The sequence below is a fragment of the Plecotus auritus genome (genome assembly GCF_963455305.1).
Source record: "Plecotus auritus genome assembly, chromosome: 3".
NCBI classification, from domain to species: Eukaryota; Metazoa; Chordata; class Mammalia; order Chiroptera; family Vespertilionidae; genus Plecotus; species Plecotus auritus.
The window spans coordinates 224,155,977-224,222,641 of NC_137772.1; the positions used below are offsets into that span (position 1 = coordinate 224,155,977).

The window sequence follows — 66,665 nt, forward strand, 5'->3', positions numbered from 1 at the left end:
TTATCTAATAAAGATATAGTAATATGCAAATGGTCGTTACGCCGTGAAGCATAGGGGGCAGGGCAGCAAGCTATGGAGGGGGGCGAGCTACAGGAGGGCAGGGCAGTGGGCGGAGAGCTACTGGTTTGCTGACACGTGGCAAGGCTGGGCTTGAGGAGGCAGAGGGGGTCTGCACTCCAAGGAGGGGCCGGCTGTTAGTGTCCCAGTGTGTGTGTGTGTGTGTGTGTGTGTCTGTGTGTGTGTGTGTGTCTGTGTCTGTGTCTGTGTGTGTGCGCGCGCATGCGGGGTACAGCCTGTGAACCTGTAGCCTGTTGGAAGGAGCATCTGCCTCCCTCCACTGACCTCCCTGTGACCCATCTGGTCCCTTCCGCCCTCTGACCTTGGCCTGCCACTTTTGAAATTGAAATTGTCAGAGTCCTGCCTGGGTCTGTGGGTCCCCCACCAGGAGGTTGACATCCCTCCCCCACTTCTGCAACCCTGGCCTCTCTGTCTTTTGCAGAACACCTACTGTGTGCTGCACCGGAACTCTGCTCACTCAGCTTTCACGCAACCCTGGGAGGGAGACGGCATGTCCCCATTTCCCAGGCTTGGAAACTGAGGCCAGGCCAGGAGCTGGTGGCTGAGGGCAGAGCTGTTGACCCAAAGCAGGCCCGCTGTGTCCTCCGGCCTGCAGGTGTCCTCATGCCGCGGGGGCGGCTGTCCTCTGCACAGGGGCGGCCTCTGTGGGCCAAACAGGGTTCCCGGCTGTGTTTTCCACTGAGTCTGTAGGAGGGTGAGGTGTGGGCTGTCTGGGTGGGTGGGGACGCACGGCTAGGTGTGCCTTCCTTTCACCCAAGAAGGGTTTGAAACCACCTATTTGCAAATCTGTTGGGAAAAAATAGATGCTGACAGCCAGGCCCGGCTCCCAGATCTGCAGCTGCCGCGGCCGCCGCGCGGACCTTCGCTTAGTCCTGCCACAAGCGCTGCTCTGCTCCCGGCTGGAGTCCGGGCAGATGGCGCCGAGTCTGGCACATGAGCACGGATTTCGCCCTTCGTCCCCACCGCAGCCCGAGAGGCAGCATTGCTAGTGTCGGAGGCGGGAGGACACCCCGCAGCCTGGCTCTGAGTGCCCGCTCTAAGTCACAGACGCGGGACCCGCAACGCCAGTGCGGTTGGCTAGAGACAGAAGGGGGCAGACGGCTGTGGGAGCCCCTTGGTGCCCCCACCTGGCTCTAGGATCTGGGGAGGGGACGCTAGAGCCGAGTTCTTTAGGGAGTTCTTTAGGAGTGAGCCAAGCCGAGGAGACAGGATGGTGGCCAGCGGGCACTGCCCATGACACAGCGGGCACAGTTACAGCCGTCTTCAGTGTGGCAGGGACAGGGCCCAAGATGAGGGTGGCGGGCGGAGCTGGCGAGGCGGCCTGGGTGAGGACAGGGCCCTGGTCGCGGGTTGGCATGGCTCCTGTGGGGACGAGGAGCCGAGTGGGCCCGTGACAGGGTCAGGTCGTGGACTGCTGTCTAGGAATCAGGTCGGAGAGAGCCCAGCTGCAGCTGGGAGACAAGCAAGGCAGGCAGCGGGGCGGGCGGAGGCGCCCAGACCAGCACGGGCCTGTGCCAGGCGCTGGGGCCGCCGTGAGGGGCCAGGGCTGGAGGCTGCGGGGGGACCCTGCCCCAGTTCCCAGCCACACTCTGTTCTCCCGCCCAGAGCTAGAGCCCAGGCCAGCCCTGGCTGGGGAGCAGTAATGGGTCCATACCCAGGGCTGAGGTCAGGCCTGGACAGTGGTGGATGCTGGGACACCTGCCAGGATTGGAACGGTGCTGCTGGCTCCTGCCCGGAACAGGAGCCCGGTCTGGGGGAGCGTTTTCCCTGTTTTACAGAGAAGGACACAGTGCCTCCACCAGCTCACACTGCGAGTGACCGGCTGGGTGAGGATGTTAACCAGGGCCCCCCCCCCCCCGCCCCCCCCCGCTTCTGGAGTGTCCGCAGTGGGACTCAGACGGGAGGAAGGCGGGGGCCCACATGAAGGTGTAGACTCAGGCCCTGCCCGGAAACAGTTCAGTCCATGGGGAGGGGGGCACCCCACTGCTCACCCACCCTGGCGCTGCTCAGACCATGCAGGCCTCAGCCCCAGCCTGGCCAAGCTGCCCGCGGTCACTGTCCCTGGTCAGGCACCTGCCCTGTAGGACTGGTGGGGTGGTGCCGCCCCATTTGTTGCCAGAGGTTTCCGGGGGTGGGGCGGAGGGGGGGCAGGATTGTCGGGGTGGGGGTGAGAGGAGGCGAGGGATGTGGGGACAGTGGGTCAAGGTGAGGCTCTGAGACCCCAGGCCCAGTGAAGTCCCCTCGAGGCCCCCGCAGGGAGGGGTTTCCAGGGGAGCCCCCAGCAGCCTCAGCCTGCAGAGTGGGGTGGGGTGGAGGGAGGGGGAACCCGGAGGCCGATGCAAATGAGGGCTGGGACTGCTTTCCCAGGGAAATGGTCATTTTCATAGACGCCAGCCCCCTGGGGCCTGGGCGCAGGCAGCGCTCCTGGCCACATCCCTCAACCACCCCGTACCAGCTCCAGTGCCTGTGCGCACACACACCGCCTGCAGCCCGTGCAGGGCTCCCTCCCCGGGCAGCTGCCTCCGTTCATCCGGGTCTTTCTCGTCTTTGACGAAGCGTTACATTTTTCTTTCTTTCTTTTTAAGATATGTTTGTGTTGATTTCAGAGAAAGGAAGGGAAAGAGAGAGAAAGAAACATCAATGATGAGAGGCAATCATCCATCGGCTGCCTCCTGCATGCCCCACACTGGGAATCGAGCCGTGACCTCTTGGTCATAGGTCAACGCTCAGCGCTCCACCCCTGAGCCACACTGGCTGTTCCGTGTTTCTCCGGAGATTTTTTTTAAAAAATATATTTTATTGATATTTTACAGAGAGGAAGGGAGAGGGATAGAGAGCTAGAAACATCGATGAGAGAGAAACATCGATCAGCTGCCTCCTGCACACCTCCCACTGGGGATGTGCCGGCAACCAAGGTACATGCCCTTGACCGGAATCGAACCCGGGACCCTTCAGTCCGCAGGCCGACGCTCTATCCACTGAGCCAAACCGGTTTCGGCTCTCCGGAGATTTTAAGCGTGTTTTGTGAGCTTCATTCCTGATCAAAACCTGTGACGATGTATTTCTTTTCTCCTGGTGCCTTCTGGGTGCCTGTAGGGATGCGGTGGGTTTTTGTATGTTGATCTTGGATGTGGAGCCTTGAAACGCCTGCCTTTTACGAAAAGGACCCCTTTCCTCCTGCCGCCTGGGACGGTGCCCGTGCCCGGTTCTCTCCGCGGCGTCCTTCATTCCCACTTCTCTCTGTTGGAGTCTAGCTCGACCCTCCTCCCTTTGGTACTACTGCCCCCTCCCCCGAGTTCTCCTTTCTCTGTTCAAAGGGGCAAAGTTGCCGAAAGAGGGGTGAAGTGAGTCAGGGCTGGGGGTCAGCGCCCTGGCTGCCTGGGATCAGGGCTGGTCACTTTGAGCAGCCAACCTCCCCTCCCCCCAATAATAAGGCTAAGAAGTCAACTCTGGCTACAGCAGTGGCTTCAGACCATACTGGTTACGCGTCGTGAACAACTGCGCTGGGGCCCGGATGCACTGCCCCCAGCATCCCCCCCGGGCGCTGATGAGGGAAGGCTGTACACCCAGCGCTGGGCGTTTAAATTGCTGACAGCACTTAGGGCTCTTAGAAAGGTCACCGTGCCCTTCCCGGTACAAGTGTGCCGGCCCGGTGGTTTGGGGGAGTCCCTGCGTCCTGGCCCTACATGCCTTTCACACTTTGCCTGCAGGCCCCTCCCCGCTTGGGTGCGGATGCTGGGCCTGACCTGCCAGCTCCTCTGGGGCAGGGGCTGTCCTGACAGGTGCGCCGGCATATGCCAGGCCGTGGGCTCGCCGAGCCATTGTGCCTGTGTTTACGCGTCTGATTTCTCCCGCTCCCTCAGCTGCCTTTCCGTGGGGCTCCCATCTGCAACAGACGGAAAACTGCCGCTTCCCGCTTAGGAAACGCAAACAGCCGTCCCTCTTTGAGTGAGAAACGCTGCGAGCAGTTCTTCTAGAACAATGCTGTCCTTGTGCGCCCCTTCCCTCCTCAGAGGCCAGCCCCTCTGCCTGTCTGCGCCCTCGCTGATGCCCCGGCTCGGCCATCGCTTTGCCTGCCTTTCGGGTGCATTGTTGAGACTCACCTGTCTAGACTCGCCCGGACACCTGGGGGCCCACAGCTTCCCTCTGTGTTCCCGTGAGCCCTGCCCCGCCTTCGCCTTCTGCACCCCCATCCTTTCATGCTGGAGCAAGTGGGGGCGAACTCTTGTCCAGCCTCTGTCCCCGGAGGTGGGTGCCTGTGCATGTGGTGCCTGCAGACATCGCTCTAGGAGCGGGGCGGGGTGGGTCTGGGGCTCTGCTCCTTCTTTGTTCAGGGCAGGCATATGTGCGGAGTTCGACCTGTTTCAAAACCCAGGACGCTATTGTAAAAAGATAATAAGGAAACGCAAAGGAAAGGCCTTGATGGTTGGCGCCCGCTCCCTCAGTGCTCCAGGCTCTGCTCGAGGCACTAGCAGCAGGAGACCCCTCCCCTCCAACCCCCGAGTGAGGGGCTGCGGGTGCCGTACAGATGAGAGAACGGGGAGTCACACAGCTGAGTGGCAGAGCGGGGACTTGAACTCTGACTCTTTGGTTCCATTCGTCCTCCTCCTCTGGACCTAGGGCAGTCTGGTACAGCGTGGGGTGAACGATGTTCAGCCAGGGCAGTCTCACCCAGCGATCACGTGATGACGTGAGCAGTTATTGGTGTGGGAGTTCACAGTGAAACAGGCGGACCTTTGGCTGCAGGAATGGGAAAGTTAATGAAGGGCGATTGAACAAACTGGGTTTTTACCTTCTTGCACACAGGCAGTCAGTGCGTGTATTTTCTGTTGTTCTAGTAGTGCCACCCGAGAGCCAGCTCTTCCCCTGGGCTGTGTCCTTAGCCTGGTAGTTATTGTAACTCAGCACCTCCGTGTCCTGAAAGGCTGCTGCAGCTCCAGCCTTCCCTCTGTTGCAGGCAGCAGGGAGGGAGAAGAGCTACTGAGTCTGCTCCCTCTCAGCCCCACATCAGACTTCTGAGACGGCATGGGCCAGGACCGGGTCACATGGCCATCCCTTAGCTGCAAGGCATGCTGGGAAAGTGAGAGCCAGAGTGTCGTGATGGGCTTAGATGCACAAGGATTCAGGGCCACCCTGAAGAAACTTAGTTGTTAGGGGGGGGGCGGGAGGGGGGTGAATAAGAGCCTTGCTGAGACGGTGGAGGAAGGAGGCCATCACACACTCTGTGAGGAGGGATGCCATGTCTGAAACTGTGTGAAGTGTGAATGTGCTTAGAAACAAAGACTGGGCGGTCGGCAGGGTCCCCGTGGAACTGGGACTGCCCATGACTGTTCCTCACTCCGCTTACTTGCTTTTCCGCTCGAGGGAAACGGCAGTGCCAAGGAGCCGTGCTCCAGGTGGAGCCAGCCTCCGTCACGACTGCGACAACAGACACCTGGGTTTGTAGTTTGCCAGCCGCCTCCGCCTCCTGGGGCCAGTATTGGAGCCTTCCTTATATCGGTGCGCTGATTCCCTTTTTCTTTTCACAAAGAGAAAAGACAAGAGCCCTTGTGAGTCGTTTTCAGACCCCCGACTTTAGAGATGTGTGACGGAGAACAGAGAGGTGCGGTGGCTTGCCCAGAGGCACACAGCCAGCCCGCGGGTGGCGGGATTCATGCTGGGGGAGCGGGGCGGGAGGAGGCCGATGACGGCTTTAGCAGAGGAAGCGTGGGCGAGGGCAGAGGTAAGGTCGCATCGTTTGGGCGTCCGTCAGCCTGTGTCTGTCTCTTCTCCCAGGGAAGACATGTCTCAAGCAGGACACCTCTCCAGGAGCCTCGTCCTGTTCACCTTCCTTCAGGAGCACGGCCTGCACGCGGCGGGGGACCCCGGCGTGACCAGTCTCCTCCAGTACTATCCGGAGCCCCTCGGGTAGGTCCCACTAGCTGTCTGTGGGCCCCGCCCACCCCATTCCTGGCCCGTGAGCTTTGGGGGCGTGGTTAGAAGAGCAGGCCTTCTGGGCTCTGGGCAGGGCTCCAGACTGGAAATTCCCCGGGTGTGGTCGTGGAGGCCAGTGCCCCGGGCAGGAAACTGTGTTCTGATACCATTTCACGAGGGCACCTTAGAGCATCCCTGGACCTTAGGCGCCAGCCATCCAATGACTCAAGCTGTGGCCTTAGGACGGAGTGCCTCCCGGCCCCCATGACCGCGACCACTTCATCAAGGCCTCTTAAGAGCCTGGCCAGGTCCGAGCCGGTTTGGATCAGTGGATAGAGCGTCGGCCTGTGGACTGAAGGGTCCCAGGTTCGATTCCGGTCAAGGGCATGTACCTTGGTTGCGGGCACATCCCCGGTGGGGGTGTGCAGGAGGCAGCTGATCGATGTTTCTCTCTCATCAATGTTTCTAACTCTCTATCCCTTTCCCTTCCTCTCTGTAAAAAATTATTAAAAAAAAAAAAAAAAAAAGCCTGGCCAGGTGTGGCTCAGTGGTTGAGCATCAACCTTGAATCAGGAGGTCACTCTTCAATTCCTGGTTAGGGCACATGCCTGGGTTGCAGGCTCAATCCCCAGTGTGGGGAGTGCAGAAGGCAGCTGATCAATGATTCTCTCTCATCATGGATGTTTCTCTCTCTCTCTCTCCCTCTCCCTTCCTCTCTGAAATCAATTAAAAAAAAAAAAAAATAGCCCTGACCGGTTTGGCTCAGTGGTAGAGCGTCGGCCTGCAGACTGAAGGGTCCCAGGTTCGATTTCAGTCAAGGGCATGTACCTTGGTTGCGGGCACATCCCCAGTAGGGGGTGTGCAGGAGGCAGCTGATCGATGTTTCTCTCTCATCGATGTTTCTAACTCTCTATCCCTCTCCCTTCCTCTCTGTAAAAAATCAATAAAATATATTTAAAAAATATATATATATATATACACACATATTTCAAAAGGCCGCTTAAGAGATGGATCGAAGTAGCCCAGGATCAGTTCAGGGTCCCGGATACTCGCCGCTGCTCTAGGCCTCAGGACTCTTAGTCATTAGATCTTAGACTTGGGGTTGGGGCTGGTTGGGCTGTGAGGGCGGGAGGGACCCACAATGCACCTTTTGCCTCCACCCTGCCCCGTTTGTAGATGGCAGCAGGGGACGTCCAGCTGGCACAGTGTTTTCCTGAGGCCCCACAGGGTATCGGGTATCGGCATGCAGGTGGGACCTCAGCCCACTCCCTGGTGCCAGCCAGCCCTCCCCACCCTCCCCGCCCCCCATTGCTCCTGGAGCAGAGAGCATGGCCCGAGACTGGGCAGGTGGCCGGGGCCTGCTGTGCTGGGAGGGCTCTGGTCTGGGGATTCCCGGGCAGTGGCCTAGTCACTGGGATGGAATGTGTGGGCAAACCCTGAGCAGGGCTGTGACCCGCCCAGGCACACGAAGGGGAGGGGAGCACGTCAGGCCGGGAAACTGGGGGGAGTGTAGGCGCCACTTCCATGAAGGAGGCCATTCAGTGAGAGTGGGCCCCCGATGGGCTGGTCAGCCCCTCCTTTCTCAGGGGTGATGACATAGAGGAGGTTTCAGGATTGGGGGCCAGGGAACGGGTCCCCGAGCACCTCCCCATGAGGAAGAGGGTAAGTTGAGGCCCCTGTGGGAAGCCAGCCTGTGATCCGGGGGGGCTCAGCCCCCCACCGGCCCAGCTCCAATGCCCAAAATGCCTCCATGTCCTCCTACCCTGGCTGAGGGCTCAGACCAGAAGCCCCTGCCCCCACTTCGGGAGTCCCCCGGTGGACAGACCTCGATGGCTGGCTGCCGCACGGTGGGAGCCAGAGGCGGCCTGAAGGTTCCCTGCCCTGCGCCCCGCTCTGCGCCCCATGAACCTGTGGCCCGGTTGGCTGGGTGGGTCTAGGTATGAGTCACTGACACAACCCACCCTGCTTTCCTGCCCCCCCGCCCCACAGAGCCCTCCCTCACGAGGTGGCCATGCGGCTGGCCTTCATCGGGGATGAGTTGGAAGTGAGATGGATGCTGCCCCGCTTTGCCCACCTGCCCTGGATGGCCATGTACAGGTACCAGCCCCCACCCAGCGTCGCCTTTTGTCCTTCCTGCCTTGGCTGCCGGCAGCAGGACCTCGAGTGACAGGACATGCTGAGTGGGCTCCGATGGTGGTGCCCGTGAGTCCCCGGCAGACGCTCAGGATTTGCCGGCCTCCCTGAGGGTTCTCAGACCTCGTGGAATTGCTCAGGGTGGGGACCCAGAACCCTTACTTGAGACCAGGCCCCAAGTGGGTGCGGTCCCTTGGTCACAGGGAGGCAGCCTTCTTTTGGGGAGCCCAGGCTGTATCCAAACATAGCTTCTCTGGAGGGAGGACCTGCTCCCCTGGGACCCGCTTCTTTGGGCTGTGGACAGCGGAGGGTTTCCCATGTGGCCAGGTCCAGAGTGCAAGGCCAGACACCCGGGTGGGGGTGGGGGTCGGGGGGGAGACAGAGAGACAGGAAGTCAGGTGAACTGAAGACCAGAAACAGCCATGGAGCATGGAGAGGCCCTCATTGCGGAGCCACCCAGGGAGGAGGGCGAGGGTGGGCGTGGTGGCCGGGGAGAGGGGGACGTGCTCACGTCTCCCCACAGCTGTCACTGGAAGTCAAGGCCATCGGCCCTGTCCGCGCAGTAACGGCCCACGCCCTCTCCTATCTGTCTTACAGCTTCGCTCACACCTACAACCAGACCGGCCTGAGGGTTGTCCTTACAAGTGTTATGGGTGGTCTCACTTACCTCCGGGGGAACAGAAGGTTCTGGAGCTTCCTGATCCTCAGGGACTGGGTAAGCCTGGGCAGGCAGCTGCTCCATAAAGCATTGCCCGGTCCCCGCCACTCCCTACTGCTTGTCTCGCCTGCTCCACCCACTCCTCTGCCTGGGCCCAAAGCCTCTGGGGTTGAGACTGGCATTGTTGACTGCACAGACCCTGGCGTGCCTTGCCTGCTGCACACCTGTGCCCACACCTTTCCTTCTGGTTCCTCACTCACCTGCCCAGGGCAGGGGGCTCTTGTCCTGAGCCGCTTTCCTACCCGCCCCCCGCCCCCCGGCCCTGTTCCTCCCACCAGCACAGTGGATTGTCCCCTGCCCCTCCGCCTGTCCTCAGGGGCACTTGCCCGTCCTACCCTCCTGCCTCCTCCTCTCTGGACCAGGCCCCAGAGCCGTTCCTGCGGGACATGCCCTTGTTCTCCCGCCTTACCGACTTCCTCCTCACACCCTGCTCACACCCACAGGGCTGACCACCAGCCCCCAGGTGGTCCTCACTCTCCGCTTCCTCTCACAGGTGTCCCCCCGCCAGGGCCAGGGACGGGGGCGCAAGCTGTCCGGGCTGCTGCTGCTGGCGCTGCTGCTAGACTGGGGCCTGCACCTCCTCCAGTGACGCGCTGCTGGCCAGTGCGGGGCGGGCTGGCCCCTCCCCCCCACCACCCTGGAGGTGGCCTTGTTGGTTTTGTCTTTTTAACTGTTTTCTTATGATCCCTTTTTTATATTTAATTCTGAGTGCTGGGACACTCCTGAGGTTTCACACGTGTTTTTTGGTTTTGTGTTTTGTAAGAGAAATGAATTATACCTCCGGGATCTTCATGGCTGACTGCCCTCCTGGCCCCAGAGCCTTCCTCTCCTGTGGGCCAGGCAGCAGGCGCGGGGGGAGTGCTGGTCACACCCGTGTCTGCGATGCCCGCGGCAGAGAATCTGCTGGAGTAGATGTTGAGGGCTGAGGAGAGCTCAATAAAATGTTGGTTTCCATTCGTCTCTGGTCCTCTCTGGTTTGCAGTGTGGGCTCCATCTTGCCCCTTGGAGGGAGATGATGGTGGGGGGAATGCCCAGCCACTCGCCTGCGTCACAGCCTCGGGCTCCCCCCCACACCCGAGGGCTGCTTGGGCCCCCAGCACCGGTTCACTCTGCCCTTCATGTCTTGATGCCTGAAATGGACCATTAGGGATTCTGTCCTTGGGGCGGCCTGCCCTCCCGCGTGTGCTCATCCAGCCCTGCCTGCGGGCGCGGTGCAGCCTCTGAGCGGGCGCACAGGAGGGGGAGGCTGGCAGGGCACCAGGATTCCCACAGGGGCAGAAGGGCGCCCCCTCCCAGTTAAAACCAGCTTCAGTCCGAGTCCATGGTGATCTAAGAAGTCTCTTCAACCCCAAAAGGCAGGACCAGTGGCTGTTCCTCGCAGGCGGGCTCGGGATTCCTAAAGAATCTCCACAATGCTCCCCCCGCATCACCCCGCAGCAGCTCTCCATCAGGCTGGGCTCGCCCAGGGGGACACAACCCCACACCCCGGGGACCTGAGGCGGAGGCTGTGGGGCCAGGAGGGGTCCCGTCATCTTCCATTTCGGGGCCTTTGAACATGGCCCCTGGTCTGGTCAGGATTTCTGGAGATGAGGTGAGATGGAGGCTCAGAAGGGTGCCCGGGGCACCCTACTCCTGCCAGGGCAGGAGGGCAGCGCCCAATCCAGGGAGCCAGGAGACCCAAAGATGGAGGGACACCCCACACAAAGATGGTGTTGGTGTCCCCAGGGCGGGGGGACTGGCTGCCAGCCCTCCAAGGGGAGTACATGGGCTCCCCCGAGACTCGGCTCCCCCACAGCTCCCCACTCGCTGTCTCCTCCAGATTCAGTTGGCAGGGGCAGGGCGAGGGCCCAACCACCCCAACCCAGGACTCCGGGTGGAGGTTCTCGCCACACCCTCGGGGTCCCTCCTGTGCCACTGCCTCTCGCTGGCTGTTCGGCTCCTCCAGTGGCTTGGAGCACGCGCAGACCCAGGGCACCCTCCCGGAGGAGCAGCAGGCAGCAGGCCTGCCACATCCGCTGCTTCCATGCACCCCGCTCCCTCTCGCGGGACTTCCTGGGGCTGAAGGGACCTCGGACACCTCCCTGCCTGCAGCGCAGCCTGCCCAGGAGCTGGTCGCCTGACCGCGTTGCTCAGCACTCCGCGAAGGGGATTCCAGCAGAACTGGCCATTACTTAAAAATAATAACAAAGTTCTTCGTGAATGTTTGAGAATTTCTACACATTTTAAGAAACAGTTCTTGCCGGGCTGGCGTGGCTCAGTGGTTGAGCGTCGACCTATGAACCAGGAGGTCATGGTTCGATTCCCGGTCAGGGCACATGCCCGGGTTGCAGGCTCGATCCCCAGTGTGGATTGTGCAGGAGGCAGCCGATCCATGATTCTCTCTCATCATTGATGTTTCTCTCCCTCTCCCTTCCTCTCTGAAATCAATAAAAAGGTATTAAAAAAACCCAACCAGTTCTTTAAAGAATGTCTGGACAGTCGGCATATCCGCAGTGGCTCTCGGCCAGGGCTGTGGAGACGGTGTATTTGGGGGTCACAGTGGCCAGGAGCCGGCACAGCTGCCCACAAGCTGGGGTTCCTATGGGGGGGCTGGTTCTACCTGCAGGCCAGCAGGGCCCTGCTGGGAAACACTGGGATTAGAAGCCCCATCCAGGATTTGAAGAGCCAGCACATCAGCAACATCAGAAGACAAACGGGTTTCATTCCCAGGAAAGCTTGCCCACTGTCTCTGATCGGTGAAAACCTCCCAAGGACAGAACTGAGATGGCAGCGTAGGTAAACGCCTGCCCGCCGGTACTCCCCGCCTCCCACAACCACATCAGCACTACAACTAAACCAGGACCCCCACCATCTGGAACCACCTGAAAGCTGGCTGAACGGAAGTCCTACAAGAAAGCACACGGTAGGAGGGGCGGAGGCACCGAACGGGCTGGACCGGCACCCACATATGCCTCTTCTTTAATCAGGAGGGAGACTGTCTCTGCGGAGGCCCCCCCGTGAGGAGCAGGGGGTCCCAGCCCCACACCAGACCCCCCAGCCCAGGCTCCCAGAGCTGGGAAGCTAAGTCCCCGTAACCACAGGCTGTGAAAACCAGCAGGGATTGGGGCTCAGCGACACAGGCTGCTGGAGAACCAGCTGTTCCTCTTAAAGGGCCAGCGCATGAACTGAACTTACAAGGTCCTGCTTCCTCTGAGCTCCAGCACCGGGGGTAAGGCTCTGGGGGACCCAGACATACGAGGAGGAACTGGATTGTCTGGCATTGGGGCAGAAACTAGAACCAGTAGACAGCTTCAGATCTACCACATGACAACTCTACACATCCACAAGCAACACACTCAAAGAGCAGACACAGTGAGCACCAAAGCCCCACGGGAGCAAGTCCTGTTCCATAGGGGTGTCTCCTGCACAGCAGCTCTCCCACTGTAGGGCGGCTGGTCCTCACAGCCCATTGGCCTGGAGGTCAGTTCCCCCCAGTGACACCAACAGCAATCAAGGCTCCACTGCAACAAGGCTCAGCAGTCCCTTCACATAAGCAGCACAGCTGCCCCTCCCCCAGCACCCAAACACGTTTGGAGGAGAAATGGCCTGTGTTGTATAAATACTCACTTTATGTGCTTTATGTGACGTCACACAGTCCCTCCCCATCACTGGCAGGCGGAGACTGGACAGGAAGCAGCAGGAACAGCCGCCTCTGGGGAGGCCAGGCTGGCTCAGCCCCCGCCGCCCCCACCCCACCCTGATGTCGTCGGAGACCCTACAGGTCCTCGGCGGCGGCCTCCTCGGCCTCGAGCACTTCCACGTGGCTGTAGGACTTCCAGGCCTGCAGGTTGCAGCTCCTCAGGATGGCGCCCAGCTGCTTCCCGGGCCCCACCTCGAAGGTCCTGGGGAAGTCGGAGCCTTTCCTCCTCTCGTACAAGGCGTGCATCGTCTGCTCCCACTTCACCGGGGAGACCACCTGCTTCACCAGCAGCTGCCGGATGTGCTCAGGGTGCGTGTACCTGCTCCCGCTGACGTTGGCGTGCACGGAGACCAGGGGCATCTTCACATCGATGGCCTTGAGGACCTGCGCCAGGGGCTCCACGGCGGGCTCCATGAGGCGGGTGTGGAAGGCCCCGCTGACCGGCAGCATCTTGGTGCGTCTGAAGTGGTACTTGGAGGAATTCTTCTGGAGAAACTGCAGAGCCTGCGAGGAAAAGGGAGGAGGGTCAAGCCGAGCAAAGCTCAGGAAGACACAGCAGCCAGCACGGCTCCATCACAGCCCCGTGTCCAGAACATGCTCATCCGCACCTCCTCCCGCACCTCCTCCTGCAACCACAGGCGGTGACGGACTCTAGTCACCTCATTTGTGAGAGCGGCTCCGGAGTCAGAGCCCCAGCAGGCCTCCTCCAGGACTGGACCATTCACCGGTCCCCCAGGCAGGCGACCACAGTGTGGCTGAGAGACCTGAGGCGGGAACGGAGGGATCTGGATCCCATCTCAACACTGTCCTTCACTAGGTTGGTGGCCCCAGGCAAACCACTCAATCTCTGACCTTCTCATTCCGTCCCTAAAAAAGCACAATTTCATCTCTTTAAAGCAGGCGTCCTCAAACTATGGCCCGCGGGCCACATGCGGCCCGCCGAGGACATTTACCCGGCCCGCTGGGTGCCGCTGCCTGTCCTGCTTAGCAGCCGACTCGTCCCGGGCCGCAGTGCGCATAGGAATTTGTTCATAGTTTTTTTTTTTTAAACTATAGTCCGGCCCTCCAACGGTCTGAGGGACAGTGAACTGGCCCCCTGTTTAAAAAGTTTGAGGACCCCTGCTTTAAAGGTTGCTGGGAAGTGATCAGATCGGAGGGGTGTGACAGTCTGATTACAAAAGGGAACTAGCTTGCCCTGGCCGGAGTGGCTTAGTTGGTTGAGCATAGCCCTGTGCCCCCGAAAGGTTGCCAGTTCAATTCCCGGTCAGGGCACGTGCTCAGGTTGTGGGCTCCATCCCCAGTGTGGGGCGTGCAGGAGGCAGCCAATCAATGATTCTCTCTCATCACTGATGTTTCTCTCTCTCTCTCCTTCTCCCTCTGAAATCAATGAAAATATTTAAAAATAAAAATCAACATAAAATCTTTAAGAGAAAGAACTTTAAAAAGCACTGTCTATTCCAGCCGTCGTCAACCTTTCGGACCTCACGGACCATGGGCTGGCGACCGCTGGTCTAATGTGTTCATTTTCCATCCAGTTCCGCCACCCCTCGTCATGTTTACTAGGGCTGTTTTCATGTTACTACGTAACCTCCAACGTGAAAACCCAGGAGGCTCCCAGCTCGTTCCCAGCACAGGGTCTTCCCTGGGCCCCCTCCGGAAGCCCATCCCGATCTCCGGGGCCAACAGGCCTAAACCAGGAGCTGCTTGCAAACAACTTGCAAATGTCTTTAACAACAGATATTCTTAAGAGACGCTTTGCTCTCAGGACACAGCCCAGGGCCGGCCTCCACTGGGACCTGTGCACTAAACAGTCTGCCGTTCCCTCCAAACCCAACACCGTCCACAGCCTGCTCCCCCAAACCCAACACCACCCACAGCCTGCTCCCCCAAACCCAACACCGTCCACAGCCTGCTCCCCCAAACCCAACACCACCCACAGCCTGCTCCCCCAAACCCAACACCGTCCACAGCCTGCTCCCCCAAACCCAACACCGTCCACAGCCTGCTCCCCCAAACCCAACACCGTCCACAGCCTGCTCCCCCAAACCCAACACCGTCCACAGCCTGCTCCCCCAAACCCAACACCGTCCACAGCCTGCTCCCCCAAACCCAACACCATCCACAGCCTGCTCCCCCAAACCCAACACCGTCCACAGCCTGCTCCCCCAAACCCAACATCGTCAGGGCCTGCTCAGAGCCTGGGCCAGCTGCTCCCTGAAGGCTAAGTTAAGCCTTAAAAGGTCATGGCAGTTGCATGATCTCGGGTGACTTTACTTTTCCTCCTGTCCTCAGTTTCCTCCTCCATAAAACCGGGCAATGGCAGTATTCACAGGGCTAGTTAAGGAGAGCTATGCTTGGCAAACAAGTGCTATTGAAGGGTTAGCAGTCATTCTCTGGAATACCAGGCCCATCATGTCCCCCGGGAACTCTGTAACAGGGTACCTAGTCTGTGTCCCCACAGGAGGGTTAGTTTTGGGTGGCCCGGCACCTCTGGGGGCCCCTCCCTGCAGGGGTGTATCCTGCCCGCCCAGGCATGGCCAGGGCCGCCCTTGGCCCTCCTGTCACTCTCCTGTGCTGTTTGCAGCTTGAACCCTGGGGCAAGTGTGAAGTAGAGCCCAGTCCAGCACCACCCAGCACCCCTTACCCGGCGTGGGGACCTCACCTGTGGGAACACCTGTGGGGACCACACCTGCGGGGACCATGGAGGGGTTCGGGCCGTCACTGCGGCAGAATCCAGCCTGCCCTGCCTGCCCTGGTGCCTCACATCTGTGGCCACCCTCCCCCCAACCCCACCGCAGCTCACGGAGGGCCGTGCCCCAGCAGCCTCTGCACAGAGGCCTGTGACACAGCATCCTGGTGGACCCGGCATCGTCTCAGTGGGTCCCACAGTGCTTTCCATGGGGACTCCGACTCCTCCAACTCGAGTCCCAGGTGGGTCACAGCCGTGGGCCCAGCAGGCTCCCCTGTGGCTGGCGCTCAGGTCAGCGCTGGTCCGGCAGAGGCGCCGAGGGTTTTACATCCTGGGTTGAAGACCCGGCACTTCCAACAGAACCGAAAGGCCACACCTGGGACTCTGGGGGCCACCGGACGATGCCCACCTGCCCGGGAGCCTGCGAGGGGGAGGCCTCCCGGGGTGGGTCTGCCTGGCCCCTCTGCACTTCGTTCCAAGGCTGTGAAAGGGAACGAGAAGCCAGCTTCATGACGACGTGGAGGCCACTGTACCTGGTCTCCGGTCTCCTCACCATCTTGTCACAAGAGGGACCTGCTGGCTCTCGCTGCCTCAGGAGACACAGGACACCTGGCTGCTGGCATGGCCTGAGAGGAAGCCCTGAGCAGTCAAGCGCAGGAAAGCACTCGAGTGAGACCGGCTTCAGCCCCAGTGCCGCCTCCCTCACCTCCAAGCACTTGCCCTCTGCCTCCACTTCCTCGTGTGTGAGGTTGAGCCCAGACTCCCTGCCGCAGAGCAAGGACTGGCTGGGAGGCCCAGACAAGGCATGTGAACAGCGCCCTGCGCCCGCAGCCCTCCCTCAGGGTCCTGTCTGCACTCAGCCTGAGGCGGGCGGGCACCCTCGCCCTGGCATCCATCTCCTCCAGGCACTGCCGTCTGGCGTCACCTCCGCAGGCCCACTGGCGGACAGCCTGGCCCTTGCTGTGCCCTGAACCTGGCTCACCCGCTCCCAGCGGCCTTCCTTCGATGGCAGGAACCTGGCTCATCAGCCACGGGGCCCTCGGCGCCTGTTACAGAGGGGCTGCTCGGAAGTGCCCTCGGGGGAAGCGGCGAACGGAGGGACGTGCAGGAGGGTTAAGTCGGAGGGACGTGCAGGAGGGTTAAGTCGGTGCAGAAACAGACATCTGAGAGCAAGCAGGGCGGGCGGAGCAGCCCAGCAGGAGACGGCTCTCCCCTCTCTAAGGAAGCAGCACAGCAAGGCTGTGAGAAGCCCAGAATGTTCCGCAGGGAGGCCCTGGAGGCCATCTGGCCAGCTCTTTACTACTCAGGTGGGCTGGCTGTTTGCCCAAGGTCCCCGCCTGTACGTGTGAAGCGGGGATGGCACCCAGCCTTCGGCCTCCTCTGCATCGCTCACTGCCCACGCTCCCGGCCCTCACCTACTTCCCGAGACCACGGCTGGGCAGAGCACCCGCCACGCTGCTGGGGCTCATGGCGTGGAGGATCCCAACCTCCCCACGGGACTAGGGTCTGTGAGGCTTCCCGTCAACACCAACCTCCAGGTGTCCCGAGATCACCCTGCAGTCCGGGAAGAGGTAGTTGGCCACCTCACACACGGGGTTCTCTATGCCCAGAGTCTTGCAGTGCTCCCGGGCTTCCTGACAGGCGAACGTGAACTTGGTCTGGGGCCGGCCGAGGACGGACAGCATCCCGCTGGGGACGGCTTCCGAGGCTTCCTGCATCGCCTCAGCCCGGATTTTCACTGCATACAGACCTGGCCGGAGAGAAGTGCGTTGGAAATCAGTGTACGTGAGGAGGAGGGACGCTCAGACTGTGGGCCACGGCACCAGCTCCACATGGCGTGCCGAGGTACTGATGTCGGCATTTGTCACCAGCCACACGGCCGTCGTTCTGTCTGCGCCTATCACTCAGAGATGTACCACTGTCACCAGGAAGCGGTGCTGTCCTCGGCCGGCACGGATGGACCCACGGAGCTCCAGCCTGGAGGCTGGCTTGGTGTAGGGTCTGACCAGGGGTGACCTTGCCCCCAGGGCAGTGTCTGCGGGCATTTTTTCATTGTCACAACTGGGGGGGAAAGGGGTGCTACTGGCAACTGGTGGGTAGAGGCCAGGGATGCTACTCGACATGCAAAGCACCCCCAAAGCAAAGAATGATCTGTCCAAAAGGCCAACAGTGCCACCGCTGAGACCCTGGTGTGCGGCGAGACGCAGGTGTTCGGGCCACGTTGCTTTGGGCAAGTCGTGGTCTCCTCCCAGGTCAAACTTTCAGTCAGTACAAGGAGGATAAGAGTATGCATCTGCTGGACTGTCGTGAAAAGTCAGGAGTATTATTAGTTAGTTTGTTATGTAAGAGAAATCTTGAAGAGGAAAGACAAGAGCCAGCAGGTATTTGGAATAACGTACCAACTACAAACAATTACACGAGTTTCAATAACGTAATTATTCTAAACCCGCCACTGTTGCCGAAACCGGTTTGGCTCAGTGGATAGAGCGTCGGCCTGCAGACTGGGAGGTCCCAGGTTCGATTCCGGTCAAGGGCACGTACCTTGGTTGCGGGCACATCCCCGGTAGGAGGTGTGCAGGAGGCAGCTGATCGATGTTTCTCTCTCAGTGATGTTTCTGACTCTCTATCCCCCTCCCTTCCTCTCTGTAAAATATCAATAAAATATATTTTTTTAAAAAAATAAATAAACCCGCCACTGCCGCCCTCACTCGGCAGCTCTGCCAAGGCAGACGACCGAGAGCACAGGCTCCTGTTCCGTGGCTCAGGATAGGGGAGAGGACAGGGCTGGACCCAGCTGGGCAGCGCAATGGTCGTGACCCAGGAATGACCTGTATCCCCTGTCCCTGACCAGACCCAGCGGCCAGTCCTGGGTTTGATGGGACAGCAGAGAAGGTCTGCGGAGGGAGTCCTGCACTGTCTAACGCCCTCAGTCACGTGGTGCCGACGTGTTTGTACTGAGCTCTTAGCCCCCTTACTGGCAGCGAATGCGTAAGAGCCCGTGGGGGGAAGTAGCAGCGAACACGCAGGGGAGAGAACATGGGAAATCCTCCCACACAGGCATTCAGGAAGTAGCTATGCAAAACGTCAAGCGAGAAAACTGAACTCAGAATGTACACCTGCCGTAACTCTGAAAATTATACACGGAAAACTATGTACATGTAAAAGAGTTTTATTAGCAAGTAGGAAATATGAAACCTTTTCATTTCCTTAATAAGGCTATATATTTTTAAAAACACCGAGGTGAATTCACAAAAAATATAAGCAGTTTCAAGTGTACAAGGCAGTGGTACTTGTTGCATTCATGCTGTGCAACCATCAGCTCTCGTTTCAAAACTCTCCACCATCCCATAAAACACCCACCTGCTCCGGGTCGTCACTCCGTTTCTCCTTCCCTCCGCCCCCAGTAACCACTGATCTGTTGTCGCTGGACCTTTCCCACGCAAGGACACACAGTCTGTGACCGCTGTGTCTCCTCACTGAGCATCTGTTTGAGGTTCATCCACGTTGCAGCCTGGGTGGGTGCTGCACTCCTGACTAATATTCCAGCATAGATACACGATTAGCTTGTCCGCTCATCGGAGGATGGACATTTGTACTGCTTCCGCCTTTTGGCTATTAGACACATCTGTGTACATGTTTTCCTGGGTGGACACGTTTTCGTCTTAGGTACAGACCTCCGGGAACGACTCCTGGCTCACACGGTGATTCTATGTTTTGCTTTTTGAGGAAGCACCACGCTTCTCCACAACGGCTGCACCATTTTACAGTTACCAGCACCGCGGAAGGCTCCTATTTTCACACCCTTGCCAACACTTATTCTTTTCCTTCTTGTCACTGATGTTGTTGTAATTTAAAGCCATCCTAGTGGAGCCCTGGCCGGTTCGGCTCAGTGGATAGAGCGTCAGCCTGCAGACTGAAGACTCCCAGATCTGATTTCAGTCAAGGGCACATGCCCAGGCTGCAGGCTCGATCCCCTAGTAGGGGGCGTGCAGGAGGCAGCCGTTCAGTGATTCTCTCTCATCACTGATGTTTCTATCTCTCTCTCCCTTCCTTTCTGAAATCAATAAAAATATATTAAAACAAAATAAATGAAAAATAAAAATAAATTTTAAAAAAGCCATCCTAGTGGATGTGAAGTATCTCACTGTGGTCTGTTGCTTTGTTAAAATATGCTTTTATTGATTTCAGAGAGGAAGGGAGAAGGAGAGATAGAGACATCAACGATGAGAGAGAATCATTGATTGGCTGCCTCCTGCACGCACCCTAATGGGGATCGAGCCCGAAAACCAAGCACGTGCCCTGACTCGGAATCAAACTGTGAACTCCTGGTTCATGGGTCGATGCTCAGCAGCCGAGCCACACCAGCCGGGCTCACTGTGGTTTTGATGTGCATTTCCCCAGTGATTAGCAACGCGGCACATCTCCTCATGTGCGCATTGGCCATTTGTGTATCTTCTTTGGAGAAATGTCTATTCAAGTCCTTTGCCACGGCTCTTCACTCAGATTCCTGTCTGCACTCAGCATGCCCCAAGCCAGGTACCGAGGCCAGAGTGGCCAACTGTAAACAAAAATGTCTAACTTTTCACTAGATGCAAAACTCTCAGGAAGTGAAACTCAAGACCAAACATCCATTTCCTCCTTTTCAATCAATGAACTGTACTGAGTGTCTACCATGTGACAAACACTGAAGGTGTGTGATGGACCGAGAAGGCACAGGACAGCGGGGAAGATGGTCAAGCACGCAGATCCCATGAGGTTACAGAAAGAAAGGAAAACCCTGATGAACTCTCCCAGCTTCAACGAGAATCAAGGTGTGGTCTGGCCCTCGGTTCCAATGTCACCCCTATCTATATGCGCCTCTATCGCCCTCCTGGTGCACCGTTATTTTTGGCAATGTCCCTTCTCTCTAGTGAGCCCAGCAAGACAACACCCCTGCGCCACACCAAAGCCCTCTCTGTGTACCTTCAGAGAATTCCATGGCTCCGGCAAACACTAGGGCTGCGAACTCTCCCACACTGAAGCCAGCAGCGGCGACGCAGTTCTCAATAACCTGCAGTGACAGATGCAGAACGTGAGGCCTGTTCTGGGGGTGCGGTCGGGCTCTGCTCTGGAGAGCTGGCGGCGGCTCCGGGAGCCAGGCTGGGCGGGCCTGGGGCTCCCGCTCTAAGACGACACTCGCTGACCCAGGCCCTTTCCTGGTGAGGAACTTCCCTGGCAGGTGAAGGCCCCTGGCTGACCCCACGGCAAAGCTCCGCCTCCAACTCTTGCCCCTGCCCTGGACCGCCTCCCAGGCCGGAGGGAGCCAAGCATAGAAGGGAAAAGTAGGACTTCAGCGTCACACAGGGTTGGATTTGATTCTTAGCTTGGGATAGTTCCCTAACCTTTCTGAGCCTGTTATCTCATCCGTGAAATGAGGAAGGAGCGGACCCGGCCCCAGGCCGCTGAGAGAAGTACGTGAATTAACGGGTAAGCGCTCCGTGAATGTTATCATCACAGCTCCACAAGGCCACCCAGCTGCTTCCTTTCGCTTCTGAGTGTCCTTTCCTCGCCCACAAACGGACAGTATTTTCCTCACAAGGCTGTGAGGATGAAATGGAGTGAAGGGTTTCAAGTACTAGCTTTACATTTACTGTCTTGTTGGGCTTTTTGTTGTTGTTAATCCTCATCCAAGCATACTTTTCCATTGGTTTTTAGAGGGAGTGAGAGAGAGAGAAAGTGAGAAAATCAATGTGAGAGACCCATCGATTGGTTGCCTCCCGCACACACCCCGACCGAGTTCCATGCCCTTGACCGGAATCAAACCCGCGACCTTTCCATCTGCAGGCCGAAACTCTATCCAAGGTCCCAAACCAGCTAGGGCCGTGGTCGGCAAACCATGGCTTGCGAGCCACATGCGGCTCTTTGGCCCCTTGAGTGTGGCTCTTCCACAAAATACCACGGCCTGGGCGAGTCTATTTTGAAGAAGTGGCGTTAGAAGAAGTTTCTAAGTTTAAAAAATTTGGCTCTCAGAAGAAATTTCAATCGTTGTCCTGTTGATATTTGGCTCTGTGGACTAAATGAGTTTGCCGACCACTGAGCTAGGGGAACACTTACTGTCTTGATAGAGTTAAATAATAACAGCAATCAATTCACACCTGCAAGTGAAGTGACACCCTCAGACATATTCTCAATGATCTTTAGGGATGATGGTCCACCCTCCCAAATTCACTTAGTCCTCAAACTGTTCGGGATCATTTAAAACAGCAACCCGGCCCTTGACCCCCCCAGCCCCTGCTCTATTTTCCTTCCTGCAACACTTGTCTTAAAGACACTATGGAATGTACATAGTGCATTGTTCCTATCACCTGTCTCCCTCCCCTACATGCAAGCTCGCTCAGGGCAGGGGTCCTTGGTGTTTGTTTATGGCTGTATCTCCGGCGCCTAGAACAGCGCCTGGCACGGAAGGGGCCCTCAGACCCAGCCCAGCGTGTCCCCGTGGGAGCGCCCGGCCTGGCGGTGCGAGCGCGGGCCTCACCGCGGGCTGCAGGTGCTGCAGTTTCTCCACGGCGGCCAGCGAGGCCACGAAGACGGCGGGCTGGCAGTGCACGGTGCGGTCCAGGTCCTCCTGCGGCCCGCGCAGGCTCAGCTCCAGCAGGTCGTAGCCCAGCACTCGGTGGGCGGCGTCGTAGAGCTCGCGGACGCGCGGGTAGCGCAGCAGCCCGCGGCCCATGCCCACCACCTGGCTGCCCTGGCCCGGGAAGAGCAGCACCGAGCACTGGCCGGGCAGCCGCCGCGCCGCCGGCTCCCGGGGCCCCTCCTCCGCCGTGGTCGCATCTCGCAGCAGCTCGGCCACGTCCACGGCGCCCAGCGGAGGCGGCCGGAAGTTCGAGGCGCCGCGGCGGCCGCCCGCGCCCCAGCCCCAGGCCCCCAGGGCCCGCGCCACGCGGACGCTCATGCTGAGGAACCGGCCCCACGCGCGTTACCCGGGCGACCAATGTACGACTGCGGCGGCGCGGCGCGGCGCGGTCCCTGTCGCATTTCCTCCCGGGCGGACCGGGCACCCGGGGCGGGAAGAAAGGTTCCGCAGTTCCTGGTTCCGGCCCCGCTCGCCACCCTTCTCTGCTGCGTGCGGACGTCTGGAGTGACCGGTGCGCTGACTTCAACCCGCACGGAAAAGACTAAAACGCGACCCTGCACCACCCTGAGCCCTCAAAAGTATTTATTGAGTAAACAACACTAGCAAAGCAATAATCACGCTTTCTACCCAGCACCTGAAAGTGCTCGAAACGCCTCCACCTTCTTGGTCTCAGTATTTACTTGATTCTCCCAGCTACACTGGACGATAAGCAAGCTAACAGCTCTCTTGTATAATGTTTCCTACAAACCAGACCCGGTGCATAGCCCATAATAAACACCCAATAAATATTTGCTCCACCGAAAAAGCCCTGGATATTGTTCAGACATTCGCTTATTTAATTTCTCACAGCTACACTGTGATGAATAGGTACTGTTATCCTCCATTTATGGGTGAGTAGACAAAGGCTCTAAGAGTGGGTGACAGAAGAGGAATGGAAATTGGGGTTCCCTGGCTTCTGAGTGCTGGTGTGAGGCTGGGTCAAAGAGTGTCTATCTCTTGACCTCACCCTAATCACATACATACACCTCCCCCTTTGCTTCTCCCTCATTTCCTGCCCACCTCTTCTTAGGAGCCCAGGACACACACACACACACACACACACACACACGCACACACACACACACACACACACTCACACTCACTCACTACACACCTCATAATGAGGAAGATCGAGGTAGAATGAGTCAGCAAATCTTCAGTGAGTTTGTCCTGAGAATTAAAGCCCTAACTCTTGGGACATTGCGGCAGCCTTGCTTTTGACAAGGAAAAAGTGGGGATAAGCTGCATGCCCAACGAGAGGAGATTAGTTAAGCGAGTGACGGCGAATCTAATACAATGCTGTGATCATAAAAGACATGTCTCAGGTTGAGACAGGAATGGAGCCTCCAGAAGCCCATAAACCCCCAGCAAAGGGAGCCCGTAAAGACATCAATCCCCAGGGACAGGGAGAACAGGAAAGGGGCCCAAGCGTGTCTGGAAGCCGGAAAGCGGGCAGACCAGTGTGACCTGGCTTAGCGGCCCCCAGGCAGCCAAATCCCTCCGGCAGCGGAGCTGAGGACCAACCCTTACTCATACAACAGCAAAGGGCGGGAGCTGGTAGCACCGGCTGCTTCTAGATCTGAGGTGAAAGGCTAAAGGAAAGAGAACCATTCGGAGGTGTCTCTGAGGGACAGTTAGGTTTTCGGATCCCCTCCTTCTCCAGCCGTGGGCAAACTACGGCCCGCGGGCCGGATCCGGCCCGTTCGGCTGTTCTATCCGGCCCACGGAGCCGAAAGAGCGGAGGGTTCTCTTGCTCTCCCCTCCGCTCCTTTACTTTGAATTTATATTCGTTCACACAAACACTCCATCCATGCTTTTGTTCCGGCCCTCCGGTCCAGTTTAAGAACCCATTGTGGCCCTCGAGTCAAAAAGTTTGCCCACCCCTGCTAGCCACTGAGTGATGCCCCTCCCGCATTCTAGCAAATATCCAGAGATGAGCTCTGGGAAGGGCGGGGCATGCCAGGGACAGCGGTGGATGTGGGTACTCCGCGGAAACAGGGGGCGCTGAATGCTGAATGAGAGACGGCCTCCAGCGTTCTCCCCCTGGAGCCCTGGAACCCTGGAGCCAGACCCCTCCCCTCCAGCAGGGCCTGGAGGACCTTGGGGAATCTGACCAGTCCAAGATGAAAATCCTGAAGGTATTGACAGTCCAGGAAGTTCCCAAATGGCTCACCAAGTTCAACTTAAAGTGAAGCTAAACCAACAAATACCCTCCACTGACGTATTCTCCTCCTTTTTTCCCCCTAATCGTGAGCAGCCATCTAAGACTCCCGGGCATCTGAGGAAATCCTCTTACAAACAGAAAACAAAAACCACATAGGGTTCAGAGTCGAAAGAAAACTACCATGGAAGTCAGAGAAGACACTGCCTCCATGAAAAAGGAACAGGAAGTTACATTAAAAAATAGCATTCAGCCAAAACCGGTTTGGCTCAGTGGATAGAGCATCGGCCTGCGGACTCAAGGGTCCCAGGTTCGATTCCGATCAAGGGCATGTACCTTGGTTGCGGGCACATCCCCAGTAGGAGGTGTGCAAGAGGCAGCTGATCGATGGATGTTTCTCTCTCATCGATGTTTCTAACTCTCTATCCCTCTCCCTTCCTCTGTAAAAAATCAATAAAATATATTTTTTAAAAAAAGAAAAAAAATAGCATTCAGAAAACAAAAGGGAACCCCTGGGAATGAAAATCAAGAGAGCGGAACTGAAGAACTCGAGAGCAGGCCAGGAAGAGAGCTGAGGAGACCTCAGAAGGTAAAGCCAGGAAAGAGCCGAGCGAGAGAAGCAGGAGAGGAAGAGAAGTGAGAAGACCAGCCGGGGGATCCAGGGCACCGAGCCACCGGGGTTCCGGAAAGGGAAGTGAGAAATGGAGGGAAGGAAATCAGTGTTTTTATTTCATTTCTGGAAAATAAAGGGCATGAGTTTCCTGGGTGAATGGGCCCCTGCGTGCTGGCACGATGGATGGAATTAGACGCACAGAGAGGAACATCAGTGTGAAATGTCAGGACTTTGGAGGCAAACATCTTAAAACCTCCCAGGAAGAACAAAACGGGTTGCATACAAAGGCTTGAAACACAGAATAGCCTCAGCCTTCTCATCAGCTCTGGACAAATATCTCCACCTTTGAATTCTTAGCCAAGTGTCAATCAGCCAGGTGCTCAATATATATGTTCCTTGAGGCTGGCACATGACAAGTGCCCAAGGACGCTCCCATGCTCAGTGCTGTGGAGTTCAGAGGTCACGGCCCACTTGGAGGCGGGGGGTGCACAGAGTTGGGGTTCTGGAAGAGCTTCCTGGGGTGACACTGGAGAGCCGTCGGCCTTGGACACGTGGAGACACCCAGGGGGAGGGGAGGGGGGGAATGGCGCTCGGGCAGTGGAACAGCGGGTGCAAAGGCAGGGAGGCGGGAAGGGGTGGGTAGCCAGCTTGACCCCAGCTTGGCAGGGCTGTGAGTACCGGGCACAAGGCTTGGGCTGAGTCCTGAGGCAGTGGGAGCCACGGAGGGTTCTGAGCGGAGGAAGGGCATGGAAGGGAGCTGGGGGCCAGCGAGGCTGTGGCTGCTGCCAGGTGCAGGAGGGGTTGGAGAGGAGGGAGGCGGAAGTCACGGAGGCATGCAGGCACGATGATGGACATGCACAGCCGTGCCCAGACCTCGGTGAGTCCTCGGAGCTGCAGGCTCCCACCTGAGAAAGGCTGGTAACTCCAGGAGGGCAGGGCCCTGGGGTTTGTGCCCAGCCCTCCCTCTGGCCTGCCTGCAGCAAGTAGTGGGGACAGCAGTCTCTGCCTCCCGGGTTGCCCCGTGGGCCTGGCACTGCACACAGCAGGGGCGAGGCTGGAGGGAAGCCACACGCTTTCTCCCACAGGTCTTCTGGGGGAGGAAAGTGTGTCACTGGGCCAAGCCACGGGCACTCTGCACAGGAGGAGGGCCAGGCTGGCGGCTCTGGGAGGCGTGGCCAGGCCGCCTTCGCTGGTAGCGGGAGCGGAGGCGCAGTGCCTGGGGCAAATACCTTAATTTCCTTTAAAACCCAAAGGAAGAGGTGGGTGGAGTCCAGCCTGGATTAGACTTGTCATTATGCCAGTGCAGTCAAAGGTGGAAGGGCCCGCCGGACAAAAATGCCAGGGCCCGGGAAGTCGGACCTGGGCCCGGGAGGCCCCCTGCTGAGCCCCTGAGCCCGGGGAGAGGGGTGTGACTCACCTTCCCCCAGGATAGTATGGGCGGCTGGGAGCCTGCAGGCTCCCGGCTCTGCCAACCAGGTCAGCCCACGCCGGACAGGCCGGGCTGCAGTGATAATGCGGCGTGAGATGGGGAGGGGTGCCCACGCCCGGGGCTGGACCTGTGGGTCCCATCGGGGTAACCCTGGCAAACTGGAGGCACCTCTGGGCTGGGAGCCTGCAGCCTCCACTCACCGAGCACCACGGCTCTGCAGGGCCTGCGTTCTAGGCTCTTTAGTCCCACCGCCTGCGCCCACCTTACAGACGAGGACATGGGGACCGAGCACCCGGCCAGAGGGCTGTGCCAGGAGAAGGGTGAGGCTGCCTCCCGCCCTGGGCAACAGCTAAAGGCGGGGGCTCCTCCGCAGACGGCGGGCCAGGCTGCTGTGTAGGTGGGGGTTCAGGTTTTGCCACGGAGCGATGCAATTCCCCTCTCTGAGCGCCATCTCTGTTGACCCATTTTACAGATGGGAAAGGTGAGACTCAAGAGAAGCGACCTGCCTGCGGACTCAGTCGGGTCGCGGCTGGGACCTGTGGGGAGGAGGAGCCGAGAGACCTGCTCTGGCGGGTGAGCAGAGCGCGTCTGGCTGGCACCGCCGCTGAGAGGAGGGAGCTCCCGTCCCGTCCCGTCCGGTCCCGCGGGCAAGCCAGTGGGCGCGGCCGGGCTCCCAGCCAAGCCGGGCGGGGCCGGGCGGAGCCTCACTGCCCCGGGCGGGGCGGGCCCGGACTCACTTCGGCTGCCACTTCCCGCTGCGCAGCTCCCTTCCCGGAGCAAGTCCTCGTCGCTGGTGAGTGGGGAAGGGGCGCCCTGGGAACCCGGGCAAGGGGGCCCCTCGAGGGCGCGATCCCCGCCCGCGCCCATCCGCCGGCGTTTGGCCCGAGGGGGAAACGGAGGCCAGAGGTGGCGGGTCCCGGGCGGAGACCCGAGGGGAGGCCGCGGGGCTGCTCTAGGAGCGTGGCTGCCCAGTCACTGGGGCGGGCGGCGGGCGGGCGATGGGGAGAGAAGACGTGTGTGAGTGTGTGTGTGTGTGTGTGTGTGTGTGTGAGAGAGAGTGTGTGTGTGTGTGAGTGTGTGTGTGTGAGTGACTTGGGCAGCCCCGCCCCGTCCGGTCCCACCTCCGCTCCCTTTCGCCCAGCCCGGGACATGTCCCGGGGGAAGCAGAGCCGCGGGGAGGGGTGGACACCCCCTCTTCCGCTCACTCCTGTGAGCCAGCCGGGGGCAGGGGAGGGTGGGACGCCCTTTCTAGGGGAGGAAACCCAGGCCAGACTGGGGAGGTTTTGCCCAAAGCCAGGTAAGACTCCAAGCGGCCTTAGAACCCTTAGAACCTGGTCCTTAGCCCCCCATTCCAGTGCTCAGGTGCGCAGTAGCCTGGACATGGGCCTGGTGACCGACCTGTACCCTAGGCACGCCTGCCAGAGAGGGAAACTGAGGCCGGTGGGGCTTCCAGCGGTGAACACTGCTGAGTGCTGGGGTGGCTGGCAGATGCCGTGGGCTGCGCTGGACGGCAAGCCTCGCCCGCTGGCCTGCGGAGGCATGTGGGTGCCTGGGGCCAGGTGTCTGGCGCCAGCCACGTGCTCAAGGGTGGGCTGCAGGGGAGGGGGGGCTGGGTCTCTCCAGGTTCAGGAGCTGAGGCCATTCCACCAGGGCCACGGGCAGGGAGGGGGTGGCAGAGGCGGCTGCGAGCGAGAAGCGGCCGCACAGCAGGCCCTCGACCAAGGCTGTGCCGCCAGGATGTGGGCGGAGGGCCCTGTGTCTCTGTGAGGCAGAGCGGGCCCCGCAGGGCAGGAGGAGACAGGCGTCAGCTCCTCCCTCAGCTTCTCCAGGGAGTGGAGCTTGTCCACTGGTGGGAAAGGAGCTGTGAGCTAGGGAGGGAGAGGAGCAGGCCTCCGCGAGAGGCCTCCAGATGGCTGCTCCCAGCCCCAGAGGGAGCCTCCCAGGGCATCCTGGGCCCCGCGGGGGAACTGAGGCTCACGCAGGGACCACTGGCCCAGGGTGAAGCGACAGCCGTGGAGCTGGGCTTCGAACCAGTGGGGTCTGTGGTGGCTCAGGGGTGGGGTGAGGGCCCACAGGGAGGGAGCCTACAGTTTGCTATGTACACTTTTGCCTTTTCATCATTTTATGTTTGGGTCTTGGTTTTTAAAATCTGTATTTCCTTTGACTTCTTTCTGGTTGTGCAAGCGATGCCTGGCCGCGCGCTATGTGTTTAAAAAGTAGTCATGCTCCACAAAGCAAGTTTCTTCTGGTCACTCAGCCGGACCAGCGCGACCCCCGCCCACCCCAGTCCTGCTCCTACCCAGGCAGCCCAGCCCTCCGGGTTCCCAGCGGCTGGGGGTCCTTCCAGACCTGCTGTCTGGTACCTCGGACACTTTCATGGTGGAAAAGCTTTACAGAGGTTATAATGAGGAGGACTGGCTGTGAGTCCTTCACACACACACACACACACACACACACACACACACACACACACCAAGTCCCTGGGACCAAGGTGGCTTCCAGGGAGAGAGAGGCTGGGAGGCTGGGTCAGCTGGGAGGGGGGTCAGAGAAAGGGCAAAACCCTTTGTGCTGCCTGGGGCAGCTTTGCCACCTTCTGTAGGAGCATCACCTACAGAGGACCCACCGCCCACAGAGGATCCAGGGAGACGGAGGCGCCCCCGGGACCCACTGGCTCAGCCCACTTAGCAGACGGGGACTCAGAGGCCGGGAGGTGGGGCCCCAGGGCCAGGAGTGAAGGTCACAAGGCTCGCAGGGCCTGGGTCCCCGTCGGGACAGGGATGGTTCAGATCCTGTACTGCTGCCCCGATGCTCCGAGGGGCTGGGACGTGGGCCTTAGGGTGGGCGGGAGGGAGGCCCTTGGCGCTGGCATGGTCAGTGGGCGGAGCAGTCGAGGAGGGAGGTGGGGTGACACAGGCTGAAGTGCCATGTCAGGATGGGAAGGGGGCTGAGAGGGGAGGCTGCACAGCGTTGAGTGGACGTGTGGCCCAGAGCTCAGGCCAGCAGAGTCCCAGCTCGGGGGGTGGGGTGGAATCGTTGGCCTCAGAGTTACACAGACCCAGACAGTTCTGTGATGCCCTGTGCCTCAGTTTCCTCTTCTGGACCGTGGGGATAGTCAGGAGTCCACATGGAGGCCCAGAGGGCGTGTGGCTCAGGGCTCTGAGAAGAATCAGCGAGGGGATGTGTCCAGCCTGGCCCACAGCGCGCCCTCCGCCAGCCCCACCCCCTTCAGTAGCCCCACCCTCTCCATTAGTTCCACCCTCTCATTAGCCCCACCCCTCAATTAGCCCCGCCCTCTCCAGTAGCCCCACCCCTCCACCAGCCCCACCCCTCCACCAGCCCCACCCCTCCAATAGCCCCACCCTCTCCATTAGCCCCACCCTCTCCATTAGCCCCACCCCTTCCACTAGCCCCACCCTCTCCACCAGCACCTCACCTGCCGGTCATTCCCAGGGGCCCAGGCCCTGAGCCGTGCTTTGCCCCATTCTTGGCCTGGTGTGGAGGCGTCCCCGTGAGTGGCCCAGGCCGTGGGGGCGGGGCCTCCGTGCAGCATTTTCCCCTGAGTGGCCAGTGGCCAGCCAGTTTTCTCAGCCTGGGGTTGGCTCCATGGAGGAAATGGGGCGAGTGGCCCACAATATCCATACCCACAGCCCCTCACTCATCTGGTCCTCACTTGAGCTTGAGCCTCTCCATGGCCCCATGAAGCAGCCAGGGCAGGTTATACCCACTTGCCATAGGGGGAAACTGAGGCCTATAGGGGAAAAGAGGCCCTGGGGTCACCAAGCCAATTGGAGGCAAGGCCAAGGTTTGGGTTCTTAGTCACCTTCTGCCAGAGGCAGAAATGGGGGGTGGCTTTGCCCCGCTGCCAGAGTCTGAGCCCTTCCCCCTTCCCAGCCACGGGCGCTTCCTGGCGCCCCCTGGGGCCCCTTCCAGAGCGGATCTCTCAGGCCGCCCTGCCAGCCTGGCCAGCATGACTCAGTGTCTGGGGTGACTCAGGAGCCAGGCAGCCTCCAGAGGCCCAGGAAATGCCGCCTGGCCTCTCCACGTGGGGCATCTGAGCTCCCTGTTTGCGACCCTCTGACCCTCTGACCCCCTTGGCGTGGAACACAAACACAGCCAGGCCCTTGAAGGGGGGGACGGGGGGCGGGGCGCAGGAGCACTGGCTCTCACCCTGCTCCGTCGCTTCGGCCACAGGGAAGCCACCCCCTTGGTGGGGGGCTTGGGAGGTGGGCTCTAGGCCCAGGCCGCTGGCACCCCGCGCGGGTCTGTGTGGGGGTTGCTTAGGCAAGCGCCTGGTGCCATGTCAGGGTGCATACCCCGCCCCCCACCCCCCTTCCCCCCCCACCCCCCACCCCCGGGGAGAAGTGTGGACAAGGCTGCATTGTGGGAGCCTTGACGATATCGTGCTGATGAGAGAAGCCGGTCCCCAAAGGCCACGTGCTGCAGGCCCCTGTGAGGAGCCGGAGTACCGGTCAGTTACCTCAGAAATGCTCCTGCAGAGGGGGGCTGGGAAATGCTCCTGCAGGGGGGGGGGGCTGGGAAATGCTCCTGCAGGGGGGGGGGCTGGGAAATGCTCCTGCAGAGGGGGGGGCTGGGAAATGCTCCTGCAGGGGGGGGCTGGGAAATGCTCCTGCAGGGGGGGGCTGGGAAATGCTCCTGCAGAGGGGGGGGGTTGGGAAATGCTCCTGCAGAGGGGGGGGGGCTGGGAAATGCTCCTGCAGGGGGGGGGGCTGGGAAATGCTCCTGCAGGGGGGGGCTGGGAAATGCTCCTGCAGGGGGGGGGCTGGGAAATGCTCCTGCAGAGGGGGGCTGGGAAATGCTCCTGCAGAGGGGGGGGCTGGGAAATGCTCCTGCAGAGGGGGGGGCTGGGAAATGCTCCTGCAGAGGGGGGGGCTGGGAAATGCTCCTGCAGGGGGGGGCTGGGAAATGCTCCTGCAGAGGGGGGGGGCTGGGAAATGCTCCTGCAGAGGGGGGGGGGCTGGGAAATGCTCCTGCAGAGGGGGGGGGTTGGGAAATGCTCCTGCAGAGGGGGGGGGGCTGGGAAATGCTCCTGCAGAGGGGGTGGGGCTGGGAAATGCTCCTGCAGAGGGGGGGGGGCTGGGAAATGCTCCTGCAGAGGGGGGGGGGCTGGGAAATGCTCCTGCAGAGGGGGTGGCTGGGAAATGCTCCTGCAGAGGGGGGGCTGGGAAATGCTCCTGCAGAGGGGGGGGGCTGGGAAATGCTCCTGCAGAGGGGGGGGGGCTGGGAAATGCTCCTGCAGAGGGGGTGGCTGGGAAATGCTCCTGCAGAGGGGGGGGCTGGGAAATGCTCCTGCAGAGGGGGGGGCTGGGAAATGCTCCTGCAGAGGGGGGCTGGGAAATGCTCCTGCAGAGGGGGGGGGCTGGGAAATGCTCCTGCAGAGGGGGGGGGGGCTGGGAAATGCTCCTGCGGAGGGGGGCTGGGAAATGCTCCTGCGGAGGGGGGCTGGGAAATGCTCCTCAGAGGGGGGCTGGGAAATGCTCCTGCAGAGGGGGGCTGGGAAATGCTCCTGCAGAGGGGGGGGCTGGGAAATGCTCCTCAGAGGGGGGCTGGGAAATGTTCCTGCAGAGGGGGGCTGGGAAATGCTCCTGCAGAGGGGGGGGCTGGGAAATGCTCCTGCAGAGGGGGGGGCTGGGAAATGCTCCTGCAGAGGGGGGGGCTGGGAAATGCTCCTGTGGAGGGGGGGCTGGGAAATGCTCCAGATCTGAGGCTTCTCAGGGGCCCAGGATTGCGCCCTGCCCGGCCGTGTCGCAGGCCCAGCCCCGGGCAGTGCGCATCTGGGCAGTGACCGGGGAAACTGTCCCCACTCAACAGGCGAGAAAACCGAGGCCCAGGGAGGGAGGGATCCCGGCCGCTGAGGGCAGAGCGGGGCCCTGCTGGGAGCCCAACACCGTTCCTTCAAAATTAAGGTTCACTGGCGTTCTCTCTCTCTCTCTCTCTCCCCCCTCCCCGCCTGTCCCTCCCCTGAGCTCCATCTTAACTCGCTTCCTGAGCTGCGCAGCCCAGCCAGCTCACCCCTACCACCTCTCACTTTCTACATGAACTTTCTTTAATTTGAAGAAAAAAAAATGCTCATAGAGACATTTTGGAAAAGGATGGCGATGTAATGAACCGCCCGTGCGGGCCTCCTGGGCCTCGGCGTCACCGCAGGGCAGCCCTGGCGAACTCCCGCCCAGGCTGGGACCCAAGGCCCAAGCTCAGGTCGGGGCTCCGCCCGGGCCGGCCATACAGCTGTTGCCAAGGAAATCTTGGTTTCAGGATTATGCGTTTGTTACAGTTTTTACAATGCATGCTTATACGGTCTATGTCAGCCGTGGGCCAACTACGGCCCGCGGGCCGGATCCGGCTGTGCTATCCGGTTCTCTTGCTCTCCCCTCCGCTCCTTTACTTTGAATTTATATTAGTTCACACAAACACTCCATCCATGCTTTTGTTCCGGCCCTCCGGTCCAGTTTAAGAACCCATTGTGGCCCTCGAGTCAAAAAGTTTGCCCACCCCTGGTCTATGTTCTGTTAAAATTGGGATTGTCTGTATTATTCAGTTTTATATTTATTCGGGCCTCCGGGTTGCGCAGGGCCTCTCCCCTGCATCTGCCCCCCTCCCACCACCCTCCAGGCCACGCTTGCCGGCCGGCCGTGTCCTTCTCTGGACCCCCGCAACCCCCTCCGGTGTCCTCTTCGGTGTCCCCCTCCTGTGTCCTGTGGAGAAAGTGCTCTCTGCCTTCCAGCACTTTCTTCCCCAGATCCTGGGTCAGGGTACCCCTTCTGAGGCTGTGCCCAGCCCCCACCCCAGCAGGCTGTGATGTAAGTTTACTGAACTGAATCCAGTGTGTGGCTTCTTATCTCATGCAAACAGACACCCCCAGATTCTCCAACTGGGGTCACAGTGTGTCAGGGGCGGCTCAGCCCCTCCTTTTGTGATGGGGAAGCAGACGCTGAGTCAGTGCTGAGGGGCTTAGGGTGCGCGCAGCAGGTCCCAGCAGAGCTGGCCCCAGAGGCCCAGCCTGGGCTCCCCGCCCCGAGTGTCTCTCTGGACTCTCAGCCCCAATGAGCATCTCAGCTTGCCGGGAGCATGGCACGCTGCCGGGCACCTAGTAGGTCCTCAGCGCAGAGCTTGGTGCTGCTGGGCAAGGGGCATGGCCACCGAGCATAGCGGAGAGGCCGATGCCTGGGTCCCCAGCTCTGGGGGGCAGCTTCCCGGCCGGAGGCAGGGCCTCCCTCACCCGGAGCCCTGCCCCCCCGTCCTGCTGAGGGCCTCCCCTTCCCACGCACCACCTCGGGGGCCCAGGGTGTCGAGGCAGGAGTGGGTTGTGGCCCCAGAACGCTGCGTGACCCCAGGCAGGCTGCTTTCCCGCCCTGGCACACAGGACGGGAAGGCGCTTTTAGGGTGTGCACAGTCTCCCACTGGGCTGGGCCAGGGAGGCCAGGTTGATGTTCCGTTTTGCAGAGGGAAAGGCTGAGGGCAGCCCAGAGAGTTTGAGTGATTTGCCTGAGGTCACGGGGAGTCCTGGGAAGCCAGGAATGAGCCAAGCCCTGCCGGCTACCAGTTGCCCAATGAGTGAATGAGAAGTTCTAGAACCTAAAGCACAGGGTGTGGACTGGCGCAGGCCTCCCAGAGCCCCCGGCTGGCACTCGGCCTGGGGGTGGGGGTGGGGCTGGGAAGCCTGCTTGGTGGCGGGGGCCCAAACTGGCCTGACCGAGGTGGCAGAGGAGGGCTCACCTGTCTGGAGACCCTAGGCCAAGGCTGAGGCGAGAGCACAGGACCCTGGGGCTGGGGCAGGGGCTGAGGGGCAGCCCGCAGTGGGACGGGCACCTGGGAGGCTCCCGCAGTCAGGGCGGCTTCTGGGTGCGGGAGGAGGAGTTTGGGTGGAAATGTGTTCCCTGGCGCCCCGGGGCTGGGAGGGCAGGGCTGCAGGGTGAGCCAGCCCCTCCCCGGCTCGCTCATCCTTTCCTCGCCTCCCATCTTCCCTTCAACCGAGCGCCTTGTGCGTGATCCGCCCCAGGACTTTTGGTGACGCCGAAGGAGACGGTAGGCCTGACCCGGGTCTGCGCACAGTAGGTTCTTGGGAAATGCTCAGTGAGGCCTGGGCCTGGGGCGCCCAGCCTCTCACCCGGGCCCTGGTTTCTCTTTCAGAGCTTCCAGAACAGCAGCCAGAGCAGCGATGGCCCCGCCCTGGGTGCCCGCCGTGGGCTTCACGCTGGCGCCCAGCCTGGGGGCCTTCCTGGGCTCCTACCACGTCCGCGGAGAGGGCCTCCGCTGGTACGCCAGCCTGCAGAAGCCCTCGTGGCACCCGCCCCGCTGGACGCTGGGCCCCATCTGGGGCACGCTCTACTCGGCCATGGGGTGAGTGGGCCAGTCCCCTGGGGGGCAGGCGGGCAGGGCCTCTTCCCTTTTCAGGGGCCCAGGCCCGGGCAGGGCTCTGTCCGTGATCCCTGGGCAGCGGCCCCGTTTCTGGGCCTCCTCTGCCAAGTGAGGGTGGAGAAAGCGGGGGCGGACCCGTGGATTGCACCACCCGGCTTTCCCCTGCGGGCTTCTCGGGAGGGGCCGGCCGATGGCTCAACCCCACACTGGCCTCCTGGCTGTTTTCACAACTCCAGGGTGAGACTGGCTCCGTGGGCAAAGTTCATGTGTGGGCAGCGTGGAGGCTTCCAAGACCAACGGCAGCAATAACCGCAGCAGCCATAGTGGCTGCCATTTGCTGAGCATCCATTTGGTGTTAGAGCGCAGGACCCTGCGGGAGGCCCTGGACTAGACCCTGGGAGTTGCTGTGGTGAAAGGAAGTGCTGTGTGTGGTCGCCCCCTGGTGTCCAGAGTGGGAACTGCAGGCAGAAGGTGCCGACAGCTTTCTGCCCATCTTCTGGAATGTTCCCTGCATGCGGGTTCTGGGCCAGCCCAGGGCAGGGTGGGGTCGTAGACCCTAGCTACCCTCAGGGCAGGTAGCAGAGGTTGGGCTGGGTGCCCCAGAGTTCTGGTGAAGTAAGACAGTCCCTGAAACCTGGCTGTCACTGGCCCCACCCCCCAGCCCAGTCAGGCTCCCTGCGTCCTGCTCCCTTCTCTCCAGTCCTGGCCTCCGCAGTCCTCCTTGGCCTTCCTCTGCCATCGAGATCCTGACACGGCACAAACGTCTCTTTCCTGGAACCCTGTAGGCACTGCCAAGGGCAAACTCCTACTCATCCTGCAAGGCCCAGCCCAAATGTCCCTGTATTCTGTGCAGTGCCTTGGCGGGGCTGGGAGCCTCACGGGCTCCCTTCACAGCACCGATAACAATAATAATGGTACTTATTGAGTACCCCATGTGCGGCACTGTCCTGAGCACGGCCAGTGTGTTAACTTGATTCCCCACAGCAACCCTGCGAGAAATGAAGGCCCAGAGAGGTCAGGCAGCTTCCCAAGGCCACACAGCAGTCAGCGGCAGGGCAGGCCTGAGCCATCACCGTGCCATCCCGGTGGTCAGTGCGCTCCTGGCCTCTTCCCGCCGTTGCCCTGACAGGTGGCCTCTGTTTCAGATACGGCTCCTACCTGGTCTGGAAAGAGCTGGGGGGCTTCTCGGAGGAAGCTGTGGTCCCCCTGGGCCTCTACGCGGGGCAGCTGACCCTGAACTGGGCATGGCCTCCCATCTTCTTTGGCTCCCGACAGATGGGTGTGGTAAGTGCCTCCCTGGCCCCTGGAGATGGGCCGCGGAGGGTGGGCCTCCTTCGGGGGACATGGGCCTCACCACCCAGACGGGGCCGGGGCCCGGGCCCAAAGGCAGGAGAAGGCGTGGTGCACAGCTCACGGCAGCAGCATCCCTTCCGCAGCCGGAGGGGCCAGCGCCCTCTGGTGGAGCCTCCGGGGCTGCTTTTCCTCCAGCGAAGGAGCTGGACAGGCTGCTGGCTCCGGTTTAGGGGCCAACGTGTAGGACAGCCCACATTGCACCTGGCACCGTGCGCCCCACACGTGGCGCGGGTCTGGCAGAGGCAGTTGTTCCATTTTACATATGGGGAAACGGAGGCGGAGAGCTGGGGAGGGGCTTGGCCGGGTCATGCAGGGGAGGAATGGAGAGATTGCTCTAGTGGGTGGGCAGCTGGGACATGCACCCTTGTGGGTACCATGAGCCTCAGGCCCCCGTCCTCCGTGTCTCCACAGGCCCTGGTGGACCTCCTGCTGACGGGGGCGTTGGCAGCGGCCACCACCGTGGCCTGGCACCGGGTGAGCCCTCCGGCTGCTCGGCTGCTCTACCCTTACCTGGCCTGGCTGGCCTTCGCCACCGCACTCAACTATTGCGTCTGGCGGGACAACCAAGGCCGGCGTGGCGGCCGGAGGCTTGCGGAATGAGGTGTCTGTCCCTGAGGACTGTGGCTGCTGCCAGGTGGGCCTGTGGGGGGTGGCGGCCTCACACCTTCGTGGCCACCGCACCTGCGAGTCTGTCAGGGGCTCAGCCCAGGGTCACCCCTGGCTTCGGAGCGGCTCCAGGCTGAGCCCACACCCGGGGTCGCGTCCTGCACTTCCTGCGCTGCTTGGGGGCACGGGCTCGGGGCACCGAGTGTCACAGCCAAATAAAGTCTCGAACACGCACTGGCCTTTCTCTTGGTGGGGAAGCCCATCCCCTGCTGGGTGTCTGAGCTGCGTCACCGGATGGGCCTGCTCAGGGCGCCTGCGCGCTCTGGGGGCCACCCGAGACCCTGTAAGAGGCGAGGGGCCCAGGGCGAGCTGCCCAGGTTTGACCCGGAGCCCACACTGGCTGTGCTGCCGCCTGGCTGGTGGGGACCAGGCCCGGGCCTTGGGCTTCGGCTGACAGGCCGACCTGCCCCCCTCCAGGCCTCCGGGAGCCCGGGCTCGGCCTCTGGGAGAGAGAGCGCGGCCCACAGTCTGCCTGGGCCCAAGGCAGGGCCCTCCGTCGGCTGCCCCTGGGGGCCCGGACTCCTGCCAGCCCGCCCCACCCAGGGCAGCCCCTCAAACACCTAATCGGGGGGAGGGGGCATCAGAGGCAGAAAGGGCCGGGCCCAGCCCAGCAGGCGGCAGCCCCTCACTGGCCAGGCCTGCCCAGGTGTGGAGGTGTCACCCCTGGCTTCACACGGGAGACGTCTCCCACGACCTCCCAGGCAGCTGTTTGGAGTAAGGGAGGCGGGCAGAGGCCTTGCCCCGGGGTTGGGGGGGGGGACACTCCTGCTGGAAGGACGTCTGAGGCCCGGGCCAAGCTCGGCAGCGCGGCCTCCTGGGACCGTGGTCAGACCTGCTGGCTTTGTTGCCTGTCGTGTGTGGTTGTCAGATAAGTTAATTAGAATCGGTGACACTGTGTAGAGCTCTCAGCGGTTCAGCAGCCCTGAATTTCGCTGCCTCTGCTGTCTCCTTCCTCCTCCTGGCTTCACAGTCAGACGTGACCCCAAATGACGAGGAGCTCGGGGAGCTGAGAAGCCAGCCGCCCCGCCGCCCCGCCGCCGCACCTGCGCACACTTGCTGCGATGGGATGTCCACGCTCGGCTCTGCAGGCATCTGGCAGGGCCGTGAGCATGTGGCGGAGCCCTGGGCGGCTCCCGCCGTGTTTCCGGGGCTCCGCAGAGCAGCGGGGTCAGGTGGGACTGCACACCCACTTCATTGCTTGGTTTTGAGTTTTCCACCGCGGCCACGCGTGTCCGACAGACGCCGTGCGGCGCTGCAGCACCTGGGGCTGCTGGATCTCTCCCGTGACGCACGCAGACTGTTGTGTCCGTTCCCTACACCTGGGTCTGCTCCTCTCCGGCAACATGCCACCTGCTCAGCCAGAGACGCTGGGAGGGTGGGCACGGGGTGGCGGCATTTGCCGCTCTGCCTGCTGCTGTCCGGGAGGCTCTCGCTGGTCTTCGCAGCATGCTCTCCTTTCTGGCCGTCATAGCCACGAGGGCCCCGCGGGCCGTTTCCACGCTGGCTTAACAGGAAAGCCCACACCTGGCAGGTTTGTCGGGTCCTCGGGGCTGCACCCTTCCCAGGAGCCGCTTCCGCGCGTGAGGTCTCGGCTCCCCTCCTGTCCCCTGACCACGAGGACACAGGGCCAGCACGCTCACGCTGCCCAGAGGCTCAGCGGGAGGGCGTCACCTCTTTTGCACCAGCTCCCTGGACCCTCTGGCAGCCCCTTGAGCGGCGAGGGCCCCTGGTGATCCCTCATCCCGGGACGAGGAAACCGGGAGGAAGTCCCGGCCCGGCCCTGTAAGTGCTCAGCGCTCCGGCCGAGTGCACGGCGGCCTGGGGTCCACACCTGCCCACCACTTCCTGCTCTGAAACGCACAGGCACCGGGTTAGGGAACTGCTGTGGTCTGAGGGGTGCCTGTCTCCCCAAATTCATGTGTTGACATCCTAACCCCCATGTGATGGTATTAGGAAGTGAGGCCTTTGGGGTGATGAGGTCACAGGGTGGAGCCTTCTGGAGTGGATCAGTGCCCTAATAGACCCCGCAGATCCCTCACCCCTCTGCACGGGAGGACACAGCAAGATGATGTCTATGAACCGGAAGTGGACTCCCAGACACCCATCTGCTGGTCCCTTGATCTCGGGACCCCCCGGCCTCCAGGACTGTGAGAAAAGCTTCTGTTGTTTAAGCCGCCAGTTTACGGCATTTTATTACGGCAGCGGAACAGTCTAAGATGGGGACTTGGGCCCTGAGCACCCCGACTTCTCCTCCCGGGTCTCACACCTGGAGAGTTTGGTTGAGCCAGGAGGAGAGCCGCTGGCAGAGAATGCCAGGCCTGTGGCCCCGGGACCCACAGACACAGGGAGGCCAGAGCATGAAGGCACCGAGGAGGGGACAGACGCCAGCCACTCTCCCGGGGAGGAAGCAGGCGCTGTCCTGCCCGCAAAGCCTCCCCTCGGCTCATGGAAGGGCCGAGGCCCTGGTCAGCACAGAGGATGGACAGGCAGAGATGGGAGGCGCGGTCTGGTGCAGTTTCACTACAAGGATTTCTCTTGGCTTCAGGATGAAATGCGCGCGCACACACGCGTACACGCACACACAGCAAAGCAGGCCCCGCCACTGTCCCGTTAGCTGGGCAGGCGCATTGCGGCTACAGCTGGCATGTGACTCCACATTTCAGAAACGACATTACGAACGAGAACTTTGTATTTTCTTCCCATAAACGAAAGAGTAACAATAATGGGACGTCTGACCCTGGACTCTGGTGGAGGATGTATCTGACGCGAAGTTCTCAGTGGAATCATCCCTCGAAGCCGCCCACTGCCTGTTGCTCTGCTGCCCACGCCGGTCCCCTTGCCCCAAGTCCCCTCGCCCAAGCGCCGCCACCCCCCCTCAGAGAGGGCGACTCTGCAGTCCAGGGAGGCCGGGACCACGCGGAGCTGGATAGCGAGGCATCAGCAGCTGCCCTGGGGCCACAGGTTTGCTGGTGATGGTTCTGGGGAGCGGGGGGCGGGGGGGGGGGGCAAATGGGGGCACGAGAAGGCTGGATCTGGCAAGCAGGGTCCCCAAGGTGTTCTGGGGACGCCTGCCACACGGGGCCGAAGGGAGGGGTAGGAGCCTGGCCCCGCTCTGGGGGAGCCACTACACCTCAACAGACTGGACCAGAGCCGCTGGCCCTGCTGATGTTTGGGCTCCCACAGGCGTTCCTGGGGGGCCTTGTTTCTGGGGCCGCCTCGTCACACTCCCCAGAACCCCTTTCGCTAACGCCCCGGGAAACATGGATGCCAGGAACCGAACTCAGCGATGACGCTGGGGCTGAGCTGAGCAACACCGCACAGGTGTGGGGGGTGTACACAGCGCCGGGCTCTCGGCCTGGGCCAGGGTGATGGGCCTGCTCCGGCCTCAGGGAGGACCTCGCCCAGGGTGGGGAGCGGGACCTGGCGGCCTGGCCCGGGGGAGGAGGGGGACTCCGCAGCAGCAGCTCAGAGCCCGAGGCCGGGCGCCTACACCAGGCGGGTGACGTGGCAGCCGCTGGGCTCGTCCAGGAACAAGGTGCTGAAGACGTCGTTGAAGAAGGTGGGGTGGTACCTGCAGGCGCGCTCGCAGTCCGGGTTGAAGTTCACCTCCAGGATCTGGGGCTGCATCACTCGCTGCCCTGAGGGCACACAGTGCAGGCACCTCACTCCTGGGAGGCCTGGCCTGGGGCCTCCTCCACGGAAGGACCCGAGGGCCCGGCCCCGACTCTCCGGAGCCTCCAGGAAGCGGGGTGGCCCCTCCCCCCACCCTCCCTGTTTGCTCTCCATCACGCAGGCCGTCGCCCCTGAACGATGGGCCTCCCAGACCCAGATCTCCCGGCAAAGGACAGCCCAGCAGCCCTGGCCAGCGATGCCCGCTCTGGACACTGGCTTTGGGGGCGTGAGGGGTTTGGGTGACGGGGACCCCTCACCATCTGGATGGCTGTCCCACTTCAGCATGAGGTCGATGGCATACACGGCCCGGGACGAGGGGTAGTGGCAGAGGCCCTGGGGTGGTGGCTCAGCACACGCCGCCTGGAACAGCTCCGTGAAGGCCCGGAAGATCTCAGCCTGGGGACCAGGCGGCTGGGTCAGGGCTGCCTGGAGCGGCTCTCCATGTGGGGTTTGCTGCCCCTTCCCAAGCCCCAGCCCCCAAAAGGCCCGAGTCACCTCCTCCTCCATCCTTTGTTTCTCCAGGCCTGGCTGTAGCCTCCTCTGCCCCACACCTGCCCCTCAATCCTGGCACCACTGCCTGTCTCCTGCCTTGAGCCCCGGCTCCCCTCTGCACCACGGTGTGCAGGGCACCTGCCACGCTCACCCGGGGACGTGGAGGCCAGCCTGCACCTCCAGCGGAGTCCTTGCTGCCCCCTTAGATTTGCGGTTCCTGGGACAGGCAGGGCTGTGGCCACCTGCCTGTCCCAAGGGTGCCCTGAGGCCCCTCCAGGTCTCCCTCCACACCTCACCGTCCCTTCCCTGACCTCGGTGGGAGGAGCAGGACATCCGAGGAGGCAGACCCCCACGTGGCCCACCAGAGGCCCTGGCCCCTACAGCTTCGCTCAGGACTCACCTGGACGCTCCTCCAGGGGAATTCTGGGTACTGCTTCTCAAATTCAGGGATGAACTCGTCGTAGTGCACCTGCGACAGACACAGGGCCCGTCACCTGCCCCACGTGGGCCTCGGACACTCGCTGGGGCCACGGGTCAGCGCCAGCAGCTTACCCACCCCACCTCTCGGGGCACAAAGGAGGCAGGAGCTGGGGTCTGAACTCTGGACATGCAGATTTACTTCTCGCAGCCTCAGTGTCTTCATCTATGAAATGGGACGATGCTCCCTGCCCAGCGAGCTTACTTTGCAGGGCTGCTGTGGGCCTCACAGGAGACAGTGCACGCAGAGGGCTCTGCAGGCTGTGAGGTCGGACGGACGCGCCCCCGCCCGTGTCAGCGCGCTGGGGACAGGCCTGGGACCCGTGTCTGCACGGCCCGGGGGCAGCAGCTTCTCAGGTTTCTCCCAGAAAAGACCGATGGGCTGCCCACGGGAGCCCGGCGCTCACGCCCTCCTGGACATGTGTCCCCACACATGGGGGCTCCAGAAGAAAACGGGCCCCCAGGATGACACGTTCTCGATGCAGAGGGAAGACAGTTCCCCCAGCGACAACGTCCAACAGCGGTGTGGGACCGGGTGAGGGCTCAGGCTCCCAGGGACCCGTGGGCGCAGCCCCGGACAGGAAGAGGGACAAGAAGCAACTGCCCCTGCGGGGGTGCACGTGGCACCGGCCCTAGGGGACCTCAGGCCTGGCCCAGCGCAGCAGGCTCAGGAGCAGGGAAAACCCAGGAATGAGCTCCGGCTTGTTCGCCAGTGAGAGACAGGAATGCCTGCAGCCGCACGGACAGTAACGACGAACCCTAAAACGTGCTCAGCAAGGGCAGAGCGCAGGGGTTTGTTCCCGAGGGTGCTGTTCACACCAACACCTACATGTGCAGAACAGGCGTGTGCCTCGTTTAGGATGAGCTCATGCTGAACAGAATCAAGGCGGGCCTCTCAGCCCGGCCGGCGTGGCTCAGGGGCTGAACGTCGACCTGTGGACCAGGCGGTCCCGGTTCGATCCCTGGTCAAGGCACACACCCGGGTCGCAGGGTTGATCCCCAGTCGGGGCCGTGCAGGAGGCAGCTGAGCAATGATTCTCTCTCATCACTGATGTTTCTGTCTCCCTCTCCCTCTCCCTTCTCTGAAATCAATAAAAACACATTAAAAAGAAAAGAAGCGCCTCCACATTTCGGAGTGGCCCCCGGCGGAGGGAGGAGGCCACCCCAGGCCTGTGTGGGGTGGGGGTGGGGGTGGGTAACCACGGCAGGCGAGGGGGCGTGTGGGGTGATGCACCGAGGCTTGGCTTGCAGCTCCTTTCCTCCTCCCTCCGCCCAGAGCCGCCTGCTTCCGCCAGGCCGTGCCCACCTGCCCCAGGTGCGCGCTGGCCGACTGGGGTTTGCTGCACGAACCGTGAAAGCAGCTTTGCCCTGATGCCCCTTTGCTCCAGGCGCCCGGAGGGTGCGGGGCGTTCAGAGAAACCAGGCAGGGTCACAGGCCAGCAGCCCCCCGACCCCCCACCCCCGCGTGGGACCCTGTGCCCTGCTGCCCCCCTCCCCCAGTGCTCAGAGGTCTGAATGGAAGCAGGTGGTGCGTCTGGGGGCCCGGGCAGCCTCGGTCGCCCCGTCATCTCAGAGCCGCAGGGGGGCTGCTGAGATAGCACGGGGTCAGAGGCAACTCCTGCCTACACAGCCTGCCTGCTCCCCAGGAGCCCTCCCCCCGCCCCGTCCTTACCTGCTTCAGTACCACTTCCGGGTCGTAGTTCATGACAGTGAAATGTTTCTCGTAGTCGTCCAGGTCGGTGAGGGCAAAGGGCCTGCAGGACCAGCAGGCAGACCTGAGTGGGTCCCGCCGGCAGGGCACCCGTTCCCGTGGCCCCATGGGGACTCCCCGGAGGCCCCTAAACGTCATCGCAGCCCACAGGTGTGGGTGCCCGTTTTACAAGGAGGCCAACGTCCCTTACGGTGGCGGTGCGCGGGCAAGGACTTCCCGTCTGAGGCCCCACCCCTCGCCGGCCCCCGCCCGCCCGCCCGCCAGTCTCTCCGTTACCGGTTGGAGAAGCGCAGCCAGAACACGTCGTACACGAACAACCTGAGGGGCTTCACCGAGCGCAGCAGCACGATGTAGCGGACGTCGAACTTGACCCTCCCCACGTCTTCTCGAAGGAACAAGACAGGACTCTCAATGTACTTGCACACCACCTGCAGGGCACGGACGCAGGCTCACGGGGGTCCCACAGCACCTTGGCAGGGGAGAGCACCGGGCCTCGCCAGCTGAGGGCTCGCGCCTATGGGACCGCCCAACGCCGTCCCCCACCTGGAGGGACCTGCACCCCGGCTCTCCTTCCTCTGCCCGTCCGGACCCTCGTCTAGCCTGGGACAGTTCGCTTCTCTCTCCTTTGCTTCACTTGAAGGAAAAGGTCCCACCAGTTCAGGTTTTGGGAGAAACCTGAAACCCACCGGCCCCGTTCCAGGGGGACCGGCAGTGACGGTGCTGGGGCCGCCCCCCTTGCCTCGGCCTTGGCCTTGGCCCAGTGCAAGCTCTGTGCCCTCCAGCGCCCGACACTGCCGCCTGGTGCCCGTGCACTGCAGCACCTCCGTCCAGGGCCCCAGGGCTCCTCGGCCCGGCCGCCTCCCTCCAACCCATGGTGCAGCGTGCGGGGACCCTCCTGGGCTCCCTCCTCTCACCGGACTGCCAGGGCCCCTCCCTGCTGGCAGGGCAGGGGAAGGAATGGGGTGTGCGCTAGACCTGTCCCCCGCCCAGTGGCCACCCCAGCCTGGGCACCGAGCGCCCTCGCCCACGGCGGGACCACCTTGGGGCTGCTCTCGCGGTGCCGGATGACGCTGTGGAGGCTCCTGGTGATATGGGTGTCTAGGCTGCGTGCCAGGTTCCAGGGCTTGCAGATCCAGTGGTTGTCCTCGCCCCTGGAGCAGAAGGGAGGCTGGCTGTGCCCGGGCCCCTCCCAGGCAACGGCCCCCGGGACCTGGGGAGAGAGGGGCACCCAGGCCCCCTGCCTGCCCCCCATCCCGGGCTGAGGGAGGCCGCGTCACCGCAGAGGTCAGAGGCGGGGCCTTGGGGATCAGGAGGCGAGGCCTGGACCCTGCACAGTGGAGGGTCTCAACCAGGCCCTCCCCCGCCCCCCGGGACAGGGGGTGAGGCCCTGGGACTGTGGGTGGGGCCCCCGGGATGGCAGGCAGGGCCCCGGAACGGTAGGTGGGGGCTCACCGCCTCTCCCGCTGCTGGAAGCAGCTGACGAACTGGGGCAGCTCGGTGCGCAGGTTGAAGGTGCGGGGCAGCCAGGCCGGGCCCTCGGGGCCCCCCGCCCGGCGTGCGATGGAGGCCAGGCAGTCCTTCACGGTCAGCAGGCTCTCGCAGGGGAACTGGTTCAGCAGCACGTGAGGCCTCTCTTGGCTGAGCCGCCTGCGGCCGAGGAGGGACCGGCTCAGGGGCTGTGGGGGGCGGGGGCGGGGCGGGCTCAGGGCCTGGAGGGAGGGCCTCACCTGTAGTCCTTGAAGTGTGAGAAGTGGTAGAGGATGTCGGCGTCCGCCTCGCTCTGCGTGAAGGTGAAGCGGGGGTGCGTGAGGTGGCTGAGCACCTGCTGCACGTCCGTGTGGACCCTGCAGGGAGAGGGGCTGGTCAGGCGGAAGGGGCCCCGCCCGGCCGTGGAGACGAGCTACTCGGACCCTTACAACCCGCTCTCCCGCCTGGAAGGGGCCGCCTTGTTAGGGTGAAACGGGGTAACCCGAGGGGTGCACCGATACGGCTCTTCCCTCCGTGGACACCCAGGGACCGTCGACACCCGCTGCCCACAGACTCACCAGGAGCCCGACCCTTAGAGGAGCTGGTGCCCCGGGTGCCCCAGGGGAGCGTGCTGCTCAGACACGTGCCCCGGACAGGCCTCCTCCCACCCTGGTGCTCGCTGTGCCCGCCTTGCGCTGGCCCTGGGCGGAGGTGTGGTCAGGACCCGGGCGCCTGTCCGCTGGGGTTGAGGTGGAGGCAGGAGGCCCGCCTGGGAGGGGCTCCGGGAGGAGAGAGGAGCGGGGCTGGGCTGCTGGCAGGACTGGGGCAGGGAGCAGCTCAGGGAGGTGGAGGGGTGCTGGGCAGTGGGCCTCGGGCTGGGCGGCGGGAAGAACCCCCAGGACTGGCGGACGGGGTGACGGGAGGTGCTGCTCTTTCTGGCTAGACCAGGTATGGCAGCTGGAGGGGCTCCCCCTGGAGGCAGAGGCCAGTCCCCGCCGAGTGAGACCCGCCTTGAGCCTGTCCACATGGTGGGTGGGGCTCTGCACCCCCACTTCCTCATCTGTAGAATGGAGCATCCGTTGCTACGGCTGGGGCCTGCTGCCTGGCCTCATGTAACCCTCCAGCCCACACCTGAGGACGGGCGCAGCCCCGCCTGGCAGCCCAGCTGCCCTTCCTGGGTGCCCAGCACGGCTCCCAGCCCTTGGGGCCGGCACGCACGGGCCTGGCTGTGTTTACTCCGAGGACCTGGGCGCACACAGCAGTCCCGCGTGGAGCCTTAGGACAGGGCAGGGCGGGACCCAGCTCCGGGGTCCTCCGCCTGCCACCAGCACACTCACTGCCGAGTCCTGTCCTTCCAGGTGACTTTAAACTCCCCCTCCAGGGCCCGCTCACCCCTCACTGCCTGCAGCATTCTGTGGCCCTAAGAACCCCACTTCTGGCGTCTTAGTCACCACGGTGCCCCAGGACAGAGCGGGCCTAGGAGCGCCTCGCTGAGCGGGTGCTGCTGTGGGAGCCGTGGAACTGGAGGGCGAGGGGGTGTGTCTGTGAGCGCAACGGGGCCCAGGGGGTCTGGCTGGAAGCTGAGGGTACGCACTTGAAGATGTGGTCGCTGGGACGCACCACCGGATCGATGGCCAGAGGCAGCTTCTCCTTGTTTTCCTCCAAAATGGCCTGGAAGGAAAGACGTGGGAGGTGGAGACGGGCCTTCGAGAAAGGAAGCCACGAGCCCCCCCTCCCCATCCCGGCACCCCAGGGCTTAGGATCTGGGGGCACACCCAGCCAGCCCTCACGTGGAGCCTTTCACCAGAGCTTCCGCCCCCCTCACCCCCGGGGGTCTGGGCTCCAAGCCCCGCAGCTGCTGGACAGCCCGTTTCTCAGTCCACCTCCAAACCACGGCGGCAGGTGCCCGCCTGCCCGGGAGGGCCTGCTCTACGCCTGCGCAGCCTGGTGGCCTAGAGCACGCCCCCCGACCCTTCGACCTCCCTTAGAACGGCTTCATCCGCCTTCCCTTGTGTGTGGGCTGAATGAGCAGCTTTTAACCAGCAGGAAGTGAAACAACATTATGCAAGTTCACCCAAGGCCTGGGGCTTCCTCCCCCTGCTCCTGGGTCACCTGCTCTGAGAGCAGTGAGCTGCCATCCGGTGAGGACACCGGCCTCCTGCCAGCAGCCACACTTGCCGGCGTGGAAGCAGGTCTCAGCGCCCAGGCTCCGGAGGCGGCTCTGGCTGGCGCCTGACTGTGCCTCCCAGCACAGACGGTGTGTGATGACACACGTCTGCTGTTTGAAGCTGGAGCGGCTTGCTCCCGGCGATAACTAACTAAGCAGGCGACCAGGCCCAGAGCTCAGGCCTCAGCCCGATGGGGCCGATGTGGTCAAACACCCAGGGGGGTTCAGGGTTGGGCCTCTCATCCCTCTTCCTGGCCAGGAGAGGGCGACCCAAGGAAAAAAGACATTTTAATTCATGTCCCCCTAACAAACAACACTAAGATCAGGAAGTCTTGCCCGGCTGGCGTGGCTCAGTGGTTGAGCGCGGACCTGTGAACCAGGAGGTCACGGCTCGATTCCCGGTCAGGGCACAGGCCCGGGTTGTGGGCTCGATCCCCAGTAGGGGGCGTGCAGGAGGCAGCTGATCAATGATTCTCTCTCATCACTGATGTCTCTCTCTCTCACTCTTCCTCTCAGAAATCAATAAACATATTAAAAAAAAAAAAGACCAGGCAGCCTCTGTCCCTCAGCCATTCTTAAGCCTCACTCCTTTGCTTTCACTCACTTTCCAAACGTTTACTAAGCACCTACGAGGCGCATGCCCTGTACGAGCCTCCGAAACGCCTCTGAACCAAGAAGGGTGGCCACGGAGTCCTGGGCATGGCTAGTTCCATCACCAGTGGTGATGACCCGGGATTCGCGGGAAGAGTGCCAGCAGGACCCGCTGCACCCCACCTCCCAATCAGCAGCACCCAGAACCGCCAGCACCACACGGCACTTCCCACAGTAACCCCAGGTGACGTGTTCCCTCCGCCCCACAGCCCGAGGCATTCCGTGAGCGGCTGCGTGCTGGGGGATAAGGCGGCTTCAAGACAGGGGGAAGTGAGGCAGAGGTGTGTGGCCTCTGCTCGGAAGCTATCAGGTCCCCTTAGTTTTGGACTCCGGTTCTCTCACCGGCTGTGTGACCTTTGGCAAGTTACTTAACCTCTCTGTACCTCAGTTTCCTCGCCCTCAGTACGACGAAGGCAGAAACAGGACTGTTGGTCCCGTGGTTGTAAGGACCACAGCAGAGGGCGCCCCGAAGGGCTAAGCACAGGCTCCCTTGTTGCCTGGTTTCCAACTGGGACCGGCCGACAGCAGGCAGTGGCAGGAGACCAGAGGGCAGGGGAGGGAATGGGCCGGCGCTAACCCTGCCCGGCCCTGGCAGTGGCTGTGTTCCTACAGGCCCCACTGCCCCGCTCACCCCAGGCCTCACTAACCCGGCTCCCTGAGCTGGCCCCCACATACTGGGCCGTGCACTAAGCTCACCACCAGGCCGGCACTGGTGAGGGGCCGGTGTGTCCTGGCGGGGCCCTGACCGAGAGGCTGTGCACAGACTGAAAGCACCTTTGCTGTCCCCGGGGAGGGCAGAGTCAGGAGATGCGGGAACGAAGATGGAGAAGAGCGGCCCTGACCACCGGGCCCAGCACCCAGCTCCTTGGAGAGGACGGCCCCAGCGGCAGTGCCGGGGCAGGGCTTGGGCCGACGCCCAAGCGGTGCAGCCACAGGCCCGAGCTCCGAGCCCCTTGTCTCTCAGACGCTCCCCCTCTTCCCCACCCCACGGGGCTGGTGTCATTCAGGAACGTCTGGCGATGGGTGGAGGGTGCTCCTGACCACCAGGCAACAGGCCCAGGGGAGGGAGGCAGGGGCAGGCAGCACCTGGTAGTGCGCGGCGGGCGGCTCGGGAGTGCGGGAGCTGACGTCCAGCAGGTCGGCGGGCGCCCAGGGCAGCAGCATGCACCTCCGGACCAGGGGGTCTGTCTCTCCGTAGGCAAAGTCCCGGGTCACCTCCTCTGCAGCGAGACATGCGGGCCGATCAGGGGTGGCAGGAGACGGCCGGGCCACCTCCGAGGGGGCGGGCGTCTGACTTACCGCCCGTGTCCAGGTCCCTCAGGGGCCACAGCAGTGTGTAGGCCACCTGCTGGGGCATGTAGAAGAAGGGCGCCGTGGCGAAGCTGGGCACGTCCGCGTGCTGGATGCGTGAGCCGAACTCGTCCATGATGTACCACACTGGCACCTTCTCCTCGGCCGTCTGTGGGCAGAGACACGGCCCTCGTCCACGGCCCAGCCACCCGCCCATCCACGCACCTGGCTCCAACCACCCAGCGCCCTGAGCGCGGAGCGGCTGTCACGCAGACCCCAGGCCCTTGGACACGGGGCCTCCGGGACGTGGCCCCGCCTGGCAGACCAGGACACAGGCCGCCGACGGGGTGGTTGCCGAGTGCTGAAGGCACGTGGAAACAAGGCGTGGATGTGTGAGGTCTTGTGTGTATGACCAGGGCTGGGGGGAGGGGGCAGACGGGAGACTTGTTGTTCAGGGGAGGTGACATTGAAGCTGAGATCCTGAGAAACAACTTGTTTTTCCCAACCTCAGAGCGGTGAGGGCTGGAGCCGAGGGTGAGCGGGGGCCGGGGGCGGGGTGCCGAAAGCCCGAGGACACGTGCCGACAGGACTCAACTCGCCCCCCTAAGGCGCCAGGACAGAGGCAGCCCAGGTGTAGGGGTCTGGGAAGGGCGTGTCCTGTGATATTAAATCCACGCAGACACCTGGGTCCGGGTATTGGCTGGTCCCGAGGCAGGTAACAGGCCCACGATGAAGCCACGGGAGGTGGGGAGCTTGCTCACGGTGGGGTGGAGGCCGGCTGGGTCCGGGCTCCCGGCCGCCCACCCGCCCTGATCACATGGGCAGTGAAGGCCCGTGTCCGTGTCCGCCCTCTGCCCCTCCCCCCGCACACTCACCCCGTGGGACAGCTGGTAGGTCTGGTTGAACTTCCACATCTCCTCCAGCACCTGGTCCACGGCCTCGGCGCTGGGCAGCTCCCCGTGGAACGCGACGCCCATCAGGTTGGCCATGCGGTGCAGCAGCCCCGGGATCTGCTGCAGCTGCTGGCGGGCGTGCTCCACGCGGCACGTCCAGGCGTGGTCGATGAGGAAGATGCTGCAGGCACAGGCCACGGGGTGAGGCTGCCACGCGGGCACCGCGAGAAGGGAAGCAGCAGGGGACGAGAGGAAGGGGGGCCGGGGCTGTGGCCTGGACCTGCACTCCACCGACCGCTCACGGTGTGGCCGTGGGCACATGCCTCCACCCGTTTCTGAAACAGGACAACGGGGGCCTACGTCCTACCCCGGCCGATAGAGCACAGGAGACGGAGCACACAAGTGCTGGCTGTGCGCCGTGATTATTACGGCGACCACCGGAACGGGGAGTCACTGCCCCATGCCGCGCACCTGTACCCGCAGCCCGGCCACGCACAGGCTGGGCGGCCGGCAGCGGGCAGGTGCTCACAGGAGCCGCCACGTGGAGCTCATCACACTCGCCGGGCCCTCTGGGCACCTCCTGGGAAGCACCACCGCCTTCTTTCGGGCGAGGCCTTAGGTCCCCACACATATGGACACCGGCAGCCCACACCCTGGTTTCCCCGGAGGAGCCTGGGGCAGGGGGAGCTGCAGGGCACCCATACAGCGCGGAGGGGCTGAGGCCAAGGCCATGCCCGCCCTCCTGCCCCCAGGACAGGGCTGCCAGACGCCGACCCCACATGAACAGGTGAATGGGCCTGGCATGCTCCTTGGCTAAAATGACCGTGACGGCTAATGTGCCGGGTCTTAGGCTGGCTGGCAGGCTCGGCAGTCTCGACTCTGAGCTTGCACAGCCGGCCCCCCGCAGCCTCGGGCTTCAGCAACCTCAGGCTGAAACGTTTGCCGCCCGCCGCGGGGTCGCCGGCGTGCTGTGTGGTCAGGCCTACGAGGGTGGCATCTGTACGGAACATGTGCAGACACTTTCTGACCACTGTTCCCTGAACCACAGAGCACAATAGCTTACACACGTGAGGTGTAGTGGGTATTATAAGTAACCCAGAGGTGATTCAACATACACAGGGTGTGGTAGGTTACAGGCAAACACAGGGTGGGATAAATGTACGGTTACAGTTGTTCGCAGGGAAAATAACACAGTAACTAATCAATAACACAAGAATGAGCTGCTTCACGTACTTACAACTGCAGACCCACTCCTGCCCTGCCTGTGCTATGCCATTTATCCAGGGCACGTGAGCAGCGGGGGTTTGGCATCTGAGCGGGTCCTGGGACCTTCCCCACGGACATGAAGACTGTTACTTTGGATCCCCTAAAGCAGTGGTCGGCAAACCGCGGCTCGAGAGCCACATGCGGCTCTTTGGTCCCTTGAGTGTGGCTCTTCCACAAAATACCACGTGCGGGCGCGCACGTACAGTGCGATTGAAACTTCGTGGCCCGTGCGCAGAAGTCGGTTTTTGGCCTGGGCGAGTCTATTTTGAAGAAGTGGTGTTAGAACACTCAAGGGGCCAAAGAGCCCCATGTGGCTCGCGAGCCGCGGTTTGCCGACCACTGCTCTAGAGCAAGTGAAGGTGCGTCTGGCCTCCTGCTTGGAGTTCATGACCACGTGGCGCAGTGACAGCTCCCTGAGGTATCACCTGCCCGATTCCCTGGGCCTGGGCCCCGGGCGCCCACAGGCGGGAGCGGAGCAGGCGCAGGTGGAGGCTGGCAGCGCTGAGCTTCGTGGGAAAGAAGGGCCGGGAGCGTCTGCGTCAGAGAGCAGGTGGTGGAGGTGCTGGGGCTGTACCCACCTGGGTGGCCACTCCCACCACCTCTTCCCTGAAGAGCCACGGACACGGGGCCTGACGACTCCCAGAGGCCAACAGGGTTCTCCCTCCAGGTGCCAGCAAAGTCTGGCGGAGGGACCTGCAGGCCTGTCCTGGCGGGCGGCCCCTGGGAAGCAGGGAGCTGGGGTCCAGTCTCAGCTCTGCCCTGTCCACCCTGTGGCCGCGGACAAGGCCCGCCCTGCTCTGGGCTCAGTGTCCTCCCCTGGGGACTCAACCAGACCACACTCCTCAGTCCTGGGAACAAAGCCCCACAGGACATGTTGGGTCCCAGGGCGCCACCTGGAGATGCAGATTCAGGAGACGGGGAGAGGCCAGGCATCCTCGTAAAAGTGGGGTTCCCCACTAAGAGTGCAATGGTTTTGACACCCACACTCCACAGCGACGGGCCCTGGAGAAGTCCTTCCCGCCTCATCAGCTAAACCAGAACTCATCACCTGCTGTGCCACCACTGAGGATGCGCTCAGGGACACGACCCACACGGGGTGCCACCCGTACCAGGGCCGCCGCAGCCCGCGGCCACAGGGCTCGTCACCCAGGAGCCCGCGGCCTTGGGGAGACCTCGGAAAGGAAGCCTGGCCCTGACGGCCACACGCGGGTGACGTCCCGCCCCGGCCCTACCTGTTGGGGTCGGCCGCCTGGAGCCCGTTCTCGTTGGTCACGATGACCTTGTAGCAGAGCTCGCTGCCCGGGTTGGGCTTCTTCTTGTGCGCTTCCCGGGCGGCCTCGTCCTCACTCTCCTCCTCCACTTCCTCCACTTGCATGATCCCGAACATCTCCCCCGCGTCGAACACCTGGGGGCCGCAGCGCGCGTGTCGGAGGGACGCCCAGCCCTGAACCCTCACCGCAGCCGGACTTCCGCTCCCGGCCTCCAGGTCAAACTAAACCCCTCAGGAGAAGCAGGACCTACTGATCGCCATCTACCCATTTCACAGGTGGGGAAACCGAGGCTCCTGAAGAGAGCACAGTCAGAACTGGGACCCAGCCTGCCCCGCGGGACCATGCTTAGCAGCGGGCCTGCAAGAACGTGTCCAAATCTTGTCTACTCTGGCCCCGGCTGCACGGGGAAAACGAGGCAGTGTGTGTGTGTGTGTGGCTCTGGTCACACTGGAAGCCAATGAAGGTCACGATCTTGGGGTCTCACCCCAATTTTGCTCTCAGCAGAGGAACTCCTCAAGCACCAGGGCAGCTGAGAAAACCCAGAGGGAAACAGGTGTCCGAGCCTCCTGTGGTCACCGCGCGCCAGCACCCCCCCCCCCCCCCCCCCGCAGCAGCCAGGCCCGCAGGAAGCGTGACCTGGGGGTCGGGGCTGGTCTGCTGAGGTCCGGGCCAGGAAGATAAAGGCCTTGGTCCCCGGGTTCCCCTGGCAAAGGACAACTGCCAGCCCCGTGCAGCGGGTGAAGAGGAGGAGTCAGCCCGTGTGCTCTGGAGCCGGGCTGTGTGACCTCGAGCGAGACAATGAGCCACGCCGCGCCTCAGTTTCCCCATCCACACATTGGCACGTTAGGACCTGCCTCAGAGGGCTGTTGGGAGGATTCACGATGAACACACACAAAGGGCCAGAACCTGAGCCCATCAAGTGCTCCGAAAGCACCTCCTCCCAGCATTCCACTTTGGAGGCCTGGCACCGGGTGGGAGGCGGGGGGGGGGGGGTACCATCGCCCTCCAGGATAGCTTTGCCGGCTAGGCCAACACAGCGGTGCACAGGAGTCCCTGGCACACAGCAGGGACTCAGCAAAGGCCAACTCTCCCGAAAACCTATTTCTCACCATTATTTAAAAAAGATGAAAAATTCCCCCCAGCAGTCGGAAACCTGCAGCCACCCGGGCACAGGCACCTTGGGGCGTGAGGATGGAGCACTCAGGATCTTGCCCAGGGAGCTGCGGCCGAGTGGCAGAGCGAAGTGGGGCTGGGCCGTTTGAGAGGACCGGCTAGGTGGTGCTGGCCCTGGAGATCTTACGGAGGAGACAGTCAGAGGCCAGGGTGCACGGTGGGGGCAACCTAAGGCCTGGGGGTAGAGGGCGTCCTCAGGGCTGCCTTCTCCCCAGGGCTGCCTTCTCCCCGGCTGTGGGGTGGGCGTGACCACCGTCCCTCCACGGTGGAAGTGCTGAAATTTGTTTTTAAACACTTCCCCAGCCTTTCCAAGGGACCTTTCTTTTGAGGCCAGGCGCCAGGGTCATCGCCTTGCGGATGACCCATCCCTGCGGGCGGGTGCCTGTGCCACTGGGGTGTGCCCTCCCCACGTCGGGGTTCGCAGCAGCAGGCTCCCCTGAAACAATGACTGCAGGGTGGGTCAGGCAAAGCCGTGACTCACCACTCTGCCCAAAACTCAGAGCAGCAGCGAGGCCGTGGAAAAACACGGGGTCAGAGCAGGGGCTGGCAGGGCAGAGGGGGCACTGGTGGCAACTCACCTCACGCCTCCCTAGCCCTCCCTGCCAAGACTGCCGATTTCTAAGGGGTGTGTGTGTGTGTGTGTGTGTGTTTAAAGGATGCTTTATTGATTTGAGAGAGGAAGGGCGAGAGAGACAGACATGGATGTGAGAAACATTGACTGGTTGCCTCCTATACTCGCCCAGACTGGGGATCAGATCCATAACCTAGGTAGGTGCGCCGACTGGGAATCAAACCCACACCTTTTGTGGTGTAGGGGATGAGGCTCGGACCAACCGAGCCACCGGGCCAGGGCAAGACTCCGGTTTCTAGGTGGAGGATCCATTGGGTGAGTGACTTGCCCAAGTCAGAGCTTACTGCCCATGGAGGCTGGCTGGGCTGGAGCGAGTGAGGACCTCTTATCCTAACACCCTGCTGGGTCCCCTCCCACCCCAGGGCAAGTCATTGGGGAGGGGGAGGGGGAGGGAGAAGGACGTTCTCTGTTACAAAAGATAGGTATGTACTATCTGCGGTTGACATTGTATCTTTACAGCAACTGCCTGTCTTTGGAGCAGGAAGGTACTTGGTCCAACCCCAACTTTGCAGATACAGAAACCGGCTGAGAGAGGGGATTGTTCCCCTCATCACTTGGTCTGCCTCAGCCCCAGGAGGCAGCCCCCTGAGAAGGACCCACTAGCTGGCCTGTGAAAGTGTGCTGTCTTCAGCATTGGGCCAACTACCCCAAACCAGGGGCCACCCCTTAGCTAAGACCCCGCCCCGCCCCCCACCCCCCTCCCCTGGTGGAGGCCCAGGCCAGAGCAGCTGGTGAGCGGAATAGAGCTGTCCCCACAAAAAGGGAGAACCTACACCTATCTGGGACGTTTTCATTTTCCTTTAGATTTGTCCTCCCGCACAAGCCGGAGCACAAACAGCAGTCTCCCAGGCTGTTTCCTTTAATCTGCAAAATGCGGGTGAGTCAGGCTCAAGTCAAATGAGGAACACGAACACATTTTATGGCCGAGAATTAAAGCCACACAAATTCATGGGGCTCCCGTTCTCCCAGAGGGAGGCAGTGGCTGAAAGCTTCCAGTTCTGACCAACTTTGGGAGAGTCACTTCCTCTTTCCCGAGCCTCAGTTTTCTCAACCGTATAATGGGGTAATGACTCTGACTCCTCCCGGGGCTGCTCTGGGCGTGGAGCTGGAGCAGTCAGCTCAGGGCCTGGCACACATTAGTTCCAGGTTCCGCGCGGCCTTGGCCAGCCCCGGGTGCTGGCAGGACCGGGCCACAGGTACAGGCCGTGGCCGCCACTCCCAGGCCCCCCACTTTAGGCGGCTCCTAAACTGCCAGGGACGCAAAGTCTAAGTCGGTCATCACGGCATTCGTGGCTCTTCTCTGCCAGCTTCTCCGGCCTCGTCCATCCACACCGCCCTCAACTCCCTGAGACCTGCCCGGCGGGGCACACCACGAGCCCCCCCCACCCCTTCTCCGCACGTGTCCAGCCTTTCCCAGGCGGACCCAGCCCGCCACCCGGCCGCCAAACTCCAGCGGTTCCCCGCCAAGGGCGGGCCCGCAGACCACACCCTTCCCGGTGCGAGGACCCAGGCGGTGCAGCCCCGGGGTGCCCAGGGCCCGCGCCTCCCGGCGCCTCGACCTCCCCGCGTCACCCCGGCCCGCACCTCGTGCTCCAGCTTGTGCAGGAGGCGGCCCCAGTACCGCTCGGGGACCCCCGACGCGCGCAGCGCTGGGCCGTGCAGCGCCGCGAACTCGGCCCGCGCGCCCTCCTCGGGGTCCGGGCCCTGCTCTGAGCTCGGCGCCGGCTCCGGCATCGGCACCGGCCCCGCGTCCGCCTCCATGGCGCCTCCGCCAGCGCCAAACCCAGAGCCGCCGCAGCCCGCGGGCCCAGCCCTCCCACCTCGGCCCGCCCGCCAGCGCCGCCCCGCCCACCGCCGGGGCGCCCGCCCCCCCCTCACCGGGACTCCCCCACTCAGCCGTCCGCGGCCCCGCCCCCTCCGGGGCACCGCCCCCAGCCCCGCCCACCTCCGGAGCGCACGCTGCGGGCAGCCCGGGAGCCAGGCGCGAGGGGCGGGACCCGGGACCCGGGACCCGAGAGCCCAGCCGCCCGAGGGGCGCGTGCGCGTGCGCGTGGCGTGGGCCCGCGTGGGCGGGGGCGAGTTGGTGGCTCGGAGTGCCGGGCTGTGCGCATGCGTGCCTGGGGGGCGGTGCTTTCTCGCTCTCTCACGTGGCTGCCCCGCGGGATGCCGGGAGCGGTGGGAACCGGAAGGACTCGGACTATCCCGAAGGAGAAACTGAGGCCGGAGCCGCGTGTGGTGCCCTGCAGAGCCACCGCCGGCCCTCGGAGGGGAGGGGCTCCCTGTCCCCAATGTTTCACCACATTCAGGTTGCGAAGTAGGGGCCTTTGCAGTGTCCTTACATTTAGACGAGTGCAAATGTATGCAGTTAAAACCGGGGGTGGGGTGGGCGGGGGGGTTCTTACAAGTTGAGGTATTGCCACAACATTTCAAGGTGTAATTACAGAACTTGAAAATCATTCTTTGGACATTTCAATTGCCCAAGTTCTATTGCTTCTGTGGGGGTTCTGATGGAGCCACCCCAAGATGAGCCCAGGGCCATGCGGGTTATTAGTTCAAGGCGACTGAGTCCTGTGCCCTGAAGAGAAACTTCTGCCCCCCCGCGTCCCCCCCTCCCTCCCCCCCCCCCATTGAGGAATTTGAATCAGGCCTTGCCCAGGAGACCATCGCAGATAGCCTTCGTAAACCTGTCTGTAGGCAAGGAGACTGCTGATTCTGAACAGCTGCTCTTAGGGACCTGCAGGGCCTGAAGCCCCCAAGGCAGCTTCCCTCACCCCCAGCTCAGAATGCCATATGCACCCATTTCCCCTTGCTGTCTCTGAACTCTGGTGTAAGTGGGGGTCTCTGACTCATGCATTCGGGGTTCCCATGTGAATGTATTGAATTTGGTTGTTTTCTCTTGCTAGTCTGTCTCATGTCTATTTGATTGTTAGACCAGTGAGAACCTCCCGGCCAGAGGAAAGTTGCTTCCTCCCCCTCACTTCCACAGAGATGTTTCCCGTTGCAACTTTGTAATAATTGCATTTTGCTAAAAGGCTCAAAGGCTGACGTTTGTGGGGTTTTTTGGTGCTTAAGTTGGTTTGTAAAGGCAACTTCCGAACTCCAGCTGGTGAGGGGCATAGAGAAAAACATTACTGCCCTGTGGAAGTTATTATTTTTTTAATCTAACAGCTTTGTCACAAAAAGTTTGTGGTTCAATTACTCTATGAAAAACATACTTGAAGCCCTGGCCGGCGTGGCTCGGTTGGAGAGTTGTCCAGTGCACCAAAGGGTCCAGGGTTTGATTCCTGATCAAGGCACATACTCAGGTTTCAGATTTGATCCTGGGTTGGGGCACGTAATGGAGGCAACCTATTGATGTTGCTCTCTCTCTCTCTCATTCCCTCTTCTTTGCTCTCTAAAAAAAACAATAAGAATGTATCCTCAGGTGAGGATTGAAAAAAAATACTTGTAAAATTTTGACAACTATGATTTTGAATTCAATTGGTATAATTTTAGCTTGTTTGGATGAAATTATTAACCACACCCAGTTCCAAGTGCCTTTCTGCTCCATGCGGTAATGAATTCACCAAGAATGTTAGTCTATTCTGGGCCATATCCAATTTTATATGAGTACTGTTGGCCTGGTGCACGGATTTGTGCACACTGAAAGGAAATTAATTAGAAGAAATATTTTAATATTGCTATTCACCCTTTAAAATAGAAGTGTCAACCAAATTCACAATCAACAAGGACATATTGAAACACACGTGTGCAATTGGCGCCAGAGCGAGCTTTATGTGTATCGCATACGCGGGAGCCAACATTTATTTTTATATTGCCAGGGCACGTTATATGTCCCGGCCGGTCAGTAGTATGGTTGGTCACTTAGCCTTATATATATATAGATTATCATTGCAAAAAAAAAAGGCCTTTATTATTCAACATTTTAACTCAACTTAGCTGAATAGCATTCACAATAATGCTAGTTTTTCACTTGGAGCAGAATGAACTTCAGATGGCTTAATTTTAGTCCCACAAATTGGATGAAAAAGTTGGAACTATCTAATGACTGATACAAATTGGCTTCAACTACGGAATAATTCCTCAGCCAGTGAGCCAACACATTAATGGGGATGGTTTGGCTTTTCAGATGAACACAAGAAAAATACCTTCGAGATTGCTTTCAGTTCTTTTGGGTATATGCCCTGAAGTTTCCATAGACTTTTATTTTTATTTTAAAAGTATATTTTATTGATTTCAGAGAGGAAGGAAGAGGGAGAGAGAGAAACATCAATGATGAGAGAGAATCATTGATCGGATGCCTCCTGCATACCCCCCACCGGGGATCGAGCCTGCAACCTGAGCATGTGCCCTCAACTGGAATCGAACCTGGGACCCTTCAGTCCGAAGGCTGATGCTCTATCCACTGAGCCAAACCAGCTAGGGCTATTTTTATTTTTTAAGATATGTTTTTATTGATTTGAGAGAGAGAGGAAGAGAGGAGGAGAGAGAAACATTGATATAAGAAACATTGATCCTTCCGTACTCACCCCAACCAGGGATTGAGCCCTGCAACCTGGGCACGTGCCCTGACAGGGAATCGAACTGGTGACCTTTCAGTGAATGGGTTGACACCCAACCAACTGAGCCACACTGGCCAGGGCTTTCCTTAGACCAGTGGTCGGCAAACTCATTAGTCAACAGAGCCAAATATCAACAGTACAACAATTGAAATTTCTTTTTTGAGAGCCAAATTTTTAAAACTTAAACTTCTTTCTTTTTAATATATTTTTATTGATTTCACAAAGGAAGGGAGAGGAAGAGAGAGATAGAAACATCAATGATGAGAATCATTGATTGGCTGCCTCCTGCACACCCCCCACTAGGGGTCAAGCCCGCAACCCAGGCATGTGCCCTTGACAGGAATTGAACCCGGGACCCTTTAGTCCACAGGCCAATGCTCTATCCACTGAGCCAAACCAGCTAGGGCTAAACTTAAACTTCTTCTAACGCCACTTCTTCAAAATAGACTCGCCCAGGCCGTGGTATTTTGTGGACGAGCCACACTCAAGGGGCCAAAGAGCCGCATGTGGCTCGCGAGCTGCAGTTTGCCGACCACTGCCTTAGACGTTTAAATCACTGTGTTCCCATATCTCATCTGGACTATTAATACCCTTTATAAAATTGTTTTTCCTTCTGTCGAGTGTATGATGCTGGGGGTTCTCCACGTTATTGAGGAGAAGAGTGGTTATTAGCCTTTTGAGGTTGAGAACCTGATGAAAGCCATGGCCACACCCACACACCATTGGTTATGCATCTGGTTTCGAGGGTCCCACGTCCCGAGGCGTGCTGACCGTGACTCCCAGGTGAGAGTCCCGCAGAGGAACATCTCCGGTGCATGGCCAGTCAGGAGGAGAAATGGGACTCGAACCCCGACGTTCACTTTTTGGCAGCTCGTTTGGGAGTGCCTCTGTTCCCTCACGTGGGGTGCCCTCCACCTGCAGGTCTCACGTTCGCCGCGTTGCCTCCCAGAACCCACTGTGGCCCCTTTACTTTCAGTCCTCAACAGCGCCAGGCGTTTCTGAGACCATTATTTTCCTTCTGATTTCAGTTACCGTGGTCCTCCCCACCCCCACCGTGACTCTGATGAACGTGAGAAAGGGAGCATATTCCAGTTCATCTTCTGTTTACTATGAGAGCGATTTTCACACGTGTTCAGGTACATGCATGTGTGAACGTAACGGAGAAAACAATATTCAAGGCAACGCAGCGTGCTGGAGCTCAGACCACACGGCCGGCCTGGCGGAAGCCCCAGGGGGGCGGCGGGCACAGGCCCAGCTCCCGGGGCCCCTCCCACGCGGCAGAGCCCTGGAGGGGGCAGCCTGGCTGCGTGGCTCCGGCTGTTGAAGGTTCTGAATAAGCAGTCCCGGACCTGTGTGGCCTCTGGTGGGGCGGCCAGGGCCCGCTCTCTAATGAGTGTGTGCTGGGCCTGGAGGAGGGGAAGCTGGGGGGCGGGCACTGGGCAGCTCCCCAGGGCTGTGCGAGGCCGGGGGTGGAAGCAGCAGGAAGCTGGGGTGGGCGCTGTGCTGCGGCCTCGCTCGCCCTGCCAGTCAAGTTCCAGTGGACTAAATGGCTGTCCCACCAGGGAGAAGGCAGAGGCCGCCTTCCTCTGAATGAGCTGCAGGCTGGTTCTGGAGGGAGGGTTGTCACTAAGTCCCCACCCGCACCCCTCGCTCTCTCCTCGCTCTGCCCTTCACATCCCCGCCCTGTTCACCCCACTGCCAGGGCTGCCCAGCCTGAAAGACCCGGGATCAGCTTTGGGCTCAGATGGGCGTGGTTTGGATTCTGCCCGAGTTACTGCCCGCCTTAGGCAGCTCACCTGGCCTCCCCGAGTCTCCAGCTCCAGACTGAAGAACAAGTCTGGGTGCACCACCCCCAGGGACAGAGCACTGTGTGAGCGGGTGGTAGGCTGAGCCCAGAGCCAGCCGGGCAAGGTGGGGGGACCTCGGCCCTTCCTGCTGAGACTCGGGGCCCAGAGGATGTCAGAGTCCACTCAGGCTCTGGGGCCTCGGGAACACAGGGTCCTGTTCCTTGGGGGCCATCTGCAGGGTGTGGCCATGGTCATGTCGTCTGGTCCTGGGTAAGTGGGACTCAGGCCACCGGTCCGGTCTCAGACTCTCCTTTTTAAAGAGAGACTCTAAGAGGGAGGGGGAGGGGGAGGGAGGCAGCCAGCACAGAAGAAAGAGGGCTTCGCTGGGGCTGGGCCTCCGGCCCCAACCCCGACCCCGGGGGGCAGCGAGGCACCTGCCTCCCTGGGCCTGTCTCCTTCGCGAGTAAAAGCAAGGAGTGGGTGCTGCTCCCTGAGGCCCTGTGACCACAGGGCCAGTGCCCTTTGGGAAAGGCTTGCTTCCGGTGGCACGGGGGCACAGCATGGACGCCGAGGTCATGTCTCGGGGTCACACACAGCCCCTCCTGAAGGCGAGTGTAGGCCCTGCACCCTGGGGGGCGGGGGCTGGAGGGGAACCTGCCTCCAACTGAGGGCAGCACTCCAGAAAGCGTCGGAGCCCAGCTCCCAAAGAACCCTTCCAAAGCGCGCCCCAGCCCGCCTCCCATAATCGGGGTGCCAGGCCCTGGGACGCATCTGATCAGCTAGGGCAGCGGGACAGCTAGGCGCGCACTGGTTGGTGGAGACGGGGGGGGGGGGGGGGGCGCACTGTTTACAGAGGCCTCCCCAAAGTACCCACAAGTAGAAGTCTCTATATCTGTATTTATATTTACACATATATAATACTCAATTAGACGCTCTATTGAGGGAAAGCACAAATCTACAGGCTCCTCCCTGGCTGCTCCTTTCTGTCCCCCCAGAATCCGTAGAGCTAACCACAGGGCAACGTGTCCTGGCCTGTGGCCGAGGGGCCTGCAGTACGGACGCCCCGCGGGCATCTTCCCCACTTTCCAAAGCCCTGCAGCCGCCCTCACGCCCTTCTCTCCAAGGCCTGGCTCAGTTCTCCCACTATCCCTCCCAGAGCCTCGGAGTGTCACTGGGGCACCTGCGGTCTCCCCACTGTGCTCTGCCAGGCCCTTGTGCTCTGCCAGGCCCGCCTGCGTGGCCTGGGCATGTGCAGAGGGCCTGGCCCTGGAGCAGCGCTCGGTGTCCTGGGAACGGCAGGCAGAGAGGGAGGGAGGGAGAAAGCTGCCGACAGCAATGTTTCCCAGGGGGCAGCGATGGGAGCGGGGTGGCTGGGCTGGGGTCTGCCTGGGCGTGGTCTCGCCCTCCACAGGCTGGTCAGTGCTTCCTGAAGGGCGGCCCCAAGGCCACGTGGAGGCCCGGGAGCTTCTTAGCTTCTGCTTGGGGGCAGGCTGCACCTCACCCCCCTAGGGTTGCTGGCCCGCTGGAGCGGGCGGGTGCACCAGCATTATTTGTAGGGCCGCAGGAATCGGGACACTTTGGAGCGCAGCAGTTTGATGAAGGAGCGGGGGAACATCTCCTTGGACTCCTGGGCCGTGTACTTGAAGTAGTTCTGGGGATGCGCCAGCACGTCGAAGAGCGCCTTGATCAGCTTCTTGTCCTGCAAGACAGGGCCGGGCTGCGTGAGGTGGGGCTGGGCGGGAGGGCCCTGGCCGCCACCCTCTGCGGGGCGCCTGATGGGGGCCGTGGGGCGTCTGCACAGGTGCAGGGCGGGGGGAGATGCTGGGCTAGCTGGTGAGTTTGAGGAGCCCACACTCTGCCATAAATGATTTTTACTTTTAATTATCGAATTTAAAAAATATTTTTATTGATTTCAGAGAGGAAAGGAGGAGAGGCATATAGAAACATCAATGATGAGAGAGAATCACTGACTGGCTGCCTCTTGCATGCCCCACCCTGGGGATGGAGCCCGCAACCCAGGCATGTGCCCTGACCTGGAATCTAACCGTGACCTCCTGCTTCATGGGTGGACGCTCAACCCCTGAGCCATGCTGGCCGGGCTCGAATTGGTTTTTAATAGTTTATTGCAGGGGGGGGGCATTTGAGATCTTGCTCCCGGCATATGTCAGTTTGGCTCAAATAAACGCTTAAAATAAAAAAAAGGTCTACTGGTTTTAACTTGTGGAGTTCCAGTACTCATTAATTTAATAAGGGTGCTCTTCAGAAAACAAGGCAAAGCAAAAACTGTTGGAAACCAGGAGAAACCATGATGGCGGCATAGGTAAGCACCTAAACTGCTGCCCCGCACAACAATTTCAAAACTACAGCTAAAAGACAGAACGGACACCATCCAGAACCACAGGAAAGCTGGCTGAGTGGAAATTCTACAACTAGAAGGAAAGAGGAAAGCTCATGGAGAAGGAGCGGCAAAGAGCTGAGGTATGGAGATACGCGCGCGCAGAGAGGAAGGGTGGCGGAGTGCCTGGCTGGCTTTCTCTGGCGGGAGGGGGAAGGAAGCCCCCGACTGCACTGAACCCCAGTTCCGACTGCACTGAACCTCAGTTCCGGGTGAAACCCTGTGGACCCAGACTCATACAGGGGGAGTTTGGACTGTCGGGTGGAGAGAAAGGCACACGGAGACTCAGAGACTCGGAGACTCAGGGGAGCCGCGGCGGCAGGGGTCTGGAGGCGCGAGTGCGCACAAAGACTGACTGCAGAGGGTACCACAGGCTATCCCTAGTGGAAGGGAGTCGGAAGCTCCTGACTGCACTGAACCGCAGTTCCGGGTGAGACCCTGGGGACCCACGCTCTTATGGGGGAAATCTGGACTGTAAGGCGGAAACTCGGGAACCACGGAAGGCAGAGGTCTGGAGACTCGTGCTCAAGGGCAGGGCTGACGGGAAGCCAAAACTCTGCTCTGCCCTGAGACTCCACCCCTTCCAAGCTGAGCACAGAGGCTTTTGCAATCTGGCAAGGCTAATCCTATAAGGCTGTCTCCAGCACAGAAAATCTCCCAGTGTAGACACAGCTGATCCTTACAGCCAACTGGCCTGGAGGTCAATTCCTCCCAGTGACACCAACAACAATCAAGACTTAACTACAACAAGGCTGTACACACAGTCCACAAAGGGGTGCACCAAGAGTGTCCACCTCAGGTTAACTGGGGAGGCCGACCCACTGGGCCATATAGGAAACCTAGCACACAAAGCTACCCTACAAACTCAGGGAAGCAGTGAAAATTGGGGAGAGGAATAAACAGATCACAAACGAAAGAAATGGAGGAAAACAAATGACTGGATGTAGAATTCAAAACCACGGTTATAAGGCTTTTCAAGAATATCCTAGAAAAGGCTGATAAATATAACAAGACCCTCAAAGATATGAAAAAGGACCAACTAGAAATTAAACATACACTGACTGAAATAAAAAATATTATACAGAGACCTAACAGCAGACTAGAGGAATGCAAGAATCAAGTCAAAGATTTGAAATACAAAGAAGCAAAAAACACTCAACCGGAAAAGCAAAAAAAAGAAAAAAGAATCCAAAAAGTTGAAGATAGTATAAGAAGCCTCTGGGACAACTTCAAGCGTACCAACATCAGAATTATGGGGGTGCCAGAAGAAGAGAGAGAGAAAGATACTGAAAACCTATTTGAAGAAATAATGATCGAAAACTTCCCCCACCTGGTGAAAGAAATAGACTTACAAGTCCAGGAAGCCCACAGAACCCCAAACAAAAGGAATCCAAAGAAGACCACACCAAGACACATCATAATTAAAATGTCAAGAGCAAAAGACAAGGAGAGAATATTAAAGCAGCAAGAGAAAAACAGTTAATTACCTACAAGGGAGCACCCATACGATTGTCAGCTGATTTCTCAACAGAAACTATGCAGGCCAGACTGGAGTGGCAAGAAATACTCAAAGTGATGAATAGCAAGAACCTACAACCAAGATTACTCTACCCAGCAAAGCTATTATTCAGAATTGAAGGGCAGATAAAGAGCTTCACAGATAAGAAAAAGCTAAAGGAGTTCATCACCACCAAACCAGAATTATATGAAATGCTGAAAGGTATTCTTTAAGAAGAGGAAGGAGAAAAAAGAGAAAAATTATGAACAACAAATACATATCTATCAACAAGTGAACCTAAAAATCAAGTGAATTAAAAATCTGAGGAACAGAATAAACTGATGAATGTAATAGAATCAGGGGCATAGAAAGGGAGTGGACTGATAATTCTCAGTGGGAAAGGGGTATGGGGGGTTCATGAAGAGACTGGACAAAAATCGTACACCTATGGATGAGGACAGTGTGGGGGGAAGTAAGGGCAAAGGGTGGGGTGGGAACCGGGTGGAGGGGAGCTATGGGGGGAAAAAGGAGAAACAATTGTAATAATCTGAACAATAAAGATTAAATTAAAAAAAAAAACTGTTGGAAACCAGAACATGGAGCAGAGAGCACGGGCTTTGGGGGCCAAAGACCTGGGTTTGAAACTAGTTCCAGAACCTGCTCCCTAGCCTGGGAACAGCCTCGCCCTCTGAAGGTAACTCCTCTGTGTGAGGGGGTCCCTCCTCTCAGGGCTGTGCGGAGGGCGAAGGCAGCGATGAGCAAGGAGCCTGGCCCACAGGCCTACGTCCCGCTCAGCACGGCACTCCGCCTCGGGTCTGCACTCTGGTGCTGTTGCTTAGTAGCCAGACCCCCTCTCTGAGCCCAGGGGGGTCATGTCTAAAGGGGGTGATGCGACCCGGGAAGAGACCCTCAGGAGCCATGTGAGCCTGGCTGTGGTGTCCCAGGGCTCCAGCAGAGACCCCACACGTGGCCCATGGAAGGGGCCCAGCGAAGGCAGCCACCATGCCGCGGGCTCATCGTCACGCTGACTCGGCCCAGCACACACTCGTAGTCTCTTACACACGTGCATGCAGCTTCATGCCCTCGAGAAACACTTGTGGGTCCCTCCTGTGTGCCAAGGGCACTGCCAGATGGTGGGGACAGAGTGCTGAGGTGGGCCCTGCAGCCAGCCCGCCACAAGGACGGGTGCCCAATACTGTCACCAGAGGTCAAACCGAAACTGCATGGCTGACAGGAAGGCCATGGGACTCTGAGTGCCACCTGGCCAGGGAGGTCCAGGCGGCTGAGCTGAGGGCAGAGGCTGGGTGGACAGTCACTGAGGAAAGAGGCCTTGGTGAGTGGAGTGTCGGTGCGGAGGCCCAGGCCCCAGAGCAGGCGGCGGCCATGCTGGGCTCCATCCTAGCTGAGCACTTCTATTCTGAAGAGCTGCTCCCGGCGATGGGGGGCAGAGGGCCAGGCGGCAGAGGACAGGCGAGGAGGAAAGAGGTGGCACTGTCTCCAGGACAGACTGACAGAGGCCAGGACGACCCTCTGGTTCCCTCACCAGACGGGCGCCGAGGAGGAGGAGGAGCTCCGAGTCCCGAGACCTCCAGTTAGTAACCTCTCCACTCACTGCCTGCCCGCTGTGGCCGAGTACAGGCCGGGGACCCCAGCTGTAAACTATTTCTCAGCCCTGGAGGCGGGGTTCAGGGGGCTTGCTGGGGCCACACACCTGGGAGTGACAGCCCCAGCCCCACTCCTGCCCTCCAGGCTCGGGTCCTGTCTCCAGGGGCTGAGCCCGGAGCCCGGGGCGCTGTATCCAGAGGCTGAGCCCGGAGCCCGGGGCGCTGTCTGAAGGGGCTGAGCCCGGAGCCCGGGGCGCTGTATCCAGAGGCTGAGCCTGGAGCCCGGGGCGCTGTCTGAAGGGGCTGAGCCCGGAGCCCGGGGTGCTGTCTGAAGGGGCTGAGCCCGGAGCCCGGGGCGCTGTCTGAAGGGGCTGAGCCTGGAGCCCGGGGCGCTGTCTGAAGGGGCTGAGCCCGGAGCCCGGGGCGCTGTCTGAAGGGGCTGAGCCCGGAGCCCGGGGTGCTGTCTCCAGGGGCTGAGCCCGGAGCCCGGGGCGCTGTCTGAAGGGCTGAGCCCGGAGCCCGGGGTGCTGTCTGCAGAGGCTGAGCCTGGAGCCCGGGGTGCTGTCTGAAGGGGCTGAGCCCGGAGCCCGGGGTGCTGTCTGCAGGGGCTGAGCCTGGAGCCCGGGGTGCTGTCTGCAGGGGCTGAGCCAGCAGACCCCTGGGCTGGCCTCTCCTGGTGAGGACCCAGGGTCTTGACCTGGACAGTGTCAGCTGTCGGACGCCGCGGCCCTTCCGTGACAAGGTGGCTCTGTGTCTCTGGGCCATGGATGGGCTGAGGAGGGAGTCTGTCCCAAAGGCAGCTCCGAATTCAATGGATTTATTTTATTTTATTTTATTATTTATTTATTTATTTATTTTTTTAAAATATATTTTATTGGTTTTTTACAGAGAGGAAGGGAGAGGGATAGAAAGTTAGAAACATCAATGAGAGAGGAACATCGATCAGCTGCCTCCTGCACACTTCCTACTGGGGATGTGCCCACAACCAAGGTACATGCCCTTGACCGGAATCGAACCCGGGACCCTTGAGTCCACAGGCCGACGCTCTATCCACTGAGCCAAACTGGCTAGGGCCGGATTCCATGGATTTAAAGATACCACTCTGTCAACTACCCTCACTTCACAGATGAGGAGAGGGGCTCAGAGCTGGTAAGGGACCTGCCCCCGGACAGGCCCCCAGGTCAGGGGCTAGACC

The 66,665-nt window shown here is 60.9% G+C and overlaps 5 protein-coding genes across 11 annotated transcripts in view; 2 read left to right on the top strand and 3 right to left on the bottom strand.

The window, feature by feature from the left end:
- Nucleotides 1–4,763: 4,763 nt before the first annotated feature.
- Nucleotides 4,764–9,801, top strand: BIK (BCL2 interacting killer; the record flags this gene model as incomplete). Its single annotated transcript, XM_080660272.1, has 5 exons — nucleotides 4,764–4,768; nucleotides 5,854–5,985; nucleotides 7,981–8,088; nucleotides 8,722–8,839; nucleotides 9,336–9,801. The coding sequence occupies 5 exons, from the start codon at nucleotides 4,764–4,766 to the stop codon at nucleotides 9,429–9,431; spliced, it is 459 nt and encodes a 152-aa protein (XP_080516398.1). The 3' UTR covers nucleotides 9,432–9,801.
- A 2,626-nt stretch (nucleotides 9,802–12,427) lies between these two features.
- Nucleotides 12,428–22,203, bottom strand: MCAT (malonyl-CoA-acyl carrier protein transacylase). Of its 3 annotated transcripts, none has more exons than XM_080661035.1 (4): nucleotides 21,725–22,185; nucleotides 20,173–20,260; nucleotides 16,743–16,960; nucleotides 12,428–13,025 (listed from the first exon to the last, which is right to left on the bottom strand). In XM_080661035.1, exons 1-4 carry the CDS (start codon nucleotides 22,142–22,144, stop codon nucleotides 12,597–12,599), a joined length of 1,155 nt encoding a protein of 384 aa, XP_080517161.1. In that variant the 5' UTR covers nucleotides 22,145–22,185; the 3' UTR covers nucleotides 12,428–12,596. The 3 variants fall into 3 exon arrangements, 2 of the variants coding, with proteins under 2 accessions (XP_080517161.1, XP_080517162.1); XR_013960175.1 differs by having other exon boundaries at nucleotides 12,430–13,025; nucleotides 15,744–16,960; XM_080661036.1 differs by lacking the exon at nucleotides 16,743–16,960 and having other exon boundaries at nucleotides 12,431–13,025; nucleotides 21,725–22,203.
- A 4,556-nt stretch (nucleotides 22,204–26,759) lies between these two features.
- TSPO (translocator protein) lies at nucleotides 26,760–36,636 on the top strand. Of its 4 annotated transcripts, none has more exons than XM_080660737.1 (4): nucleotides 26,760–26,861; nucleotides 34,217–34,426; nucleotides 35,590–35,728; nucleotides 36,209–36,636. In XM_080660737.1, exons 2-4 carry the CDS (start codon nucleotides 34,245–34,247, stop codon nucleotides 36,395–36,397), a joined length of 510 nt encoding a protein of 169 aa, XP_080516863.1. In that variant the 5' UTR covers nucleotides 26,760–26,861; nucleotides 34,217–34,244; the 3' UTR covers nucleotides 36,398–36,636. The 4 variants fall into 4 exon arrangements, with proteins under 4 accessions (XP_080516863.1, XP_080516865.1, XP_080516862.1 ...); XM_080660739.1 differs by lacking the exon at nucleotides 26,760–26,861 and adding an exon at nucleotides 27,220–27,365; XM_080660736.1 differs by lacking the exon at nucleotides 26,760–26,861 and adding an exon at nucleotides 30,419–30,536.
- Nucleotides 36,637–38,632: 1,996 nt separating this feature from the next.
- Nucleotides 38,633–55,436, bottom strand: TTLL12 (tubulin tyrosine ligase like 12). Its single transcript, XM_080659336.1, has 14 exons — nucleotides 55,209–55,436; nucleotides 51,782–51,954; nucleotides 49,266–49,464; nucleotides 48,400–48,559; nucleotides 48,187–48,320; nucleotides 45,877–45,953; nucleotides 44,543–44,659; nucleotides 44,268–44,462; nucleotides 43,855–43,966; nucleotides 43,092–43,243; nucleotides 42,777–42,858; nucleotides 41,028–41,096; nucleotides 40,393–40,531; nucleotides 38,633–40,101 (listed from the first exon to the last, which is right to left on the bottom strand). The coding sequence occupies exons 1-14, from the start codon at nucleotides 55,383–55,385 to the stop codon at nucleotides 39,950–39,952; spliced, it is 1,938 nt and encodes a 645-aa protein (XP_080515462.1). The 5' UTR covers nucleotides 55,386–55,436; the 3' UTR covers nucleotides 38,633–39,949.
- Nucleotides 55,437–60,851: 5,415 nt separating this feature from the next.
- The window catches only part of SCUBE1 (signal peptide, CUB domain and EGF like domain containing 1), a 105,017-nt gene continuing 99,203 nt past the window's right edge, over nucleotides 60,852–66,665 (bottom strand). For both annotated transcript variants that reach the window (XM_080661523.1, XM_080661524.1), the window contains one exon: nucleotides 60,852–61,672. In XM_080661523.1, coding sequence (XP_080517649.1) covers nucleotides 61,520–61,672 — 153 coding nt within the window. In that variant the 3' untranslated portion in view covers nucleotides 60,852–61,519. The remainder of the gene's footprint in view (nucleotides 61,673–66,665) is intronic.

Excerpts from the sequence above, each read along its gene's own strand:
- TSPO (XM_080660736.1), top strand. The coding sequence starts at position 30,475 with ATGAGAGAAGCCGGTCCCCAAAGGCCACGTGCTGCAGGCCCCTGTGAG. Across the intron at positions 30,537-34,216 it reads TGTGAGGAGCCGGAGTACCG|AGCTTCCAGAACAGCAGCCA; the intron begins GTCAGTTACCTC and ends TTTCTCTTTCAG. Across the intron at positions 35,729-36,208 it reads GCTCCCGACAGATGGGTGTG|GCCCTGGTGGACCTCCTGCT; the intron begins GTAAGTGCCTCC and ends GTGTCTCCACAG.
- MCAT (XM_080661035.1), bottom strand. The coding sequence starts at position 22,144 with ATGAGCGTCCGCGTGGCGCGGGCCCTGGGGGCCTGGGGCTGGGGCGCG. Across the intron at positions 16,961-20,172 it reads AGCCATGGAATTCTCTGAAG|GTCTGTATGCAGTGAAAATC; the intron begins GTACACAGAGAG and ends CTCTCCGGCCAG. Across the intron at positions 13,026-16,742 it reads TGATCTCGGGACACCTGGAG|GCTCTGCAGTTTCTCCAGAA; the intron begins GTTGGTGTTGAC and ends TTTTCCTCGCAG.
- TTLL12 (XM_080659336.1), bottom strand. The coding sequence starts at position 55,385 with ATGGAGGCGGACGCGGGGCCGGTGCCGATGCCGGAGCCGGCGCCGAGC. Across the intron at positions 51,955-55,208 it reads TGCACAAGCTGGAGCACGAG|GTGTTCGACGCGGGGGAGAT; the intron begins GTGCGGGCCGGG and ends TGCGGCCCCCAG. Across the intron at positions 48,321-48,399 it reads GAGGGACCTGGACACGGGCG|AGGAGGTGACCCGGGACTTT; the intron begins GTAAGTCAGACG and ends GTCTCGCTGCAG.